We start from the raw sequence: 72,089 nt of genomic DNA on the forward strand, positions 1-72,089 counted from the left end.
TGGGTAACTCCGTGTACTTCAGCAGTTTCCTGTAACAACTGACTCTAAGGTTAGCATATCAACAAAGCGCACTAGTGCTGGGAATGATTTAGTATGGCATCTGTATGTTCATACACAATCCGAAAAGATTAGGCTACCGTGTGATTGTACGAGACCTGTACACTTCTGTGCGGCTCGAGTACAGATATAAGACCGTGATTGCGTTTTTCTTTGTGTTACCTATGCCAAATTATGTGTATCCATGCAGACCTGTGTAGGATGTGAGGTGGAATGTAATACAAACACATTCTTCGTACAGTTAGCAATCATGATTTACATGATACACACTTGCATTTACAACATTCACAGAATTTAATGCAATTTCTGCACACATCAGGGTAGCTTCAGAACATCAGAAGTAGGAGGATTTGACTTATTGATCTTGCGAGACTTTCCACCAGACATACTTCCATGCTTGTTGCGTCTGCCTCTCTCCTTGGTTGGAAATGCCTGAGTCTGGGCAGCTGGGTGGGCCATTTTTGCCATCACATCATTTATGTGTGCATGCTCTGCTGAATTGAGATTTCCCCATCACGGTGTCATAGTATCAAATATAGTCGGAGCCCAAAAGTCTTGTTTCTTATGGGAAACTTTGTTCGAAGCCTGGGCATTGTGAAAGGTGAGTGATCTCACAAAGATCGAGCAGTGATGAAGATGGGTGAGCTATGCTCATTGTACTATAATCAGCTGATTAAGATCCATTGATATAACACCCCTTGCTACAAATAAGTCCACTAGGTGATGAAGCATAGACTCGCGAGACTGGCTCGTTCGCAATTAATACAAAATGGCAACATGATTTGATGACAACGTCAAACCGCTCTTGAAAAGAAATTCACAACCTATTCGACCGAGAACTTTAAAAGTCTGAAAATATCGGTTTATTCTAAATCAGACGTCATTCTAGATTACATCGCACGATGGCGCTCGTCTTCTTCTGATAGATGGGATCTTACATCACTGAAAGAAGTGTAAGACTTTTGTATGTCAGGTGGTGTATAAGTATTACTAAATAATTCATTGAATACTGCCCCCAACACGTGTGTATATAAGTATTTGCATACGATTTGGCCGCCATGCACACTCTCTGGATCATTATGCCTCTTCAATATCACACCCACACCATACACGATCAGTAACCACTGAGAAACTTGTCACGCCACAAATTAATTTAAGTTCGACTAAGAAAAGTCTGACATTTACTCTTGTAAAACATTGGAATGAGCCCCCAAGTTCGTTAAAAACATTAACTTTACGAAATACTTTCAAAACGGCATTAAAAAAATATCTTTTAACTAATGTATAAATACTTGCATTATTGCAATATATGAATTATTGTTATTATCGTATGTTTTTGTTTTCTTCATTATTATTATTAGTGAGAGTTTGTAGTCTCTTTATTTACTTAATTATTTATTTATTTATTTTTAACTTAACAATATATTTTTTTCTGTATCACATTGTAACAGTTAAGTATGGTTTTGGGGCTAGCGACTAGATTAGTTTTGCTAGAACTACCTCCCTGGTTCCCACAAGAAAAAAATATATATTTAATATTTATTCAGATAAAGTTCCGTACAATTGTCTTTTTTCTGGTGAAATAAATCTATTCTATTCTATTCTATTCTATTCTATTCGTTTCTATTCTATTCTATTCGTTTCTATTCGTTTCTATTTGTTTCTATGTCGTGAATTATGCAAAATCTCGTTGTATAACAATGCACGGGTCTTATGCTACAATTAAATTTAATCTCCACCACAGTCCATCAACACCGATGTTGAGGTACTGTGTCTCCTGAAAGACAATGTACAGGTCTCGAACTACATTAGAACTCTCAATAATAATTTCAATCACTAGATTTCCTGCGTGTCGGTACCAGCAAATACGTTCCAACACATAAAGTTGGCACATGTTTAGTTCGATCGGGGCTGAGATAAACACAAACTGGGCACGTGCCGACTCGGAACCGACTGTTTCAGCACGTGCCAGGATTGACATTCATCTCGATCCGGATCGAGTTGGCTAGTGAAAACGAGGCTAGTGACTTCCTTTCAGGACACCTGTGTGTTAAACATAAAACACGTAATAAATTGTTTTCGGTTTTTGTAAAGAATAAAGGCCATCCTTATTATTTGCAACCAATGCAATAATGCTAACATTTTAATAGAAATGTCAACAATAATAATAATAAAGGGTATTTTGTCCGAAACGTCTGGTTATATTGACTATTACCTTGGAATACGATTACGTACTACCGTGTCTTGCTCCTTGAAACTCACATACATAAATACACATAATATCGTCGAATAGACATAAACACCATTTTAAGACCAAACAGTGGAATGGTAAGCACTACTTTGTGCACGCAAACACAATTCCTGCAACGTATCTGTTGTTCGTCCCATTACGCTGGTGTAACTTACGTAAAACAGATGTGAAAATGCTACAATGACCGAAAGGGGTTTTAAAATGACTGAGATTAAACCTTCATGTATTTAAATGGGTGTCAGCATCGGTGTAACTATTACGTAATAGTTTCGTCAGTGTAAGAAAGATGAGAACACGTTGACCGTCATAAAGGAGTCTAAGTATGTTGTAGTTCCATTGGTGGAGGCAGCACCGGCGGTCATTCACAAAGGGTGTTGCAAGTGTATTTGACGTCCTAGACTGAATGTGAGTGTCACAGTCAAAGTATTCAGGTTCATCATATTTCAAAATAGGTAGGCTGGCAAAATGTGTCAAATTTTAAGGTAGTTTAGGTTGTTATATTGGCCTGTATACCTTGTTAAACATGAAATATCTGGACGGAATATGGACGCAGAGTTAACAAAAGATTAGCCATATATACCAACAAGTTTATATTAATGCATATTATCACGAGAAATTATATGGACCAGAATTGTAAACTATTAATGGTAGATTGAAAAGTAACACAAAAGACAAAAATATATGGTCAGCCGAAACACGCATCATTCAGATGCAGTGAAGATTACAGGATTCATATCGTTTTAATTATCGGGCGCAACTTGCAACTAGTGAGAACGCCGTACTGCATTAATCGCTCATGCTAGGTGTATTAACCGTGTCGGCTACAATATGTGTTTGTGAAAGATGGGAAACTGTTTCTTGTTTAGTTATTTTCGTTGTACGGTAATTGTAATTCATGGCATTGCTGGAGAATGCTTGAATAATGAATGATTTGATGTAAAATTTAAACATCGTTGATTTCTGTAAATAAGTGATAAGCATGCAATGTAATCTGAAAGTGAAGACAATACTTGTTATATTCTGTCTTGATCTAATAAAAGTTTGATTAAAATATTAGACGGTAGTATACTTTATTTCATGTAGTCATCCGAATAAACATATAGGGTGCTCGAAACATCAGAAATGCTGTAACCTATTACAAGTTACTGATGTGCCTGTTTGAGACATAAAATAACTAATTAATAATTTAATCTTTGTTTTACTGATATTTATATTTGTAGTCTTTGCCTGTGTTAAACTATGTTGTATAGATATGTCATTTACAGTAACACTTATATATACATTCCGTAGTTGTATATCTTATTTATTTATATTGACCCTTGGCTCACATGTACCCGTACTTGTCATATTATTAATAATTAATATTCATCAATCATACATTGCAGTATTAATTTTACTATGTTTAAAAGTACGGGTCACCGAAAAGTCGTTAGTATAATTAGAACTTTGGTTCAGTTTTCCAATGTCACTTGCGATTGGTCGTCAGTTCTTGATAAGGTATCGCCTCCTGTTTTTTATTCTATTTTTCTTAATTTGTTTTACTGCAAAAAGTTGCATCTCAATTCAATATCCAGATTGCCGTGGAGTTTGATTTGTTTTACTGCAAAAAGTTGCAACTCAATTCAATATCCAGATTGCTGTGGAGTTTGATTTGTCATTTTTCATTGGTTTATACAACTGGAGGGTTAGAATTTACATGCCATTTTGGATATCAAAAATATACTTATTACTAGAAATGTAAAAAATGCCTTTACAGCTTCTACTTACCATGTCAATGACATTCCTTTGAGTACTGTATTTAGGGTTTATCATCGAGAGTAAATTATCATGGAACGAACATGTCAATAAAGGGAAAAGAATTCTTGGACTCGTGTTTCATATTACACGTGAATCCACTTCAAAAGTATTTATCTCATTGTATAACAGTTTACTTTTGTCTGTCTGGTTTCCATACCAACGGAACCAAGTAGAACGACTCGAGGCCATTTAGAAGCGTGTAACAAAATATATTTTGAAATTTGAACTGGGCAGGATGTCATAGAAGGAGTCTTGAACCATTAGGTTGGACGACACTTGAAAAAGATGAGATCAAGCATTGATTTTACTTATATGTGAATGTCTTGTCAATGTTACCATAAATGTGAAGTGATTGTTGACAATATTCATGGTAATGGCATTGCCTCATTTAATCATTTCTAAACTATGCAAATATCTGGTCACCTAATGTGTTTATATTTCTTCAACGTGTTTTGTAAATAGCGAGGAAGAGTAGACTAGCTTTCGAGTTATGGTGACTGTGGTTTCTGGCCTCCTTCTATTTTCATTTGTATTAGTGATTTGTTTTTAAGTTATGTTTTTTGTATTGTTTGACTGTTATAGAACGAATAATAAAAAGAACATTCTCCGTCCTAAATGGGAATATAGGTACTCCTTTTTCAACTGCAGTGTTGATAGACGACCACAGGATACGAACCCGTAGATGATGAGCGGCCACGCTAACAATTATGCCATATATAGTTAGTTTCTGTGTCGGTTTTTTTTTTTGAGCTAATGTGACAAGATGTGGGGTAGGCACTATATAGACACTATATTACCTATTGTGGACGTGCAACTGAAATGGGTCATGGGTCATTTTCAAGATTCTATGTACATATGAGTCTTATTTACTGTTCAAATAGGTATATAAATTCAAGGTATAAATACTAGTATCTGGCACATTGTACTAGTACCTGTTTTGAATAAATTGTTTCAATCACGCCCATCTCGTTTTTAATATAGTCCAGGCAGGTATAATCATATATCAGCCTCCTTTGATTTATTTTTACTGAAATTATTAGCGAATCGGATAAACGAAGGAAGCTTGGGGGGTAATATACACAGTAAAATATAGGACAAATAAAGGCCTTTATTTGGTATAACGATGGGTATGCATTTCTTCAATAGGTTCACACGTTTGAAGTGGCAGTGGCGGCCCTCTAGTTTTAGATCTAGTGATCCCTCTCGGAGATTGGAACATATTTCCCAGAAATTAGGTTTTAACAATTTAATAGGCTTTACCTCATGATTTACTAATAATTGCTTGTACCAATATAAGTGTACCAATAACAATAAGATGTATTATTCTATAGAATACGTTGCAAAAAATGAACATCGACAATGTACAATGAACGAATGTGCTCTGTGAATGAAACCAGCATTTCTCCATTTCTCCTTTTCTCTGACGAACGTTTCAAAGCAAATGGCTTGAGCAGTCCAATTTCCCTATATCTCAGTTTTCTGGAAAAGTGCATACATTTCTATGACATGTTAGGTAAATAATAAAAAATGCGTTAATTAAATATATGAACACTTCCACCCAAACCGCCTCCAATAATTTGACTAGAGGGCGCGATACAAATCCATTCAGAATCTAGAGAACTGTAGGTAATTTGAACACACATGTAGCTCAAATATCAGTTGCGACATTGGTTCGGTTGTTTATAATGCGCCCTCAACGACATTGCAGACATACTGCAGACTGGTACAATATTACAAATCTTATCAATTTATCTACCTTATCCACTTATCAATCTGGCGGTTGAAATAGCTCCGTTTCTTCTTAGAATCAAAAACTCACAAAATAAAATGTGGTGATTGAAATAAACCACAGTGAGGACACGCCCACTACAATGCTGCTCATATAACAATCTTTGGAGAACCATGTTTATAATCCTGGTTATTTTAAGGATTACACATGTACGTACGTATAGTAAGGATGCGATTAGATAGTCTATACATACTGTAGATTAAATCAGGCTATGTTTTATCATAAACTAAAATGTTGAGTTTGTAAGACACGCATTGAACAGTATTCGTAAACCACTAATACGAATGATTGTTATTGTACATAGCAAAATAACATGTGCACATGAGTATTGGAGTGTCATTGAACGAATGCTTAGGCCAGACTATTTTTATTCCTTGTTTCGCGAGTTTTTATAAGGCAATTTTTTTGATAGGAGGGCAAAAAAAAAATTACCTCTTTTTTTCCCCATCGCATTTGTGTGATTCTCAAAGAATTGTAAGTGAGATCATTGATCGGAGAGAAGAAATGAAATAAAATGTTATTCCATGTATAACCTTGTTTTTCATCTGCGCGAGACTTCGGTACTTTGATCATACTGCCACGAAAATGCAACTTGGATTTGTTATGCGGCGGGCTGTAAAAAAAATGAAGATAAAAATAATATTTTTTTAGCATTTTTTTGCGCTGACAAGTTGGCGGGCGCGAGAAATTACACTGAAATAAAATTATATTTTTATTTCATTCTCAGCTCCTGTTCATTCGGCGGGTTCTCGAAACAAGGGATAATAAAAGTCTGGCCTTAGATGTGTGTTACAAGAACAACTATATCAGGTCATAATAAACCATATGTACTTATCATAGTTGACTACAATCAAAACACTTTTCAGATTTCCTTGACATTTACACTCATTTTTTAGGCAGTTTTTAAAAATTCCAGATAAAGTATAGTCATATGTATTTTCATACACAAAATACAACCATTGCTTCCTCTGGTAAAATTGGTTTTCAGATACAGAGAAACATGGTTATCCTAAATTATAGAAAGATTCTGACAAATGCTATTTCTATTTCTGAAATAATGCTTTATAACACAAGTAATGTCCCAACTAGACCTAATTTAACTGTTATTAAACATATTTTCTACTAAGTAAAATGCCCCAAAGGTGGTAATTTGTCTGCATTAACAACTTTTGTAACACTTTGGATATAGAATATTTTTTCACTCTTTGTTATTTAATTATATGATCTTGATGAGGTCACATGACTTCTTCCCACAATTTATATATATATATATATAGAGAGAGAGAGAGAGAGAGAGAGTACAGATGCACATATCAATGTCTACCATGAGGGGATGGGGGGGGGGTACAATTAGGGAATTTTACATTATTATACAGCGGTGTCAAATTCTCCTCAAGTAATGAACTTTCTTACCTAAGCTCTACTGTCAATTTATTAGAAGGCACTGTCAAAATATACGAGTAATGATGTGCATTCAAAATCCCAAGTGTTGTGACAGTTTTCGGAGTCATAGTCACCTACTGATGATTAAAGCTACCATCACAAACCTGATAAATGCCAACCAAAGACACCTACATATAACATATCAAAGCATATCTAGTCATTGTAATCATAGTCATTGTAATCATAGTCATTGTAATCATAGTCATTGTAAAAGATTAGACAGGATCATATTCACCATCACCAAAAAAGTCACTTTATTTTCTCATTTATCACATAATTTTTATTTGTCTATAAGACACATACTATAATAAATAATTTTCTATTTACACTTTAAAAAAATACAAGATAATGTAATCCTCCAAACTAATCATTACTTAGAAATGGTACGGTAGATTGTTAAATAGTTCTGTATGGTGACATCATGTCAAGATCCCATTAAAGTCTCATCTTGTTGATAGCGAGGCTGGTACTAAGAACTTCTGATACGACATGTATCAATGTTCAAGGTTTGTAATAAAACAATAAAACATGTCTATTATTATTATATATTATCAAAGTGAAAAAATAAAGTTCTCATGATCCATCATATTGTGAGCAGCTGGACACTACTTTATTTTTGGTCATTTAATTAAAAATACAAACTGTATCACAGTTCAATTGTTAAACTGCACTGATTTTCACTGTATGTAGTGTCAGTCAACAATATTCATTCCCAGGGTGAACGTTGCCATGTTGCAAATGAGATGACGAGTCTATAGTGGCAGTCATTGTGCAAACAAAACATTCAATTAAATATAAATGCTGCCTTATAAAATTACAGATTCTGTCTTTTTTAGGAATACCGTAATTGCAATATAGCGAGTAAATTGCTTATTGCAACACAATAGAATAAAACAATATAGCGCCCTCATGTGGTATACATTTAAAAACTTAAAACCTTGTTTTCAGGTATTAATATTGATCATTTTAAAAATCACTAATATTTCAGACTACATTAAAAAGAAAGGCATTAGATAAGGAAAGATCCCTGGCATTGTTACATTAGGTGTGGACACAGTTTTTAATGAAAGGCTGTGGTGTACTAGCTACTATATTCGGATATAGCAAACACTGCACAAAGTTTGCAAATTAGCCGGCAATTTACACATTTTGTCCTCCCCAGAACAGTATGATCACACCAAATTTCAAAATGCGTAAATGTTGATTTTTGTTAGTGATGACTCCATACCCACAAACATATGTACCATTGACAGACATACAGATGCTGGTAACCACTGCCTGTGCCAGGGATAATAAGGCCGTTGTCTATAACCACTAAATGGTCACACACTCTAGCACTTTTTAGGAGTATTAATTGTCCAGTAAGAGGAATAATTTATTGATGCTGTTATTGCTTGCAAACAGTCTCATAAATTAATTATGCATCAGGCTAATAGTCGAGAAGTATTTACAAACTTTGTTGTACATAACATAATTACAAATTGTGACAGCCTCATTTATTATGTAAATACTAACAGTGGTCAAATGCAGGCGATTTCCAGATGTATTCAGACTACTATACAACCTACCAACTCAGGGAAAACACGCCCTCTAGTGTTGAAATAGAGGAAACCCCAACATCACTTGCCACAGCCCCATTATCATCACTCTGGAATTCACAATTATTATTTGAGATGTGAATTAGTTAAACCATGTGGATAACACTTGATACAGGTACATGTATATGCATTGTGTGCAAGTTGTTTCATTCAGGATGCTCATTCACCCAACAGAGTTAATGATATGCATGAGGCTACTGACAGTCACCTCTACTTGTTCATTCATATTCCTGTAAGTACCAAAATTATTTGTTTACTTGTGGTGAATCCTGTATCAAAGAAACTCAGTCAGTTGACTGGCCTCTAGAATGAATCAGCCACAAGATGGAACACATGTCAAATGTTTGACGATTGAGAAAATATGCTATAACCAACTTAGTTGGGATGCAGTGGGTTTGGATGACATTAGGTGATGAGGTGTGAGATGGGCCGGGCAGGCGGTTAACCTGGTTTGAGATTGAATGGAATTGAATGATGTGGGTGGTCTAATTTCTGGTGCAGTGGGTTTGAGTGGAATGGGATGAGGGGGTTTGGGGTTGGATGGCTGCAGTGGGTTTGGATAAAATGGGATAAGGGGGTTTGGGGTTGGATGGCTGCAGTGGGTTTGGATAAAATGGGATGAGGTGGTTTGGGGTAGAATGGGTGCAGTGGGATTGGATAAAATGGGATGAGGTGGTTTGGGCAGGATGGCTGCAGTGGGTTTGGATAAAATGGGATAAGGTGGTTTGGGGGTAGGATGGCTTCAGTGGGTTTGGATAAAATGGGATGAGGTGGTTTGGGGTAGAATGGGTGCAGTGGGCTTGGATAAAATGAGATGAGGTGGTTTGGGGTAGAATGGGTGCAGTGGACTTGGATAAAATGAGATGAGGTGGTTTGGGGTAGAATGGGTGCAGTGGGTTTGGATGAAATGAGATGAGGTGGTTTGGGGTAGAATGGGTGAAGTGGGTTTGGATGAAATGAGATGAGGTGGTTTGGGGTAGAATGGGTGAAGTGGGTTTGGATAAAATGAGATGAGGTGATTTGGGGTGGAATGGGTGCAGTGGGCTTGGATAAAATGAGATGAGGTGGTTTGGGGTAGAATGGGTGAAGTGGGTTTGGATGAAATGGGATGAGGTGGTTTGGTATGGATGCAGTCGGTTTGGATGAAATGAGATGAGGTGATTTGGTATGGGTAGAGTCGGTTTGGATGGGCGCATGGTTTATTGTGTAGATTAAACTTGATATGGCAATACCCATAAATAAGTGAAGAAAATAAACAAAAAAATAACCACGCTTAAAATAAGCACCAAGTTCATATTTAAAATCCATTTCTCACGTCGTGTTTGTGCAATTGAAGTCAATCTTTTTTCAAGTTGTTCTTTCTCTTCAGAAGTGAGTTGTTTTTCAGCTTGGACACCACAAAACCAAGTAAAGAAAGCAGTGACCTTTGCAGAGAATGATGTATCTAAGGAAGTATTGGCTGTGGTAGTAGTATGAGATACTTGATGTACTGCAAGAAAAGAAATGTTAATGTTTCATTAAATAACACGTCATGTTGGTTATTGACAAGCTGAAAACATCTAGCTCTGATGTTGACAAAGTTATTTTTATTACTGTAGGTTGTCAACAACTTGAAAACCACCAGTTGTATGGCTAAGGGGTTTACAACAAATGTAGGTTAGGTGGTTCTCAAATTACGTGAAGATAAGTTTATTCGCTATTTAGTGAATATTTTTGTTATTTTAGGTAAAAAGTGCTATTTTTGACTTTTTTAAGATTGCTGGGTTGATTGTCTTGATATTTTATATGTATGTGAATTTATTGGATCTCAGTCAGATTTGTTTATTTTGTGATGACAACTTTTATTCTCTAATTTTAGTGAATAATTTTGTCATAAAAAATCAATTTATTCATTTATTGTCGATAACTCCAATTTCCACATTTTAGAGAATATTCTTGTTATCTTGAAAATGGATGGCTAGACTGAATGATTTGAGACTCCATTCAGTTTGTGCATCTCAAACAGTGGAGCTATATCAGCTGCATTCTTCTAGTTTTTACATGGTTCATTATACTGAACAAGGCTACAACACATATTTGTCATTTCCTACACAAATCACACAGGCTTTTGCTGATAATCTTTACTCTGACTCATTTCAAATACTACATTTATTTTTAAATTAAATTTTTAATTATCCTAATATTTTCCACAAATTATTATATTTAGAATAATAATTTTGACACTTTTTTTAAACCAAGATTTTTGAAAAAATCCAGGACAACAAAAAGTATAGTATATATAATTTTGTTAAGCCTATGTCACCAGCCTACCATTTGAGATATGGTATAATATTCCTGCCATAGAAACCTATGGTAAAAGAATTATAATACTGAAAAATGGGCATTATCCACTAAAATATAACCATCATTTAGTCCATATTTTTATATTGTCTAGAAGTACATTTTATTGCAAAATGAATAACTTCAGATATTATCCTTTATGAGCAGGATTCTAGCTTAAAGACAACATAATATTTAAATCTGTGTTATTTCAATTTGCTACACGAAAAATAACATAAAGTTATGATCTTATACAAGTTGACAAAAAAATAATGTACATGTGGTTGTATTACCCAGCATGCACTGCTCATCAATATTAGCATAAGCATAGTGCAAAATGTTGTAGAAGAGCATTGTGGGATTAGTGAATAAAGAGACATGTATAAAACCAACTTACTTGTACTATCACCATCCATAGATGTCTCTATTGTTTCCTTATCACCATCTGTCATTGTGGGGTCTTCATTTTGTCTGTCATGCTCTCCTGTGTCACTATCCCGTTGTGCTTTGTCTTCTTTCCCCTTATCCATTTCGTATTGATGACGTTCTACAGTGTCATCAATTTCCTCATAGTTACCCTCTCTATGTCTTGTCCAGAAAGTCAGTCTCACAATCTGAAAAAATTACTGTCATTATAAACTCATAGACAATGTAAGACCATCAGCAGAAGCCCATAGTCATGATAAGGTTTTTGGCTGAAACACACAGTCATGGTAAGGCCATCAGCAGAAGCCCATAGTCATGATAAGGTTTTTGGCTGAAACACACATGCAGTCATCGTTAGATCATGTAAAAGTATCACATAGATATGACACTGATGGTTTATGGGTATTCATATGAACAACATTTTTTTGAATCAGGACTGTGATTTTGTTGAAGACCCAATTATTTCCTTTTTACATTATGTTGATAGATCCTCTAAAACCTGCCGTAAATTGTGACAACATCTAAGGACTAATGCCAGATTAAATTGACAAATAAAGTCATGACTTTGGTTTCATTAGAGACCTCTTGTCTGATTCCTGATGACTACATATAGATGATAATCACTTAATACAGATATTATTCCAATATCTTTGCATGAGCTATAAAAAAATACACAACAAACATCCACATTATACAACTCCTGAATGGTAAACACATGCAATATCTATCATAAAACAAAGAAACATAAAGCATGTAACCAGTCTGCATTAAGCATGTAACCAGTCTACACTAAGCATGTAACCAGTTTGCATAAAACACTGTATACTGCTACTGCAGGCATGTACTGACATAATAAACAGTTGCACTTAGACAAGATTTTTAATGAATTTTTGGACAAGCAATATTTCCATGTTTGACTGAATTGCCCCAGGATCCAGTCAGTCATTTCCAAACTGAATTATTGAATATCACAAAACAAGACAAGTGTTAAATTAATGAATTTTAATAATTTTTATATATGATGTATTCATATATGCATGTATATGATGGTGTAACTGAATTTCTACTGAAGTGAGGGAAGACATAATTGGAAAGGTTTAGACTTTCCTAAATTTACTACCGGTATGTAAATCTCTTCTTAGTGCAACTAAGAACATACAGTGAAAATAAAGTCTGAAAAGATTTGGAAGTACAGCATATTGTCACAGTGCAAATACCGATAGTGTCTACAAATTGAATACCAAATTGGAAGTGATCCAAAGGATGTTCCAATGACACAGAATATAGTAAAATATTAATTATTAATACATTAATTCTTTCTAATATTTTTTTTATAAGGTCCAGAAAAAAAAATTATGTGGTCAAATAATTTTTTTATTTTGAATTTGAAATTGTTATTTTTATGCACACTTTTAATTGATGAGGAAAGAAGACCAAAACAGATGCAAATTCAAGCCAAGATTCTTCCAGGGTGATATACAATTATTTGAAATTCAAAACGATTTGATTCATGAGAACCCAGAGTGAAATAATAAAACATGCAATATGTAAACACCTTAACAAACTTAAGATTGGTGAGATAACACAAAAACCAATCACAGCAACTGACTTTTCTATTAATCAATGGTGCTGCAGACTATAAACAAGGATAAAAAACAAAATGAAGATTCAAAAACCAATAAGTTAGGGAGTCCAATTACTTAATATGCAAATTGTATTTTACCACCTGTATTTTTAGATGTAATATAAGATACAATATTAATTTGAATAGAGACATTGTTGAAAAGTGATGACAAACTGTCTACTACTACTTGACTACAGATGTATAGTCCAAAATTGCGTTAAAAAAAAAAGTTTACAATTTGCATACTAATGAGAAGACACCCTAGGTAGGCAAGTTTATATACCTTAGTACCAAGCACCAAGTTCTCAGATATGGAGAAAATTTGAGACTGAATAACCTCCTCAATGAAAGATGAAAAATGAAGTATATCACAAAAAGTTTAGAATGTTGACTAGGACTGGGAACGGATTATGAAAATGCAATTGATTACATACAGAAAGCTAGAATAGAATATGCAACTATCATTGGCTTAGACATGCATACAGGGAAATTTAGATCAGATAATGTCAGAATTATGCAATTATTCACATAAAACATGTGAGAAACTCAGAAAAAAGTGAAAAGATATCAACCAAAAGACATACCCGATGTTCTGGCAATGGCTGTGTCAGTAAACTAACAGCAACCATGACAACCACACATATCCAGAACACTAACAGTGCAAAGTACATAAACTGCAATGTGACAATGGGTGGTCTGGTGTCTTCTTCACATGATCCAGGTGCCGGATACACAAGGTCCAATATAAATCGAATTGATCCAATTACAATTCCAACCATTAGACTCCAAAATGCACCCTGTAAAAATGAAATAGTTATTTGAGCACATTTGTGTACCATAATGTGTTACAACTATGTTCAAAGATGTGTTACAATTATGTTCAAAGATGTGTTACAATTATGTTTAAAGATGTGTTACAATTATATTCAAAGATGTGTTACAATTATGTTCAAAGATGTGTTACAAATGTGTTACAATTATGTTCAAAGTTGTTACAAATGTGTTACAATTATGTTCAAAAAATGTTACAAATGTAATACAATTATGTTCAAAGATGTTACAAACGTGATACAATTATGTTCAAAGATGTTACAAACGTGATACAATTATGTTCAAAGATGTTACAAACGTGATACAATTATGTTCAAAGATGTTACAAATGTGTTCACTCCATTTAATAGAAATACAAAATGTGCATTTCACTGCACATATTTCCGACAATCTCTAATCAGGTAAACAATCTTTGATCCTTATTTAAAAATAGCACTTTCTAAAAAGTGTTAATATTTTTTGAACAGAAAACTTTCTTTAACATAAATAGTTAGTTTCAGTTGTCCTAAATTTTGTTGGTTTGTTTATGACAGCTCTGTATTTTACATGCACTGCAATACTGTGTTTCCGTTATTGATTTATTTAGGATGGAACACATTAGGTGAAAATCAATAAAATCTTGAATACTTTATTTTCGCTGGAATTAATTTTCGCTGAAAAGGCTTTTTGGGTGTATGAAATTTATTTTCACTGATTTTTTATGAGTTGAATGTGAAATATAGGAAAAAAAGTATATTCACTGGATTTTATTTTCACAGAATCATCTCTTCAGCGAAAATAGCGAAAATAAATTCCAAGCGAAAATAAAGTATTCTACAGTATTCCGAGCATGTGGAATTCTTCTGTCAGTGTTTTTCGGAGTAGTAATTGATGATGAAAATCATGAAAAAGACCCAGATTTGGAACCCAGACCCAGATTCATCAAGCTGTAAATCTTCATTGATATCTGCTGCAGAATTTCTGAGAAAACTTTGAAGATGCAATTGGACATTCGAACAGACAGAACCCAAATTAGTGCTCCTCCTTTCAGGCTGCACTTGAAACAGGGAAATATCATCATGAACAAATCCGAGAGGGGTCTAACCAAGGTACATATACACCAGTATCAAAGCAATCAATCAGGCTTGTAGTTTTTAAGAAGTGAAAATGTAAAAAATTGACACGAATGACACATGGTGGAGCCGACAACACTTTGAACAGAGTGTATTTCTCAATGAGAAATGCCACTTCCTTATAAATTAAGAATTTTTGTACAGAATGAATTCTTTATTTGGAAATACCACTTCCTTATAAAGAAATAAATCTTTGAATAAAGTGTATTTCTCATCACAACATTTCCTGATAAGGTGTTGAAACTTTAGACTGCATGTATTACTTATTTGAAAATAAAACTTTCTAATAAGCTGAAAAATCTTTGTACTGCACTTATTCCATATTTGGAAATGATATAATAAGGTACAGATGATATGCAAAATGAAATATTTTAAAATATGTTAAGTGCCATAGTTACAATATACACATACTTACTCTTTGAACATCAAAGTCAATTTTTACACCATGCACAAAATAAACCCTTATATTAGTTTGATACTTGTTAACAAATTTTGATTATGTTCTCTAGCAAATAATAAATAAATTGTGTTGACATTAGTCAATAAAAAACAAGGATAAATACATAATAATGGGCAAAATGTTGCATAAAATGCTATCATAATAATTTATAGCATTTAATCACAACATTTGTTTGAAACATCACAAGGATGATGGATTTGAACAAGTTTAATAATCAATTTAGCCATACCGTAGAATACTTTATTTTCGCTTGAAATTAATTTTCGCTATTTTCGCTGAAGGAATGATTCAATGAAAATAAAATCCAGCGAACATACCTTTTTTCCTATATTTTACATTCAACTTGTCAAAAATCAGTGAAAATAAATTCCATACTAAGCAATGTCTTTTCACCGAAAATTTAATCCAGCTAAGTATTTTACAGTATTTATAAGTTAAGTTCTATTTTTAGTAATTTGTTGTAATCATTACAAATGCTATACCTGTTCATTGATTCTACTCCATAGAATTCCCCCAAGGAATACTGCTGTGATTGGAGGGGTTAGATATGCTGTAACCGTCTGTATGTAAATGAATAATAATCCACCTTGTGTTGCCTGGACAACAGGTATCCATAAAATACTGACAAGAAGCAATACAAACACCAATATTCTGAATGAATAAAAACACAAAATGGAAAGGTTAGTCAACTTCACTACTCCACATGACAACATAGCAACATGCAAATATACCAAAATGCACTACTGAGCATGTTACTGCACATTGATGCAATGCATTATGGGATATCTCTCCATTGAATAGTATCTCACTCAAAATGCACTATATTAAATGTGAAAGTTTTACCAATATTTAAATTCAAACAATAGTAATATATGACTTTTCCTTCCCATGTCACCTTGGGAATCAGTGGTAAAATATAAATTTAGAACATTTTCCAGGAAAACGACCTCAATTTTATTTTTTTATTTTTGGTATTCAAATGACTTAAACAAGCAGCCTATCGGCTGAGATAGCTCCGCTGTTAGCAATGCACATTTCAATTAAAGAACTGAAGACATCATTAGAAAATGAACAATATGTATAGTATCAAAGCAATCAGACTTACAGTTTTTAACAAGAAGTCGAAAATATTACTTTCTACCAAAAATGACAAAAATATTCACCAAAATTAGAGAATTGAAGATATCATCACGAAATGAACAAATCTGAGAAAGGTCTACATGTAGTATCTATATATGTAATATAAAAGCAATTGAACTTTTGGTTTTTAACAAGTCGAAAATATCACTTTTTACCAAAAATTACAAAAATATTCACCAAAATTAGAGAATTGAAGATATCATCACAAAATGAACAAATCTGAGAGAGGTTCACATGTAGTACCTACACATATGTAATATCAAAGCAATTGGACTTACAGTTTTTAACAAGAAGTCGAAAATATCACTTTTTACCAAAAATTACAAAAATATTCACCAAAATTAAAGAATCGAAGATATCATCAGAAAATGAACAAAACTGAGAGGTCCACATGTAGTACCTATATAAGTAATATCAAAGCAATTGGACTTGCGGTTTTTAACAAGAAGTCGAAAATATCACTTTTTACCAAAAATGACAAAAATATTCACCAAAATTAGAGAATTGAAGACATCATCACAAAATGAACAAATCTGAGAGAGGTCCACATGTAGTACCTATATATGTAATATCAAAGCAATCGGACTTGCGGTTTTTAACAAGAAGTCGAAAATATCACTTTTTACCAAAAATTACAAAAATATTCACCAAAATTAGAGAATTGAAGATATCATCACGAAATGAACAAATCTGAGAGAGGTCCACATGTAGTACATATATATGTAGTATCAAAGCAATTGGATTTGCGGTTTTTAACAAGAAGTCGAAAATATCACTTTTTACCAAAAATTACAAAAATATTCACCAAAATTAGAGAATTGAAGATATCATCACGAAATGAACAAATCTGAGAGAGGTCGACATGTAGTACCTATATATGTAGTATCAAAGCAATTGGACTTGCGGTTTTTAACACGAAGTCGAAAATATCACTTTTTACCAAAAATGACAAAAATATATCAAAGCATTCAGGCTTGTAGTTTTCAAGAAGAAGTCGAAAAAGTAAAACATTGACACGGACGACGATGGACAATCACTCATATGATAAGCTCCGCTCGACAAAGTCGACAGCGAAGCTAAATATGAAAGCATGAAGAAAATGACATAATTTTCATTTCACCCAAACATCTAAACTTTAAATATGCATTACATCTTAGTTCACTAAGACAGACAAGACAAGTTTGTATTGATATGTAAAGAGAAATATCACCCCACTTATATTTGGTGAATCCTCACTTCAAATAAGACATGAATAAAAGTATGAATAGAAATAGTGATGTTTCAATTAGACTAGTGTGTGTAGTTTTCAATATACAGTTAACAGCTTTAATTTTACGAGTGATTCAGTAAAATTCAAAACAAGGTCCAATAGAACAGTTACTTTCATGGAAATTTGTTCTCATTAAATTGCAAAAACTCACAGAAGCAAAAATTGGACGGCTTAGCACATAACAGATGAGACACAGCTGCAACAACCAACTGTTTATTTAATGCAAACAATGACCATATAAGGTAAAAGACTTACCTGCCAACTATCATCTTTTCTTTTTCTGAAGGAGAGTTTCTGAACGTGCTCCAGATATCAAGAGTAAACAACGTACTAGCACTATTACATATAGATGACAGAGAACTCATGAGAGCTGCTAACATCACAGCCAACATCAGACCACGAAAACCTGAAAAATACATGTATACAGAGAAAATCACAACACTAAGGCTTAAAGGGGAACCGCTCAATCCCAGGGATTGCACCAAAGAATCATGGAATACTATTGTTTATGTTGTTTACAATGTTAATCTATCTTTTGGTATCTATTGTTATTTTAATCCAGAAAGTAAATTTGTTGCGGGATTAAGCTTAACTGGAAGTGCCCCTTTAAGTTATGAATATATCCCGTGGCAATATTCAAGCAAAACATCACATGATAGAAAGGTTAATAATGTGAATCAACCTCATATTAAAGGGTGGTAGTCGTCGCGCCATGCATGCGCAAGATATGGATCTCATATAACAAAAGATGGTGACTTTGACTGTTGCGCAGATCAACGAGTACAAGCTGAAAAAGTTTTAATTAGGTATTTTATTAGGTGTTTTTAAGGTATCGAAGGAGTCACAATCGGTAATTAGTGCTCGTTCTAATTTCCATTAGAAGAGCGCATTGGATTGTGGGAAAATCATGCGCAGCGCGATGAGTACTGCCCTTTAAACTAATGATTTATAACATCAGAATAATCCTCAAGTTCCTAAAATCCTCTCTAAAATTCCAAAACACCCCTCTGATTATACCAATCCTAGAATGGTATATTTTAAGTGATGATACCACCCACAGAATGAGCCATGAATTGAATCTTTCACCTGGTGTGCATAGGCATAATGATTGACTTCTAAGATGACTAGCATAAACAACTTACCAATGGGTAATATATTAACAACTAACAGTGGATAGGCTATATTAGAACAGCTGATAGAGTTACCACATATAGCCTCACAAGACTCTGGTAAAACACAGGCAACAGCATCTGAAACAATCAATGTGGTGTTTGCATAAAATTATGTAACAATCCCTTATCAGATAAGGAAATAAATATCACATCTGACTTGCTGTATATAGTATACCGGGGGTATGTTTATTTCATCAGAAAAAAATGAAAATACAAGTAGTTAAATAGATAAAAATTAAAATTAAAAAAATCTGATGAGGACTGTGAAAATAGTTCTACTGAACTTAAAGAGGAGCTGATATTATAAATAGGGGCAAGATGGCCACCGCAATTAGTATGCTAATTCGAACCAAGCCGCTCACATCGTGGCGGGAGCTCTGGGAAATGTGCCATTTACGATGTTTGGAGATCAAGCTGTGATTTCAAATACATTTCTACGGGGGCATGAATATGTACGCTAGCGATTACACTCATCTGATTGGGCTTTTAATATATAAATGTTGTTGTTTTCGGTCGAAGCGTGCCGTGACAAGTAAAAATCATGAGTTTAATATGGCGGCTAATGTATGCAAAATGCCTGTCAATCACAGTTTTCCAAGTGTTACCTTTTTGGCAGATGAGTGAAATACAGAGAAAATAAAATATGTCTAATAAATTTCAAATGGTTTGAGAGTTTCTAGGTTTTTTATGTAACATGCAGATAATCAGAATTTTTATTATTCGGTGACGGCCATCTTTGTTACTTACTGGTGTAGAGAACTCTACTGATCATTCCAGGAATAACAAATAAAAATGTTGGTAATATTTTCAAATATCCAGCCATCAATGTACCACCTTTAGCATGTGACATATTCTTAGCTGCCAATGTACGTTGTACTATAACCTAAAAAAAAAATATTTATTAAATCAGTACAGTAGAATCTCCAAAGAAAACTTTGAAATTTGATGATTTAACATTTTGTCAATTAATTTAATGTGTTTTGGCATTAAAATTTAAACCCTACACTTGATGCCAAGACCTTTTCTTTAAATTAAATTTATTATTAATTGAATAATCAGCCAAATCTTACATCATAAATCTCAATTCTTTGCTTTAACCATAGACCCTCTTTTAGAGGGTCTTTGCTTTAACCTTTTAACCACCACTTTTTTCTGTATTCCTCTAAATATTTCTAGAAGTGAACCCTAATTTTGGAGCCAATAGACAAAATTTGAGTCAATTTTCAGTTTTTACTCAAAAAATTTGGCTATTTTTGTTCCAATCTTCTGAAGGATAGTGCAGACTATAAACAGAACTATTTTGTGAATTTGTGATTAAAAGAGAGAACTGGTGGTGAAAAGGTTAAAAAATATCACATCAAAAATGTCATTGTATTTGTACAACATACCTGATCAGCACACCAGTACCATATTGATGCTGTAGTCTGTCCTAGAAAAAAGCCAACCCATGGCATGAGGTCATCATCAGCAGAATGCAACATCTGAAATGAATCGTTTCTAGGGTAACCACAATCTGGAGTGAGTCCTGATAATGTGGTGTTTGGCACAGCCGCCATATAGCCATGGTACAAACCTTCCAAACCACCAACTTCAACTAAACCTGCAAAAATGCAATTATTTTTAAATGTAAAAACAATTATTGTTAATATATTGGTTAATTTGATTTTGAAGTTGAATTTCCAAATTTACAATTCAATATCAAAAGTAGAGGGGATTATGGAAATATCTTTACCGGTACTTAATTAAAATTGGGCAACATCAAATGCGTATAGCACATTTATCTATTGATGGCTGTTGTTTAACTAAATTAACCATAGACTACCACAATACTCTTATAAGGATAATGTGAATGTAACATAGTTTTTCATGTTTGTTCTTCTTGTTTTATATAATAGGCAGAATGGTGTGCATATATTTAAAGCCTGATACAGGTGCATTTTTGACTTGGAAAAGTAGACGAGTAACTGCCATTATTTCTAGCTTGAAAGTCACAAAGTGAAAAGTATGTATTTCCCGTTTTATCAATGTCGATAAGTTGACACAAGAACTTGAACAGACCATTATTATGTAATCTTATATGAAGTACCGGTAGATCATTTGATGCTACAGTATTAAGATCACAGTTTGTAATCACACAATACCGTAAAATACTTTATTTTAGCTGGAATTAATTTTCGCTGAAAAAACTTTTTGGGTGTTTTGTATGGAATTTATTTTCACTGATTTATGACGAGTTGATTTATTCATCTGAATCAAACTGAATTCAATTTAGCCAATTTCAGTTAAAACAAAAAAATTATATCTCGGTGAATAAATATGCATTCACAGTAGTTTGTAACATTTTTGCAATAATTCATAAAGATGAATATTTATTAATATGAATATAGATTTCATAATTTACTCACTAAATATCATGAGTGTTATTGCTCCTATTAATATGAGAACTGTCTGTACTGTATCGGTGTAAATAACAGCAGCTAGACCACCAGTGACCACATAGATGGATGTCAGCCCTAATATCAGTAATACTGAGGCATAGAGATTCCATCCAATGGTTACCTCAATAAATAAAGAAGCTGAATAGATATCCACCTAGAAATAAATGATAGATATACTTCATATCTGGCAGGAAAAACAATGGAACGACATTTTGTACGATTGTGTTACAAGTGTTACTGATATATTCAAATTTTACATCTTCCATATTTGGAAAATGTGCAAAATATTTACATTTGAATACTTTAGTTTGTTTACATTGAATGCAGGCACAATGTATTACAAGATGAAAATTGAATTACTGTAAAATACTTTATTTTAGCTGAAAAGAATTTTTGGGTGTTTTGTATGAAATTTATATCACTGATTTTTGATGAGTTGAATGTAAAATATAGGAAAAAAGGTATATTCGCTGGATTTATTTTCACTGAATCATTCCTTCAGCGAAAATAGCAAAAATTAATTTCAAGCGAAAATAAAGTATTCTACAGTACAGCACTGGAGGAAACAATTTCATAGTCACAAAGATTTTTACATTACAATAGCTATCTCTCTTTCAATCATGTCGAAATAACAGAGGACTTTATAGAATGAGGAATTATGTATAACAAGTCATTGTCAATGACACGTCCCCGTTCCGTTCATATTTGAGTGACATATACATTCAAAGCAGATCATGACCGAAATGCACCTGCATATGTACAACACATTGTGCTAAATCTGAACAAAATCCATCCATGCATGACTGAGATCCGGTTCTGGAATTGTGAAAATACGTGATTTTGATGCATTTTCGGCCTTAAAATGGCCATCATTCCGCTATTGTTAAGCAGATCATGAAACAAATGCACATATCTATTTGTGACATGATGTACCATGTGTGTGTGAAGTTTGAACTTGATCAATCCAGACATGTCTTGGATACGAATCCAGAACTGAATTCTTTAACAAAATGGCCGCCAGTCGGCCATTTCGAACTTGATCCGAAAAAAAAAAAGACGTGCATCAAGGTCCTATTATGTTTAATGTATGTACCAAATTTGAACAAAATCCATCGATGCATAACTGAGATACGGGTCCGGAATGGTGAAAATGTGCGATTTCAATGCATTTTCGGCCTTAAAGCGGCCCCCATTTGGCTATCGTTAATGAGATCATGAAACAAATGCACATACATATTTGTGACATGATGTACCTTGTGTGTGTGAAGTTTGAACTTGATCAATCCAGACATGTCTCGGATACGGATCCAGAACTGAATTCTTTGAAACAAAATGGCCGCCAGTCGGCTATTTCGAACTTGATCCGAAAAAAAAAATGACGTGCATCAAGGTCCTATTATGTTTAATGTATGTACCAAATTTGAATGAAATCCGTCCATGCATAACTGAGATCCGGGTCCGGAATGGTGAAAATGTGCGATTTCAATGCATTTTCGGCCTTAAAGCGGCCGCCATTTGGCTATCGTTAATGAGATCATGAAACAAATGCACATACATATTTGTGACATGATGTACCTTGTGTGTGTGAAGTTTGAACTCGATCAATCCAAGCATGTCTCAGATACGGATCCAGAACTGAATTCTTTAAAACAAAATGGCCGCCAGTCGGCCATTTCGAACCCGATCCAAAAAAAAAAATGACGTGCATCAAGGTCCTATTATGTTTAATGTATGTACCAAATTTGAACAAAATCCGTCCATGCATAACTGAGATCCGGGTCCGGAATGGTGAAAATGTGCGATTTTGATGCATTTTCGGCCTTAAAATGGCCGCTATTCGGCTATCGTTAATGAGATCATGAAACAAATGCACATACATATTTGTGACATGATGTACCTTGTGTGTGTGAAGTTTGAACTCGATCAATCCAAGCATGTCTCAGATACGGATCCAGAACTGAATTCTTTAAAACAAAATGGCCGCCAGTCGGCTATTTCGAACTTGATCCGAAAAAAAAAATGACGTGCATCAAGGTCCTATTATGTTTAATGTATGTACCAAATTTGAATGAAATCCGTCCATGCATAACTGAGATCCGGGTCCGGAATGGTGAAAATGTGCGATTTCAATGCATTTTCGGCCTTAAAGCGGCCGCCATTTGGCTATCGTTAATGAGATCATGAAACAAATGCACATACATATTTGTGACATGATGTACCTTGTGTGTGTGAAGTTTGAACTCGATCAATCCAAGCATGTCTCAGATACGGATCCAGAACTGAATTCTTTAAAACAAAATGGCCGCCAGTCGGCCATTTCGAACCCGATCCCAAAAAAAAAATGACGTGCATCAAGGTCCTATTATGTTTAATGTATGTACCAAATTTGAACAAAATCCGTCCATGCATAACTGAGATCCGGGTCCGGAATGGTGAAAATGTGCGATTTTGATGCATTTTCGGCCTTAAAATGGCCGCTATTCGGCTATCGTTAATCGGATCATGAAAGAAATGCATGTGCATATGTCCCATATAATGTGTGATGTATGAGTGAAGTTTGAACTTAATCGGTCCATGCATGTTCGAGATACAGGTGATCACGGACGCACGGACGCACGGACGCACACAGGGCAAAACATAAGTCCCCGTTTTCGGACTGCGTCCGAACGGGGACTAATAAAAAGGTTATCACAAGAATACTGCAAAGTATGCATAAAGGCAGTACAGGATCATATTTTAATACAATTCCCATACTGCCTTTGTGCAAGTTTTGCAGTATTCTCATTATAATCTTATGGGTTACATTAGATTAAGTAGGGTGAGATATCAAGTTGCATGTGTCACATGATTATTTTTTACTATTTGTCAGTCTATTTTCACCTATTCTGAATTAGTAGACAAATTGAAAGATGTTATATAATGAATATGTATTCCCCCAGGAATCATGAATAATTATTGTACCATTTCAAAATGCAAACAATATTTTACAAACAGAACACTTACCGATATTTTAACCAGTATATATAAAGCCAATGAGAGGCAGGCATAGTAGACTCGTATCCGTCTTCCACCAAATCGTTTACTTAGATATTCTGGCATAGTATAACACTGAGAATAAGGTACCAGGGTACATGTGAATTAATATCATAATTATATTCATGTTCGGTTTCACTGCAACATAAACTCCTTTGATTACTGGTTAGTGTCTGTATACTAATACATGTACATTGCAAGGGATCACACTTTAAGATCGTAGATACATGTACAAAACATATTCTACTGTAAAACCATTTATTTTTACTTGTATTTAATTTCACTATTTTGATGTTTTGATTAATTCTACTTTGTTTTAAGTTCATAAGCTTGACAGAAAAGCAATTATTTCTATTGTTATCTCACATGTTTACATGAATTTAATGCATTTTACTTATCAGTGAAAATTGAAAATTAAAAATTAAAACAGTGAATAATTGTTGTATTTACAAATACACATATGTACATATACATTTAGACAACACCCTTTTTATAACTAGCTACAAAGTGATTCTGCTGTGTAAACATTTTATAGATACTTTTCTGTTTCTAATATGTGGTCTGAAAAAACTTGAATAATAACAAAGCTTCTTGAAAACCATACTACTACTTACCAGTCCAGCTATGTACACAGGCAAGAAAACCCATCCTAGTAACTGCAGTAGATACATCGCCTAGAATGATTGAAGCACATGATAATAATGAATGCATTGTGTAAAGCTTTGTATTCACTTCTGGATGGGACTTAGTATAAATTCTACTCACATTGAGTTCATATGCTCCAACTGATATACCAGTAGCAGCTCCAGATCCTGCCAATCCAACAAAATGTTCACTGCCAATATTACTAGAAAATAAAGACCCTCCTACCTACAAAAAATATAAAATAACTTCAAAAAACACCAACAAATTTTGTATTTTGTAGTGTAGTGTAGTGTAGTGTAGTGTAGTGTAGTGTAGTGTAGTGTAGCGTAGTGTAGTGTAGTGTAGCGTAGCGTAGCGTAGCGTAGCGTAGCGTAGTGTAGTGTAGTGTGCAGTGCAGCATAGCGTAGCGTAGCGTAGCTGAGAGTGTAAGATAAAGTTGAGTGGGTTGATAATGATCATTACTACTCACCATAAACCAAATCATGTTTTTACCAGCTAAGAAATATCCAGCAACATTTGACCTATCACGACCTTTCATAGACTGTGAAATAAAACAAATTAAGGTAATTATTTCACTATCGAAAAGATGGTTGCAAAAATGACCAGAAAATCTTGAAATCTAGCTGTTATCTCATTGAATTGACATAAATCTTAATAAATAATTATATTTGCCTCAAATTAAAGTACAGGTACATATGTATTCATTCTGATACACATTGAAGTGAAGCTCATATCAATTTTTTATGAACAGTGTGAACAGCAACAGTTATGTTTTTTTCTTGAAGTGAATTATAAGTCCTGGTTTGGCTGAGCCCGAAACAATGAAGCATTATATATTTTTTATATTATACAATTCAAGATTGGGACAATCTAGAAAGTTTAGAGACTTTTGAATTCTGATATAGTTTTTTTGTAAATTAAACTACTGTAAAATACATTATTTTAGCTGGAATTAATTTTCGCTGAATAAACTTTTTGGGTGTTTTGTATGGAATTTATTTTCACTGATTTCTAATGAGTTGAATGTAAAGTATAGGAAAAAGATATTTTCGCTGGATTTTATTTTCAATGAATCATTTCTTCAGCAAAAATAACGAAAATTAATTCCAAGCAAAAATAAAGTATTCCACAGTACACCCAGCTGAGAGACATGTAATAAAAGTATTACATCCCAAATATAAGCTTTTGTGACTACCGTATAGCTTACACACCAAGAACATTTCGTTTCTTTACATTCTGAAAACATACTCCTTGACTCAGCAGCTAATGTACATATTCAGGTCAGAATGTCAACTGTTGTCAAATAATTATAGATACGCGACAAAGATGGCCGTCATTACCAATAATATATATTAATGATCAGATTATAATTACTAAATTTACAAAATGTTAACATTGCAGACATACTGGCAGCGACAGACTTTTATCCCTGATCATCATAATGGTTTTATTCATTTATTATGAATACACACTGTATTGAACTGCACCATCTGGTGGTGTCTATGGAGACTATTTTTAATAACACAAGTGACAATAATCTGTTTATTTAACATTCCTTGTTGTTAGTAATCCCAGTGAAGACAGTGAAGTAAAATAGCATACATAAAATATTCTGTATATTAAGTATTCAGACAATAATTGTCAGCCATTTTACAGTTTCTAGCATATTAATTATCAATTATATACCAGTAGATTTTGAGTAAAATTGTAGTAAATAGAAAGATAAAATACAAAAAAATATAATATATACATTTTTAGTTAGCATGCTAGACTACCCTTTATTTTCACCAATTTATGATAATTTTAAAAGCAAACAACAGTTTTTATGAAGCAATTAATGGCATTTTATTCAAGATTATATGGTTCTGATACATTCAATAAAATTCAAATTGCATGAACCATTTTTTCTCAATTAGTAGCAATTCAGTAGGTAGCTATAGCTATGCTCTCACTCAAAGAAATTAGAAGGTGTTACACTGGCATTTGTGAGAAAACAAAGTTGAAAAACATGTTTGAACATGAAAAGGGACACCAGTGTTTGTAACACTATCATTTAATTTCAAGGTTGAGGACTTGATATGAAATTTAAAATGATGCTGGATGAATTTTATTAAATTATTAAACACTGGCATATTTGGAGGAAATGACAGAATATTTCTTACATGTGAACAGGAGGGTATTTTGGCTGGTGTACTACATGTAGTTTGGTGTACAGCTGTGAAAGTCATACAATAACAAACAAACAAACAAACAAAAATAAATAAATAAATAAATAAATAATAGTTTGTGTTACAGATACATTTTCCTGTGATTTAGATAGATTGTATATACAGTACAAAGCTGTTGTTTGTCACATCAAACAGTTTTTTTTTATAAATAGTAAATTCTTCTTGGATGTTAATTTTAAAACAGCCTGAATAATACAACCTATTCATGTTTGTTTTTGAGGAAATAAAAACATTTTGATGTTGGTTACAAGAATTGACACTTGACAGTGAATATAGATACACACTGACGATTGCTACCATCTGTTTTTATTGCAAAATAACTTATTAGTTTGACCATATTTGTCATATAATGTCGAAAAATTATTTTCATACCAGCAAAAATAACTAAAATAGTACATAGTTGATAAATTGGTCATGGTAATTTGCAAACAAAAACAGAGGAAGGAAGTTAATTTAATTTCATTGAAACTAAAATCAATTAACACGCAAACCACTATATATTGCTTTTTCAACCAATTTGTCAACAAGTTGATTATTCTATAATACAAATAATATTTTACGCAAGAGCAAAACCACATTTTTGTTTTTAATAAATAATTATTCAGTCTGAACTCAATCTGATTAAAATAAGATCCCAATTTTTAATCCATTTTATTTGATTTTGATCTATTATTTATTTGTTGATTGCAATTATTAAAAAAAACAAAACAAAAGAGAACATAATCAAATACATAAAAAGTAAAAAATAATGAAATATGAAAAAAATAGCAAAAATGAAATGAAATAAAATGAAATAAAATAAAATAAAATAAAATAAACACCATACAATATTGAGTACATAAAATCAGGTTGGTCTGAATCATTCAATGTAACAAAAATACTGAAAAAAAAAAAGATGTGTGCAATGTCTGTGATACATTACTGCACATAGACCAGAAATGCACCACTGTACAATATATCAACAACAAAATCACTTACCCAAAGGCCAACGCCAATGATCAACACAAAGTACAGGATGAGTGCAAAGTAGTCCCAGAATACAAACATACTATTGGAGTTGAGATGGTAATTCTGAAAAAAAAATATGAAACGATGAAATATTGACACGGGAAATCAAAAAAAACTCTTTGTTTACAAACAGCTTTTATCCATTCAGATCAAGCACGTTGTAATAAATATTTTTAGTGTTTTATGCAATGAGGTTTTACTTGTAAATGCAGTGGTTAAGAACTAGAATATCTTGTCGGCATGGTGGACAAGACTAGTGTTCTAAATTTTGTGTACCAGTAAATAAAAACAGTGACTCGCATTATCTGCATGTATTACAGAAAGTATATTACATACAGTTGATTGTAACAACCACCTCCTTGGGTGACCCAATGATATACTGCTTTATTACTTTCTACTTAAATTCAAATATGCCTATGCTTCATCAAATGGGACAATTCCATAGAAATACCTCTGTGTTATCTTCAATGTATTGCCCACTATCGTTCAAGTAACAAATTTTGTTGTTGTTTGTTTTTTTATTTTGTTTTATAAATTTTATTGGCTTTACAGCCCAGATTGAAATGGAACATTTTTAATCACACATTATTCTATCTATTCTGTAACAGGTAATTCTAGGTAGAACAAGAAGTAGCAGCTGACACCAAATCTTTTTTCAACTACAAATGTTTGATCCTATTTATACAAACATATTCCATTTCAGATTACAGTACAAGCACCCATATATGTTCATTCTTTATTTAAACCATGGAATATTGAACCAAATTGACATGGTGGTAGTAAATGTACACATACATGTATCGGTATATGTGAAATAAAATATTGGGATCTATGCACATGCATACAGGGTTGACAATGACAAATAGGTATTCAAATACTGTAAAATACTTTATTTTAGCTGGAATAAATTTTCGCTGAAAAGACCTTTCAGGTGTTTTGTGTGGAATTTATGTTTAATGTAAAATATAGGAAAAAAATGTATATTCGCTGGATTTTATTTTCACTGAATCATTCCTTAAGCAAAAATAGCAAAAATAAATTCCAAGTGAAAATAAAGTATTCTACAGTATATAAAACACTGATTATGTTAACCAGGGTGAGACTATAAGGGAAGTCTCATAGCCAGGACATGTAAAATTGACATTCAGACAACTGAATAGTAACTAACTTGCCTTAATAGACTATAGTAAATATACAATAGGCAAAATATATTTCAGACAAGGGAGTTTAAAAGTTAACATCAAGCCATGTTAACTACATTAACTTGTTTTTAATTACAGCAACGTATACGTAACTGAACCATAATAAAAGTCACATGCAAAAGAATTTTATTTTCGTTGCAAATTTTACTCTGCACTGCAGTAAAGAAAGTAATTCACACATTCATATGAAACAAGGAAGGGCATAGGCTGACAAGTTAGCGTAGGTGGCGCCTTGGACTGCTGCAAACCCCACCCATGCCTGACATTCGCAGCAGTCCAGGGCGCCACCTACGCCAACTTGTCAAGCTTGGTAGGGCATAGATGATGAAACTTGTATGAACTTGGGAGCTAACACACTCTCTCAAGCTCAAGTGTTTCTGATGTATGTTGCACCTCGGCCAATTTGAAATGAAGGTGGACTACAAAAAGGCGCTAAAGTAAACTAAATTCAGCATGTATGCTAATATTTATAAACTCACACAGGAGTTACACATTCTATGAACTTGTGCAGTGATGTGGTCTGTTGTAATAAATTTATATCTGAATAATGCATGAGTACTGTAAAATTGGAAGCCGCGGTTTCTATTAAAATGGTACAATGCAACAGAGGGGATGCGGTTTCTATTAGAACATCTACATAAATGACGAATTGTGATTTTTTCGTTCTCAATTATTCAAATAGAATACTGTAAATTACTTTATTTTAGCTGGAATTAATTTTCGCTGAAAAGGCTTTTGGGTTTTTTTTGTATGGAATTTGTTTTCACTGATTTTTGATGAGTTGAATTTGAAATATAGGAAAAAAAGTATATTCGCTGGATTTTATTTTCACTTAAGCATTCCTTCAGTGAAAAATAAATTCCAAGCGAAAATAAAGTATTCTACATTTGGTGCGACTACTACCAGTATAAGGAATGTGGCTTCTAATACAGTTTTTACGGTACTTCACGATATGAGCAGCGACATCTGCTCAGCCAATCCAGTCATCTCATTTAGATTTGAATGAGTCTGATTTCAAATGAAAATTGTTATTATGAAATTGTATATTTATAATAATAAACATGCCTTTGCTGACTTCAGAGTAACAGATGGTCTTACAGCAATGAACAGCATAAAGTCCATTTTTCGTAGTAAAAATGAATAGAATGAAAAAATAATATCACCTCAATGTAATCAGCATTATCATCTCTAAGAGTGGTCAAAGAAGCTGTTGTTGCCATGATAATGGAATGATAATAGATAAATCTTATGATAATGAATGAAATAACCAATGATGGCAATGATATGAATTCCAAGATCTGTAAATGTGAAAAAGATGAAAACAATGATACCTATGATTCATGCAGTCAGAACTAACCGTCAGATGAAATATATATCTCAATCCAGATATATGTATTTCCTAATTGAGATATACTGTAAAACATGTTTAAATAGCTATACTCCATTTTACCAAATTTGACTCCATGCATGAATTATTGAATCTTCATTTAGCTAAAGTGCCAATAATCTCACTGTGAAAATATACTTTATTTTAAATTAGTGACATCTTGAATTAGCGAAATTACAGATTAGCTAAATTAGCTGAAATAATAGGTTAGCTAAAAATACATGTTTTACAGAATATCCAATCAAGATATTGTTTTATATCCAGATCAGAATATTTTACTTAGATCGTATTGGTGTATTTTATTACAGTGTAACTCATACTAAAACAGATATGTATACTTTCTTTTTCTAAATGCCAAAAAAGCTGCAAGTCAAACATAGACTGTCAGGGCATTTTTCAAGTCTCACATGAGACGGAGTCAAATTATATATTCACAGGGCTTGAACTGAGAATTGAATTGAAAAAATACCTATTTATAATACTCACAAAATTTGAGCCCTTGAATATATTCACATGAAAAATTCCCGATATATCTGCGGTTGTCTATTGGTGTTACATTCAGGTAAAACTGAAATTCATTCTCAAGATTTTTAACTGACCCATTAAAAATCATCACTTTGCTCTTTTTAAAATCAACTTTTAGTTGTAACTTTTGACGATAATTATCAAGAAGTATTTTAAAATGTAAGGTAAACACAGACTGGTATGGTAAAGATGTAGCAAGCAACTTAATACAAAGTTGTCTCTAAATAGCCTTTGTTTGAACTTGACAAAATAACCCACGCTGAGCGCTCACTGGTCAAATGTTTAGTATTTTACATTGTACCAAGAGGGATGTGTCTTCTCTCAGGTTAGTATATGAAGACAGAGATATCTTCAATGATTACAACTCTGTCTGTTTGCCATTGAAATACATGCAAATGTATAGTGTCTTACAACAAGGTACTGTAAAATACTTTATTTTCGTTTGGATTTAATTTTCCCTATTTTCGTTGAAGAAAAGATTCAGTGAAAATAATTACCAGCGAATATATCTTTTTCTGTATATTGTACATTCAACTAGTCAAAAATCAGTGAAAATAAATTCCAGACAGCAAATATTAATTCCAGCTAAAATAAAGTATTTTACAGTACTATTTGATGTTTTCAAGTATTAAAAAATTGACAAAATTTTTAGTGTTTTTTTTAGGAGGAAATAAGTTTTCATCGTGTGAAAACCAAAATTCACACACTGTTAACTACTGTGATACTAGAATGATTAATTGTAGACAGATGTTGTAATGAAATATTGTCTCTACTATGTGTGCTAAAATATGCACACATGTGAAAAGTAGCAATCTATCTAAACTACAAATTACATTAATTAATTTTAGTGTTTTAGTTTGCCTTATTTTATTTGCCTTTGTTATCATTTTCACCTTACTAAATCTACCGATGGTTAAGTTGCGTAATAAATTTATTATTATTATTATTATTATTATTATTATTATTATTATAGTGCAATGTGATTAAAATATGATGAACCCTTACCGGGTTATATGTAGTTTTTTTAATTTCCATATTTGTTAATATTATTTTAGTTTATTCATGGCTCTATGGCTTGAGGAGGGGGGGGGGGTACTTGCTGTTATTAAGTTGTTTTTTTTGTTGTATATTGTACCTCGGTCTCCTAAAAAAAACATAACGGTAAGTAAAACCAAAAATAGAGAAAAATACAGAATGGATATTTTGACCATAAGACTAACCTTTTTCATTTACATGTAAGTACCGATACATACCAGCCTGGATACATATTACCTGTATGAGGTTTGTCTTAGGTGGATTACACGTTACATCTACAAGATTACGTCCACAGTCACCTGGCTGTGTAACCCAGTGTGTAGAATGAAGGGACCTGGAGTGTAGATCTCTGTCTTTTTACGTACGCCAAGGTTACACACGCCAACTGACTGTAATGTTAACCGACTGTGTATGTCAATATTATGAACATCAGACGGGTGAAACAATACCGGAAGTACCTACCTGTGTTAAAAACTGTTGCACGCCGAAATTAATTCTTTACATTTTGCATTTAAAGGTGTTCATAATATCATATCATCATTTCACGAATTTTCTGAAGACATCATAAACGGAATCTGACAAATACAGTGCGCGTCCAGCTGTGGGCCTTGCTGCCAAACATGGCGTTGGGCGAAACCAATGTGTAGGAGGTTTCCGCTTTGCCAAGGTTGTACTCGAACTTTCGAAAGCGCCACCAAGCTGGGTTTAGATACACTAAGGGCGATAGGCAAAAGTGTTGGTTCCGTAAATAATGATACATTTTGTTTTGAAAAATGTGTGGAATAATGTAAATGTAATGTAAGTGTACTAGTTACATGCCCTTGGTCCCACGGGTAACTAGCTATTAGTAAAATAATAATGAATAATAATATACGTAATAAATATACACACAAACTGAATATTGTGCTTTTATATCTGTATTTAATTTCTTCGCCGATTTGACACGTGTGGGATAAATAGAGAAAACCGTAAGTTAGAAATATTTAACAGCGCCGCCACCGACGAAAAACTTTTGTGCGTCTGTGTTCCGCTGTAAAAGAGAAATTCCGCTAAACACAGGGTAAAGGACTATAAAATAGACGAGGTATGACACAACGCATTCAATTTTCGGACACATCGCGTACCAAACTGGTATTCGTAGAGGACGGTCTGATGCTAAATAACCAAATCCACATTTTAGTGGAAAATGGTACGTGACCTTTATCCTGGTTTTGAAAATATTGTTATGAAATACAGTAATATACCAAATTGTTCAAATACATACTGAAAATTTTACTTCATCGAGTCTATTTTTCAAGTTTAATATCACACGTTGGGGTACAAATATTGTTCAAAATCAGAGTCAGTCGGGGAGTTGCTTGGTTGTTAGCAATCATTGGCTGTGGTACTGCATCTAACTACTAACTTGAAGTTTAAATATGTACAGAACGGCGGCTATGCATCTAGTGACAGCGAGTAACCGCACAGCAACGATTATTAGAGTTTTTGGATTTGACAGCAAACACTCGATATTGAGACAGATAGTAAATTATGATGTCCGCCCGAGAACATGAGTGAAGACAATGCCGATCACTGTTAGGTTGTTTTGTCATTCGTCATCTACATTGACGAATACCGTTTGAAACGACATCGACGTTTTAAACTGTCTTCGTGCACCCATTGAAGTCATAGAGCTTCGTCGCCAGAGGGCGCGATTTATAGTAAAGGGTTTTGATCAGCGGCAGACAGTCAACAAAATAATACCGGTAGTATCGTTTTTTGGGTAGCCTGACATGTAGGCGCGAGTAGGAGTAGGCCCTCGCCGGTATCTGACCTCGGAGCAAAGTTGAGGGCGCAACTCACGCGACCTCGTCAGGCACTTTTTTGGGGAGATTTACAACATTGTTTGACGTCACACATGCGACGCTAGAGGGCGTCAATTACAGGTACACAATGTATGTATATTGAGTCTTATTTTGAGGGATTTATCCAGGAAAAAAAAACAAGGGCGAACAAACCAGTTCCAATCATCTAACGACCTTGAGACGTGCATAACAAAGCAGTCAGCAACTCAGCTGGTAATGCTGCTGTTTTGGTGTTGGGAACACTATGGCGGTGACAGTAATGTCTAGTTGTATTCCAAGGACATGCAGACAAAGAAATAAAAACATTACATAATAATTTTTTTCAAAAATATGTTTATTATTATTCTGTGGGCACTAAACTATTTTAATAAAAACACGTTTAGGTACACTAAAATTTAAGACAATCCCCACTGATAATAGTTACTTCACAATGTAAACCGCTTCACTGACATTGCAAATATATGCACACCCCCCCCCCCCGAGACCCACCCCCATGAAATATATAAAGAAATACATGCCTGTGTTACATAGTTCATGATTTTTGTAATGATATTTTAAGCCAAACATTTTGTCTGCAGAATTTGAGCATGTAATAAATGTATTTCAAGTTATGATAAAGCAACCATTGATTGATTTTTTTTCCCCTTCACACGTTTTAAATTTATGTAATAATAACAATCAAATTATCCATCACAGCTGGAAAACAATGGGGTATTGTTAAAACCCTGTCCTTTAGAGTTCAAATAAAGAAATGAAGTTCAAAAAGGGCCGAATTGAAAGAAAAAAAAGTTCTACGTATAAAAACATCATTTAAAGACAGCATGAGGGTGCTGTTTGAAACGTTTATAAAGTCTTTAAAAATTCCTCCTTTTGTAATTTCAAAGCAGGAAACTTTTCAGCTTTTTGTGCGCATCATCAATCTAAGAATCTAACATGCAAAAAAACATCTAATATGCAAAACACTTCAGACATCGGCTAGTCTGAAACAATTGACATTAGTTACAATGAACGTAATGCTGCGTGAAATATAAATAATTGTAAATGAAGGCAAAAGTAGTTATTTCACAGCATGTGAGCAGTGTTATTCACGTTTGGCAGAGACCTACACGTTATCATTGATTTGTCTTGTTCACATTAAAAGACATCGGATTCTGCTATTTTAGCAACATCTGCAGTAACTGCTGTCAGTGATGATATGCAGGTAAGGCTTAAAAGAAAAACACTTGAAAAGAATCTGATCATACAACACCAATAAAGCTAACAAGTACTGCTGAATGTTCTACTTAATGTCTAAGCTCTATTTATGAAAGGAGAAATGAGATGTGCCTTGTACATTTGCTGTCAGTAGTGCATTTTTCTTCTATTTATATGGCATTTTTATTATTGCTACAAGATATAGTGGCGTGGGTGAATCCACGCTTCAACTGCTCGTAGAAGACAAACATACAGATGTTCCAGGAGCCAAGTCGCATGAATGAAGGCATAAATCTGTAAATATAAACAAGAAAAAAATCAATTACAATTTATTCATAATTTGAATATTATCAATCAACTCTTATTTGTTTATCAAACACTGTTTTTGTAAGGAGAATATGCAATAAATCTTACTGTAGAATGACTAATTTTCACTGGGTTTAAATTTTGCTGATTTACCATTTCAGGCATATTCAGCGAGTGTTAAATTCACAGTTTTAGCATTTAGATAATGTGTTCTATGCTAAATTTTACATATTAACTGGGTTTTAATTTAGCGCATTTTCCAGTCAGCGGAATGAGCAAAATTAAAACCCAGTAAATAATTAATCCTTTCACAGTTTTCAAAAAATTGATTGCTGTTATCTTTATGAGAAGGAGCCCCCTTGTGTTGCATTCTCTGTCGCCATCATGACCTCTGCTCAAAATACCATGTTATTTAAGTCAGTGGATTTGATGATAAAAACTCATGCCTTCAGGAAATGCAAAGTTTCACATGGATTGACAAATGTAGACAAAAATTTAATTTACAATATTATTTGTAATGTTTCTTACCCTTTGAAAAAAGCTTTTGTTCCCCCTTCTTTGAACATGCGTACAGCACAGTCCATAGCGCTTTTGTACTGTCCTTCGCTAGAATTCATGAAGCGAGTTTTTACAACATCTACAGGTGAGGCCACACAGGTAGTGACAAAGCCAGTGCAGAATGCAGAAACAAAATGGCAGGGAAGATTGTCGGACATCAGCCTCATGGAAATTATCTTTTCTTTGAATGAATCATAACATACAAGCTCTGTAGCATTGACGACAGCAGTGCGGGTAACATTTGGAGCAGTGCCTGTGAATACAAGACAAAGGGGATCAAGTTTAGTATCATTTAATAGATGCAAACACAATTTTTTTTTTTTTTTAAATGTTTGTGCTAGGCGACAGTTCCGGCCACCATTGAATGTCACCATTGCCCTTTCTGACTCTTTTTATTATATGTGCAAATTGCAAGTGCTAGTGCTGATACATACTGGTAGTGCATTTTTGCCACAGAAGTCATGTTTGGGACTACATGACAGGGCTGTATAGCCATCTCTCTATCAAATTTAATGCGCTACCCTGCAGTCAACCTGGCTCGGTCGAACACAAGCATCTGCAGACTTTAACCAAGGTTTCTTCAAAGCTGCATTTGTTAGTGAATGAATTTAATTTTGTGTAGATTTTGTATGTAAAGTTATAAACCTGGAATGATTGAAGTATGGTAGCAATTCAAATGACAACAGTTAATAGTTCTAGCATGGTCCTAACAAACAGTGTTTTGCTTGTTTTTATAATGAGTAAAATAAATATAATACCAGTACATGTAGTTGCAAGATTAAATATGTAAAAATAAAAATATGCTAACTACATACTGTATTTGCTCTATTAGTAGCACAAACACATACATAAATTAGGTGTATTTATAACAAAAATAAGTCATATTTTAATGATTAATGTATACAATTTATTTGGTCTATCTGGACTTCTGATATAAATATTGTATGTTAATTTTTTCTGAATAGTAAAAAGCTAAAGCTAAAAATTAAAATTATTTTACATACCTTTCCATAAACCTTTTATTCCTTCTTCACGTGCAATTTTTCTATATGCAAGCATGGCTCCTTGGTAACGTTTCTCTGTTCCAGTTTGTGCTTGGAGACGTACTTTGACAACATCTGTAGGCTGTGCAATAGTGACTGCTATTCCTCCAGTAGTGATACCAGCCAAGATTCTAGGTACAATGGAACCACCAGGTAGAACTGAGAAAACAAAATAATAACGTATGATTTGTGAAATGATAAACACTGCTGTGGTAGCTATCTCCGTTCAACATTGACGTATACATATCGGTGTTATTGCAAGACATTAAATAAAACTCTCCTAATTAAACAGATTTAGTATACTTGTACATTCGGCTACAAGTTTTATTCAAAGCTTTGGAATACACATGGTCGGGGGGATATGCTAGGATATTTTGTGATAGGTAACAAGAGTTGATTTATTACTCAAAGGTTTATCAATAAAGGCAGCAGTTTTCGCACGAGAACACATTGTACATGTACATATAATCTTTACAAACGCTGGTAGGTTTTTCAAAAATGAAGAGTACCAGCTTTTTTTTTAAATAAATAAAATCCAATGTATTAATTAAATGTAAGTGGAATACTAGTATTCTGTAAAAATACAGACAATTTGATTAGTGGTTGGAGCACAGTACCTGTTGAATTGTGAATTACATGTGTATTTGTTACGACTTATGAACAGCGCCCCCTACAGGTAGAATTACTCACCTTGAGATGAGGCATTTTGATAGAAGTGCTTGACAGAATCGTATAAACCAATACGCACTGACGCGAAACCCATCTGCCGATGCAGACCAGCCACCAGACCATTGTATAATGCCCGTGCCCCTTCTTGACGCGAAATAGTCATAATTGTGCCATACATGCCCCGATATAAAGGTTTGACATTGGCATTTTTACCCACTGCAATTTTGCTTTTATTACTGCCGCTAGTTTCACCCTGGATCTGGAAAGTCAAGCAAATAGCATTGTGGGTAAGATGAGTGGCCAAGAAGGCCTTTAGGGGCTTAAGGACCCCCTAACTTAGTGTATATCCAGAACCCATGATGCTCAGGTCTGCTTCTGTTCATTTCACTTTTAGTAATAATAAAAGTGAAAATTAACTGTCATTTTATTTTTTTCCTACAGAAACAAGGAAAAGAAAGGAAAGTGCATATTAGTTTATGCTCATTTAAAACAAAACTGTGGAAAAATACTTACTCATGTATATTAGTTTTGACCTTAAATCACACCAGGGGAAAACTAAAAACTAAATTTACCATTTCACTACCATTGTCAACTTTAAAAATAGCTCAATTCAACTTATCTATCTGTATGATTGGATCCATTATACAAATGAACCCAAAATTTCAAATTAATTAAATGTCTTATTGGTAAAACAATATGGAATTTATTTTTCATGATTTTTTTTTAAATGTAGAAGGGTTAGGAATATTTATAAATATATTTTTCAAATTGCTGGTAAAAGGAGAAAATGTTTTTTTTTTTTTTTTTTTCAATTTATTCAATTCAAGATACTGATGTTGTCTTTGGTAAATAAAATTATGATTGAAATACACAATGAATGTTTGTAAAAGCCATGTCAGTGTTTGATGGTTTTTGTTCTGTATCTAATCCCTCTCAGTTAACTCACTTTTGGGTACACATTGATGTTTTTATGTTTTGAGTACTCTAATAGAAACTTTTATCTCAGTCAAGGTTGCAATTCAGACACTGATGTTAAATGATGTAAATATTTCTTTTCATGAAAACTCAAACTTAACATGTACAGATACTGAATAAATTCAAATATTATAAAATATTTAGTTCCCGACTCTAATCAAAGTAATCAAAGCCATGAAAAGACACAACATATGATTAATACTGTAGAATACTTTATTTTCGCTTGGAATTAATTTTTACTATTTTCGCTGAAGGAATGATTCAGTGAAAATAAAATCCAGCGAATATATCTTTTTCCCTATATTTCACATTCAAGTTGTCAAAAATCAGTGAAAATAAATTTCATACAAAATACCCAAAAAGTATTTTTAGCAAAAATTAATTCCAGCGAAAATAAAGTTTTTTACAGTATCAATTTGCAAATGAGATTCCTTCCTAACAAGCCATTTATGTTGTCTTACCTGTAATCTGACTTTTGCAGTGTCCAATGGGAAGGTGACCATGTCAGCCATACATGCTGCAGTACCAGCAGCCACAAATTTCACACCAACAGTGGGTGGTACATTGGTAGGCTTGAATCCAACCATGGTGTACTTGATTTAATTATAGTATGCTACAAAAATATATTCACTGATTTCTGCAAATTCAACAGATATTTTCTGTAAAGATAAAACAATAAACATCAGGTGCTGGATGGATCATCAATATTTTACCAAAATCAACTCAAATAACGTTTTTATAAATAGAAAATTATGTTCATTTGGTTTAAAAAAAAAATTCTTTAAAAGATTTAATGAGCTTGAACACATTAAGTTATGGAATGACAAACACAAACTGGTAACTATTCAACTGACTGAATTATGTAACAGAGTGTTATTTAAATTTCAGACTTTATCAGTATTTACTCTCGTGTCATCTGGCCACAGGAGGACTGTTTATAAAATACTGGGGCCTTCTCAACAGCCCTTGCTATAAGATGTCACAACTGAAATGAATTGAGTAGCAATTGTTACAGTGACTCAGTTGTTACAAAATGAAAAACAGGCATACATTCACATGCAGATATCTGTTTGTCCGTCTTTCAGACGTCACACACACACAGAGACATACATTCACAAACAGACAGACAGATGCACAAACAGACAGACACATGCAAAGACAAACATAGACATTCACACACACAGGGTAAACTGAATAACTTCCATTGTGTGTTGCACAGGGGAAATCTAAAGCATATCCACTGTTTAAATCACAAATAAAACCGATGACCTATATAAATTGCTGAGTCTGCAATTTTGCAAGCAGGCAATATAATGATTGACTTCTGTGATCAAATATATAACTAGCATGCAAACATGTTGTTGACATATTGACAATGCTCTTTGATAGCCCCAAGTTTTGATAGCAGCAATCATTGAAAAGAATGCCAGTGATTTTTTAATCAGCCGATAAGATAAGACAAACATTTACAGCCCTATTTTTTTTTGGGGGGGGGGGGTATGGTACACAAATAGTTTTTTTGACACATTTTTTTTTTTAATCTAAAACTGATGATAAATTTCAAAATTAAGAATTTTTTTTTTTTGAAATATTGGTGATTATGTGTACTAGAGTTTATTTTTAATAGAACATTAGAAAATTAATGGTTACACTAGTGACCTTATATGATAATATAGTAATCTTAATATGGTAACATCATATCATATGGTAATATGAATCACCTTATATGGTAATATAGTAATCTTAATATGGTAACATATATGGTAATATGGATCACCTTATATGGTAATATAGTAATCTTAATATGGTAACATATCATATGGTAATATGGATCACCTTATATGGTAATATAGTAATCTTAATATGGTAACATATCATATGGTAATATGGATCACCTTATATGGTAATATAGTAATCTTAATATGGTAACATATCATATGGTAATATGGATCACCTTATATGGTAGAATAAATGAACACACAAATATTAATACACGATGATATATAAATTAACTCACCTTTTAAATGATTTCCTATATACTAGGAGATATATATATATATATATATTTATTATAGACACTATTTACAAGTATTTTCTTTCCCTAAAATCGTCTTCACAATAATAATTACTGTGATTCGTTAATGTCATTATCTGCTGACATATACAGCGTAACATTAAGAATGTTGAGCAAGTATTTTGTTGTCGACGAATAGCCATCAATTCCTTATGTTTTCTGAAATAAAGACAAAAACTGTTCAGGATACACATACAATTACATTTGTAAATCAGATATAAACTGAAAATAATATTAAAATGTTATTGATTACTCGCATTTTTGTTTTGTTTTTTTTGGAACAGATCAGATGCAGCTGTGCACTGGCAACTGTCACGAAGGAACATAAATATGATCTGGGTCACATGATAATTATTAGCCAATCACGTTACTGTTTATGGCACACCTTCTGAGCAGCCACTGATAGATAAACAACCCGGATTATAATGGCCAAGGAATGAACTGGAACATTACAACTCGTATATCAAGTCGGTCAGGACACGTGATATGATTACTGACAGCCAAAGAGTAAAAAACATGTTTACGGGTCGATCGATTAAACATGTGACCAACTAAACCAATCACTTTTCAAGGACGAGACGAGCCTCCGACTGGCCTCCGAAAGGTCACATATATTATGATAATCATCGGCAAAGATTTATGTCGCCGTTTTCCATATCACCGTAGCTCTAGGCTACAGTTTGAAATACCAGTGGGTAGAAGGCACTACATTTGCGAAAACTGACTTTAAAAAATGACCCCTATATAGCGGCACATAAGTATACTGTTTTTCAATGAAGTAACTTCCGTCTTACAGCGACAGATTTTACAACTGGGAAATATGGCGTATGTTTAACAATATTATGAAAACTAACATTCATACAGATGCCCTCACATACAACGCCCTCACATACAAACATCGACTTTGACATTGTGTAACCATAAATTCTAAGCTAATATAAATCGCAAAATGACGTATATTATTATAAAGGTTAGAAACACAATACGTTTTTGTCTATGACCATTTTGTTAAAGAATATGCGCCTTTACAAAAGATGGTTTGTTATATAGTAGTATCTATTGGACTTGATATTTCGTCTATTTTGGCCACATCCTCATTCAATGGTAATTACTACGGCGATAGACTAGTGGCCTGCTCTATGGATTGCCAGCGAATGTGATCTGTTAGTTTGACGGAAAAAATGTTGAAAAAATGCATAATAAAAATGTACAAAATGTTGTACTAAAATTATGATCAACAGGTAAAAAATAAATTTATTACGAGCTCACATGACCGCTATAATAATATTATCAGGATTACGGCCAATTTAATGCCAGTGATTTTTAAACTGGGACAAAAATAACTACGAATATTCTACAAAAGTAAGCTACAATGAAATCACAATTTTAATTAATCTCCCACAGCTGCCACTTGTAAAATGCTGTGTCAGCGATTTTTAAAAAATTGCTGAGTATTTACAGGGTTTAGGCTTATTATAATTACATCGAAAACGCAGATGTTGTTGTTTCCGGTGACGGTAGTTACTCACTCACAGTACCCCGAAATATATCGCTACCATGTGATTGGTTATTATAAATCTCGTGACAAACGGAGTAGGTCACATGATTGCCACATGTTTATGTTTACGGTATTTTGTTTTCGCTCTAACCTTGAACGTCTCACGTGGGAACATCTACCCTCTAACTAAAATCGGGTTGATACGTAAATAAATATACCGCCTGGCTACTTAGCAAACATTAATTAATACAAAAATGTGCTGTGTTTGAATATTCAAAGCTACAGACGCGCACTGCGTCAATATAACCACACCCCCAGCTGCGCCCATTGTATGCAGATTTCATGTTAATGTTGAAAACGTCAAAGCAGTGAAATTTTTTATTTCACGGGGAAACGCGGTCATTGCGAAACACTAGTATCTTATACCAAGCTCGTTGCGAAATATAATTGAACAATAACAGCTTTGAGATTTACAAAAAGAGTGGGAATTAATCCAGTCAAGGCCGTGATGAAGAATGCCGAACAGAATAAATCAGAAAACAATGAAAGGAAATGAAATTGGAATTAACGACGGGAAATTAATGCATGATGCTAAATGGGGTGATGTTGACATGGCCAATAAATACACTGAACTCGGTGAATGGAAAGAAGCAAGTCACCGCCCATTGTAAAACACTATGTGAGTCACCGCCCGAGATGATGCAATGCCTCGGTTAAAATCTGCCTTTGTACACATTGGCTGTATTTTATATTGAAACTCAATCGGTGATTTATTGGACTTATTTTTTTCGGGTAGCACCATGTGAATTATTTCATAAGTTTGACACGTAAATACATTTGAACCCCCCTCCCTTTCAGCATATCATAGTGGATTATCAACGTATCTACATTTACGAGACTACACTGAACAATGTCATTCGCGAAGTGTAAATGGAAGGTCGTCGTTATTTGTCCTAGTGCTGTTGTTTGGGCGTAAATCCCGTGTTCACACCTTATGTCACCAACCCAGTAAAGTACACTGTTTTTACGTTGCCATATCAATAAATCGTATTACTAGTATGCAGATATGCGACACACCTGGCAAATCGTCAACTATTAATCAAATCTGTTCTTATTAAAAAAATAATATAGATTTTCCAATTTGAGAAATCGGCCGAGAAATCCATCACTCTTTTACTGTGTGTTCGTGGGGATGATGCAATAGCACAACGCGAGAGTGATCTATCTGATATTATTTGGGATATTTACCACCACATTATTTACACATTATAGACACCGCGCGATTTCGGAAAATTCAATATCATCTGATCGACTCTGTGGGTTTTTTTTTCTGTTGTGTAATAGTGACTAGAGTGGGTTTCAACACATACAATAAAACAGGGAAGTGCGAGCATCAAATTATTGAATGTCTCGGTGGAAAACGCCAGTTTTAAACAGTAATGAAAATATAAATATGCCGGCATATAACAAATACACATAATATAAAATAATAAGTTATGAAAAATAAAATGCAAATGACGACTGAAAGCTTGCTACAGTACAAGAATCTCAATGTCAACTGTTTTGGTCGGCCGTGAGAGAGAATGGAACAAAGCATTTTGCATCGAACGGTCTTTACCGCTTGCCGTTAACGATAGCCCGATTTCGTCATGCAGTTTGGAAGAGGTCTGAACAAGAAAATGGCAGCACTGATGACACGACAGCGTCGAAGACACACTATCATGAACAAAAGTGCTAGTGAGGATACAAAAAAGTCACTGAAAAAAACGAGAAAAAAAATGGCACTAACCTTTCGGTTCAGAGGCATCCAGATTAGTAATCAGCTGTGCGGCCTGTGCGTTCCATTACGAACACACCCACAGTCATGTGGTACAAAAGAACAAATCATTGTGCGTCACTAGAAGGCGCTGTCCGCTGTAGCCAATCAGATACGGCAATCAGGCGACGAGCCTCCAATTGTTCAGATGACGTCAGTAGTTTTCATGGTTAATTATTTACCGAATACTGCGCCGAAGACAGAGATCTCTCTAGAACCTCTGACTAGTAATTACTAGTCTGAGCTAGAACTGACGCCGTGGGTGGACCCTGGACGTACTTGACACAACTTCAAGGTCGACGTTTTTTTTTTTCGAAAATAAAACAAAATATAGCAAAAATGCGAAATAGTGAAACAATCGCTCATCGTTTCGCGTTTACGCCAGTTTGCGTTAAATTTATTACTTCATAAAAAAACTAAGCGACCTGTTAGAAAGTGGAAGTGACCCAGGCCCCAGGAGAACGATGTCACGGTGTAATACGTATCAGGCTCAATCCATGAGTTTCCATTCAGGTAGCTCTGCGCCGTGAATAGGTAAATGCTATCACTTTTGCTGAGCATTGTCACGTGACAAAAAATTATCAATCTGATATCATACTTCAATTTTTGCCTTTTTAAGGAAACTGTTTTTGGTAAATAATTGGAAAAAGCTCATCAAAATTACGAACCTGAACCACAGAAAGTCCCAGGATGTGAGATATAATAGAGTTGGACTACTAATGCTATCACAGTTCAACCCCATCAACACGCATCGGTGCACCTCATCTCAAAATAACGACAATCTACTAGTAATAATATTTATACCGCGGGGTCTATGCGATCACTGATCGTTATTAGACGCCACCAACGGTGACCAAAGGGGCAATGGCCTAAATACTAGTATTTGTACTGCTTGCCGTTCATCGGCCTTTTTGTCACAGCGTCTAGCAATGGGGTCGCATACGCCATGATATTATGAGGTTATTACGAGAATACCTAAAAGTATGCACGAAGACAGTACAGCTGGAGTATCAACCGACGCGCAGCGGAGGTCGATGCGCGGCGTACTGTCTGAGTGCATACTTTGAGGTATTTTCGTAATAACCTTGTTATTATACATCTTTACAAACCCTGGTCTAACACATCGTCCGAATCGCACGGTTTGTTATTGCCGACTTATAGGGATCAACCGTGACCCGAAACAAACGTTCCTTGGAAGCAAGATGAATCTAACACCGCTTTGATTATAACGGGACGTCTTTATTTGTTCATTATTTGTCACTGCACACACTGGCGAGCTTGACCTTAGAAAACAGATCTGTGCTTGAACACAAGAAAGGAAATTTGTACATGGTATCGTATACGTTGAGAAATGGCAACGTCATATGACAATGCGAAAATACGAGGTGTGAATATTTTTGCGAGTTTCAGTTTCAGTTTTGTATACGTGTTTCCAGGGGCCGGTATATGGTCTCAAGCCATACAAAACTCCCGACACGCATTTGTAATTTTCGTAAAAAATACTAGTACAATGTACTAGTACCAGATAAATGAATTCACGTGTAACAAACTTGGTCGTGTGATCAAGGATTGTTCTAGTCTGATCAAGTGCCGGGTCTCATTTCCGTCCCAGCAGTAACGTTTTGTGAGCACGATTGTCTTCGTTGAACTCGCTAGGTGGCACCACAGTCCCTCAACAATATTAACCTTGAGGTTGTTGAGGGACTGTGTATGTGGTAAGCGACGCATTAGGAAATGTGAAGATTAGTGCGTCCACGTCGCGTGACATTGATCCGAGCTTAGCAGCGCGTCGGTTTTACACTCCTTGTTTTTTTTACCTTTATTCGACAAAACTTTTACAATATTTATTATCATAAATCCAATATTGAATTACTGCTGTGATATATAGTCATATACATCTACTTTAGTACTATATACTAGTAATCAATCTATAAGTTGAAGAAATCTTACCGGGGCTTGGCTGGAGCACAGTCCATCAGGCAGCGCAACTTGCAAAGATTAATTCCTTTATTTAGTTTAGAAGCCTATATATATATACTCTACTTGTATTCTATGGAATTGTTCTAAAAGTAACTTTAACACACGAAAGAATGCTATTCCATGGTGTCATTGGACTGTAGTAGCGTTCACGCACAGCTTCTTAGCACGGGCCACCTTCCAGTTGAGGGACGGTGCACGGGCTAAGAGGTCAAATTCCTTAGTCCGTTCTAACACAGTCACTCTACTAGTAGAGGGACTGTGGTTCTAAAGAAAACGTTCGTGAACGCTTAGCACTGGCGGATTAAATCTGGCCCGTTTTAAAGACCCGCTTCAGTTCCTTAGCACGGACTAACGAACTGTGTGCGTGAACGCTTAGCTCGGGCTAAGCGCCCATAACGCCATTGTATTTAATGTTCATTTTGAACATTTACTCTTGTCCTCAATGTTCTAGGAGGTGTTGCTGAAATATTGGCCTAGAGGAATTGACGGGGGTATATTGCTCAAACTCGGATAACTCGACATTAATTATTCACGGGATTTTAATTGAATCTACATAAATATGTAAATAACAATAACATAACTCATTTTTCCCATAGCAAATGCTTGACATTGAAAGTCGGCGAATATGTGCAAAGCATTAATATAGTGAAATAAAATGCCACTGAAAATAAAAATGGTTTTACAATATACAATGGAGTTTGCTATCACAAAAAAACACGTCTTCCCGAATGGTACTAATGCTATTCCCATGCTAGCCAGCTTTTCAAAAAAATTCAAGAGGATTATATTTAAAGCGCGGTACTAGTAGTCGTCGCGTTGCGCATGTGCGACATTTGTGTTGATAAATATTGATTTTCCCACAATCTAATGCGCTCTTCAAATGGAAATCACAAGTATGAGGTTTGACCTTGGCGCGACTTGCACTTATTGCCGCCGGTGACTCCTTCGATACCTTCCAATAAGAGATATTGAAATAATTCTACGTCTCTCACATACAATTAAAAACAAAAATGCTAATGCAGTACAATTTACATTGCTGACAGTCTCATTATGATCGGAGTTTCTATCGTGTTTGGGGAACACAGCATTACTAAACTACCGGTACCTTCCTTCACAGGTTGGTGGGCTACGGTACGGAAATCTTTACGAGGTGGCGAGGGTGTACACAACTTGAAGAGATCAAGTATTCCTGGAAAACACGTTACTTTTATTTCTAATGCACAGAACGGTCAATCCTCCACTGATCTAATCACTCCAGGATGATGGCATGACTAAACTGTTTGCTGGCAGTTGTCATCAATTTTAGCTATCAATTCACCTTGTCGTGGATCGGTCAGAGTTCAAAGCTGTTTCGATTGAACAAACAATAACAACTCACAAGGTAATAGCAAAATACTATTAACAATGATGGCGAAATACGACAATGGTGTTCTAAGTGGGAAAAGTACGCGCTTGACGTAGTATCAAAATGATGTCATGTCACGTACTTTTTTGGGTTCACGCTACTTTGTAGTTTTTGAAGCAGAACGAAACTAATAAGTTTCTGTCATGTGCGCGCATAGACGATTTTTATCACTGCCAACTTGTTTTTGTGTTTTTAGTGTTTTCCAGACAACAATGATCTCGCATTGTTTTTCAAAAATACCTGGAGGTAAAAACACTCTTTTACCTCCATGGTATTACCTTTATACATAAACAAGTGTGTGCAATGACAAAAACTCGGCCCCGCCTCTGTTTATTTTCTTCCGGGTTTCCGTGCTATTTACTATAGAGCTAACTGACAAACAAACAACATTTATGTATCACGATTCAGACATTTTAATGAAATTATGCAGTAAAACTGGATTTACCGCAAAGCCAGAATGAAAATGAAACACGTAAAACAGAAATAGATACATAAATGAAAATATAAAAAAACTTCGCTAATAGTAATGAATAGAAATAACAAAAATTAAAAAGTCAGTTTAAACTTCACAAAATATGAATGATAATGAAACATTAAAAACAGAAAATAAACTTCACGTAACAAATTGCTAAACGCGCTGTAACTTATATGGCTTGAATCCCCCACCCCTACGTACGAACCTTTGTTGACCATTAACAATTAAGGTCAATGAAACACCCGTATGAGAACAATTAGTGAAAAGGCCATTTTCGTAATTTTGTCACTGAGCAAAATCATGAGATATTGAGATATAGAAAACAATGAGAATGTTATTCATCTACTGATGGTGATGCAATTCAAGTTCAACGAAGCGCAACTCACGCGACATTGTCAGGCTACTAGGTGAGTTGCGCCCTCTGCGGTGCTCCAAACTCAACACAGGCCGGCGCCACTCACATACATGTATGTCAGGCTACTCAAGTCCATACATTATACACAAAACGCATCCATAAAATACGGATGATTTTATGCAGTATGGGGGTGACTCTAGATTTGTCCCGAAATCAGATGACTTGGCTAGTACACCCTCGTTTCAGGATGTCGACACACGCACTAGTTACGGAATGGGGACATTTTCATCATTGGACAAAACGTTTATGGCATAACATAACATTTTCGTCAACACACCAGGCCTGGTTGGCATTTCAAACAAAATACCACTTTGTGAGAATAAATGTACATTTTTAATCACTTTTTTGCCTAAAGATTCAAAAGATTTTTTTATTGCTCATAATTTTATGTTCTCTGCGTCTGCATCGAAAAAAAAAACGAATAAAAAACATTAATTTGCATAGTTAGTAATTAATAAACGCACATAGAACATTTAGTTCATGCCTTGTTTTAATGTAATGAAGCAGGATTTCTAATTCTATATCAGCTCATCAGAAATAGAAGTTAAATTTGTGAGAAATTCAATCTGATTAAAATAAGATCCTAGTTTATTTGTTTTTTCTTTGTTAAAATATATCATTCATATCTTTTTCATATATTCTATTATTTTTTTTTATTTATTTGCTGGTATTTTTATGTTTTAGTAATTTCGCGATTACCAAAACTTAAAAAAAATACCAGCAAATAAATTAAAAAAAAAATAATAGAATATATGAAAAAGATATGAATGATATTATTTTAACCACAGTCCCTCCACAACGGACTGTGTTTTACCAAATCTTATTTTCACCAGATTGTGAGAAATTAGGCTTCAGTCTGAGAGAAATTTCAGAGGCAAATGCCTCAACGTTACTATGGGGGGGGGGGCATTGTTTCAGCTTATAAAACTAGCAACTAAATATACATGAACATATTTTTTTTTTTTTGGTTTAACTATCTTTTATTCCATACAATAGAAATTCTTTATAGCACAATGTCAACATACAACAAATGTCACAGCTAGTATAACCCATACAAAATAGACACTGAATACCCATTAACAATTGAAGTCTCCCCACTTGTACAGGAAAATGGACATTGTATGTCTTCTATTTGAAATTTCTAACTCTATCTTCTGCGTGTAACGTATATCAGATTTTATGAGATTAAAGCATGGTAGTTTCTTTTTTAATTTACACATTACTATGGGGTGGGGCATTGTTTCAGCTTATAAAACTAGCAACTAAATATACATGACCATATGCACCACAAGTGTGTAGTGACGTGTTATCTCCACTTTGTGCGTTCTTACCTACCGACAAGCGCCATCAACACTTTTAAACAACTTTTTTTTATGGAGGGAGATGTCCTGTTCAGTGAAAACCGTGCACGGCACTATAAACTATCAAGAACTATCTATGATATGTTTTATTGGACATTGATTCTGCTTGTTATTAACAAATTAAACATTTTATTTCGGATCTTAATAAATTTCGAGTCCATGATATTTGTTTTTTCAAAAGTACGTTTTGCATTATATGATCAGAATGTCCGATTTAGTTCAAAGTCTCCTGAAAGTCAATAAAGGTGTTACTAATGCTATGATTATGGGAGGGAATGTTAGTGTCTAAGTATAGCATAAAAGCCGGCTACTAGAATTCTTCTGAAATAGAAAGACCACAGGCCGAGATAATTTAACACGAAAGGACTGTATATTCAAGAGCCCGGGTAGGAGGGCGTCATCCGACTTAAAATCCACCGCCCAAACTATCTATCGATATATATTTTTCGGACATTTTCGTACAATTGAAGACATTCAGTGAGTGATGTCAAATTCGGAATTGAAGAAAGGATTTCCAAGCAGAATATGCTATAAAAAATCTAAAGCACATTTTTTGAGAACAAGGGCGTATCGGAAATGTTCTTGGACATTTATGGTATAAAACTAAAATATTTGACTCGAAAAACTCACTGTAAAACAGGTCATTTAGTGTAGTTAAAGTCCGGCAATTGAGCATTGTGATTGGTCGAGAAACCCACTTGCAATTATTCATGTACTACGCTTAAAAAAAGACAAATTTAGCTATTTATAACCAACAACTTCAGCAACGACCAGTCAATCGGAGAAGGGTTATGCGCACGCCACATTGGGTCGTATCTGGGAGCTCTCAAATAGGACCTCACGAATACGACCTACTTTACATATTACCCATATTGCATTATACAAAATGGCTGGTAGGTTAGTTGTTAGTTTTTTTCGGTTTCTTCGCAGTGTGTACTTGATGTTTTGCGTTTACCAGTAATCGTACGTTTTCCTGACGCAGTATTTGAACCAATATCGCCTCGCGAGATAGCGATTCAGTTTGCATGTTTATTCATGTTTATGAACGTAGGATTTATTGACATTTATTGGAATATTTATTGGCATCGGACTCGTTGCGTTGACCCGAATCTTCGACAGCTTGTTAAACGGAAGAATAACAAATAGATTTCCATACTCTTCAGGAGTAAAACAGAGCTGTAACTTAAGCCCAACATTATTTAATCGTTTTTATTTTATAAATGCTCTCCAGACATTTTTGCTATGAACACTTGTGACCCTCCAACCAGTCGGAGCCCAGGAACTTTGATCAACTGTACGCAATCCCTATGAGGGGGGGGGGGGGGTGTTATCGGCTGGTATCTAGTTTAAGAAATAAGGGATGAAGGCTCCAGCCAGCTCATATTTTTTAAACTCGAAAAAACAGTCAAACGGAATGAAAAAATAAAATCTAAAAAAAAAATACCAGCTTGAAGAATATTGGTTGCTGTTTAAAATTTCAAATTTGATCATAGTTCCTGTGCTCCAACACGGGGGGGGGGGGGGCTCCTTTTACCAAAACCACCACCCCATACCACTCCTAGCCCAATTTAATTGCGTATGTCCCTTCTAAGGACGCCTATAGTTATCTAGAGGGGGTATAGGGAAGAAGGCTTATTACTGAAACAAACGTACACTAGTACAAGTTCGTACTAAAACAAACACTCAATTCTGTCTCAAACCTCAAAATAAGCATAGCTCTAAACCTATTTGATAAATTGATAGCACCCATCATTAGCTATGGGTGTGAAGTATGGGGAGAGGAAGTCACTAAAAATAGCGATATTATTGAAACTGTTAACTATTCTTTCTTCTGATTACTTCTGAGGGTTAAAAAGAATGTTACTAAGCTTGCAATCTTAGGGGAATTGGGAAGATACCCTCTTGCCATAAAAATTATCACACAAATAATTAAATTCTGGCTCAGATCAAAACTTCCATAGACGCCCAAGTTAATAAAAAGCACCTTTGATGAGGTCAATACAGTAAAAACTAGGTGGACAAGAAATGTCGACAAAATAATCAGTGACAACAATCTTGATAAGGCAATAAAACAACAAATAAAAAAAAAGAAACCACACCAAACCAAGACTATCTCTGCTTTACTGAAAGAAAATTATAAAATAAAATGGAAAGAAGCTCTATTTGATGACAACAGAGCAAATGGTGGAACAAACAAATTGGAAAATTATAGAACATTCAAAACACAGTTTAAAATGGAAAAATGTTTAATAACAATGAGTAATATTTAACTGAGACACTCCCTATGCCAGTTCAGAATCTCTGATCACAAACTTCATATTGAAACTGGCAGGCATTGCAGAACTCCAAGGAATGAAAGGGTCTGTAAACACTGCTAAAAAGCAGATTGAAGATGAGATACATTTCCTTATGGACTGCAGTCTGTACAATACACACAGAATTGAATTATTCAAGTACTGTAAGGAAATTATACAAAATTTTAGGAAGTTAAATGAACTAGAAAAGTTCAATGCAATCATGAAATATTGTTCAGGAATAAGAACTGCACAATACATACAAAAATGTATGCAAATGAGATGTGAGCAGCTCCACCAAAATTAAAAATATTCTTTCCACCATAATTATGACTCTAATGTGATTTTAATGTGGTTTTGTTACCTCTTAATAATATTAGCTAGTGTATTGTATTGTACCGTATAAGTTTATTTTGATCTTTTGCGTGTTTGTAATATTATTTAGCTTTATTTAGCATTCTGTGTAGTTGATTAACATTACTGTATCTTAGTGTAGTTTATTTTATTTTATCTTATCTATTTTTATTGTTATATGACCATAGAACAACTCACTGTAGTTCGTTTTAGTGTTGAATAAATAAATTATTTGACAAATTAATTTATTTTTTAATTCAGCTAATCCTTGTTTGAGGTAGTGATGTCTGGGGGCATTGAAGCATGTACTGTTCCAATGTACTATTTAACATCTAGTATGTTAGCTTGTAGCATTTAACTGGTACAATTGTATAAAACCAGTTTAATTCCTCTCCAGGAATTTGACATGTTTCAATAAATGTAAGGTTATCCTGATATTACTTGTTCTAGACCTGAGTGTTTTTGGGTAAATTTTTTTTCTAAGATTGGGGAACACAGCATTAAAGAACTGGGTAATATTCTTTCCACATTAGACGTAAACAAATTTCACTGGCTAACTCAGGTGACTGTGTATTATTGTTGTCGTTAAAACAATACTTCATACCTTTGTAATTTTTAAACATTATTATCTTGGTATAGTAGTGGTTTATACCCCGGTATAAGGAGCAGTATAAATTTGATATCTTAGAACATAACATGTTTCTGTTTTAGCATGTTTGGTCTTATATTGCTTCAGTGATCAAAACATTCAATCCCATTCCTATACACAAGACAGAACCTATATTTCAAAACTGTGATTGGAATAAACATCTTTCATGATGTTGAATAGTTCCTTAAAATAAAAGGAAGACAGTGATTGGTGTGCTTACTACAGGCTAATTACTGCAATGTATTTTACAACAACTTTCTTTTGGTAACCATCAGGTGCTACAATTTTTTTCTCAATAATGATCAATGTATGTTTCTAATTTGTGTTTATTGAAAATCAAATTATTTTACTAATAGATGTCATCTCTATTACTTATAATAAATAAAATGTGGCTAATGATTTTTATCAAATTTACCGCTGCATGTACATAAATCAGATTAAATTATTACCAGTAGCTGATTTGGATGGCTGATAGACAGTATGAACCTAATAAAATGGTCCATGATTTAACAGTAGAATGTATAGTTACCTTTCTCAAACAAGTGAATTTTTAATCTAATGAATATTTCTATTTAGTATCCACTGGAATTCAAACCAGTGAATGTTTTTTAAATACACAGTGCCCTCTATGGGTTGCTTGGAGAAAGATACAAAATAATGTGAACTACCCCCGGTAATTGAAATTGAAGATTGCATAGCAATTGTTAGTTTTATAGAAGTTCAAGAAAGATTAATGTCTGATAATTGTAAATGTAGTTCCACCTTGTTCAAATTCTACCATTTAAAATCATGAAGTGAAGAATATCATTTTTCAGGCATGCCTTAATATATTGTGTTCACCATAGTTTTGGAATCAGCTGTCCTGAAAATTCATTCATTTAATATTTTAATCATTCATATTGTGAAAGGTGCAGCATTTGAATATTGCATAATATTGCATATATAAATACAATACTGTATCTTATTGTTCACATTTGTCCAGCCATCCCTTTGTGCTAGGCAGCATTATTCAATTTTTGAGACTAATTGAATCCCACATCCCAAATGCCTGGGTTGAGATTTCTCATGGAAGGAATATTGTTTTGAAATAGAAAAGTGATTGTGTTTACAAATCATTAACATACCATTGTAGCTATATAAGGGGATTATTAGGTTTGGGCCAATTGATATTTAAGGTAGAGATGCAGTTTACCAGACAGGTATTTTAATTAGTTAATTAGGCAACCAAGATGACCTCCCTTGTCCACATAACTATATATTTTTAGAAAGCTTATTGTATGAATTTTAAAATTTTGTAAGTATTTTTTTTATGGACATTGTAGTTTGAAATATGCACAAAAATGTTTTTTTTTTGGTCAAAAGTGATTTAAAACAAATTCGCTTCTAAACCATGTCTCTGTTTCCTGTCAAAATTGGTTTACGGGTACATTCGTTTACTATGAAGAAAGTTTCGTCTTGAAAACTGTCTACCTGGGCAGCAGCTCAAATTTCACTAATTCAAGTTTATGCATAAATTAACACCCAGGCTAGTTGTCTGTACGATTGTTGTAACACTGTTCAACCAAAAACAATGCCCCTACGGCGTTTTGAAGATAAACACATTGTCAATCATTTGTGAAAATTTCAAAACAAAAGGTCAAAGCGTAAAGTTTATAAGAGACAATTGCTAATTTGTATATTTTATAGTTAAGTAAAAATATATGCTGATTTACATTGCTATTGGATTTAACAGAGTTCCACTATAAAATGCTCGGCACCATCTAAAAAAAAATTGTTATATATATATATCTGTCAGATTTGTTAAATTCGTGTAAAAATATGGAAATTTAGATTTTAAGTGAATATTTTTGTCATTTTTGGTAAAAAATGTTATTTTCGACAACTAGTTCGAAACCATAAGTCCAAATGCTTTCATATTTCCAGCAATGATACGTTGGATGGTCAGATTTGTTAAACTGGTGTCAAAATAAGCAAATTTGGATTTTTAGTGAACATTTTTCTCATTTTTGGTAAAAAATGTTATTTTTGACAACTGGTTCAAAACCGTAAGCCCTATTTACAGAGAGCTTTCAACTAAATATAAAACATAATACAGCTTTAAAGTATACTTTGAATATGTAATAGCACAAGTGAGTTAAGTAACTGGTATTTTTGATGAAAAATGCGATGATTATTCTGCTTATATCAGGTCCCTTAAATTGCACACATAATAATTTGGACGGTCATTATAAATAGAACATTGATGCAGTCATTAGAAACAACTTTTAGATCTTCTCAGCTTATTTCAGAAGCCACCACATATATGGCACAACAATTGATCTTGCATTCAGCAATGTCTTATGTAAAACTGGAGTACATTTGTAATTGACTCTTTTATACCTGATCATAAGATTATTACTGCACAGATTTATTGAACATTTGTTCTTGGGTGTAACAAAACAATTACATATATGTACAACGTATCAGGAAAGATAACATTTCAAAAACATGACCACAATTTTCAAACAAAAACATATTTTTTTTTCTCGACCATTTCTCAGGTTTTTGCACATCCATGATTTCTTAAGTTTAGCCTCAATGATGTTTGTCCAATGAAATGCACTATCCTTATGAACACTATAAAAGTTCATAATTGCAACTGCAAGAAACTGCAACTGCAATGTTTTCTAAATGACTGACTATGAATATTACAACCACAATGCCACGTCACTGATTCTTGTTCCATGATAATGAAAACAGCGGACCTATTTCGACCGTCAGGTCGCTTGGTTTTCAGTAGATTAATGATTTATTTCACAGCACAAATCATCACTGTGTACATGGTATGCTATCAAATCACATATGCAATCTATAAACGACAACCATTACAAGTTCTGAATATTAGGGTAACATCCATGTGAAATATAGGAATCTGAGTCTTTGATTTGCACAGAAGATCTGAAGTTTGTGGACTCCTAGTGATACGTCACTCAAAATAGGGAATACTATATAATAGCTTGTGTTGCATGCTCGTTGAATTATGTTGTTTTATTATTTTACCTTTTGATCTTAAAAATTATATTATGTTGTTCCTGATAATAAAATCAACGAAGATCCCATAAATTTGCATGCACGAAGTTTCTTAAAAGTGGGAATAAATATAACCACAGTTTGGCAGTGCCATATTTACAATTAAATAATTGTATTTAATGTATTCATGGTCATTAAAGCGTTGCTGCGCATTCCCTGTAAACAAATGTGTATTTTACACGTATTGTGTATGTCATGAGTTCCATATTGATTAGGACAAGTAGTAGTTTGACCAATCATTTTCATAAACAGATTAAACAGCAAATACAGTGTTTATGTTAGCAACATATTTCTTAAGAACATTTCCCATCATTTCCAATGCTACTACCAGTACTGCAGAATTTACAGTTGATGGAAAATGTTACTGATATTAAAATATACAATCAATACAGTTTTTCTCTATTGGTGCATTAAAATTCTCTATTTCTTTTCTCTAATTTTTTTGGAGTATAAAGAAAACTGGTATTTTTTTTTTACAAAATTGACCATCACATTAAATGTTTGCAGTTTTCCCCATAAACCACCATGTAAACTGAATAAGGGTGTATAGTAATGAAACATTTTATTTAGCCATTTCTGAATACAGTCTTGAAAATGTATTGGTCACCCTTAATTTCTGTGCAAATGAATTTATTCACTGATTTCACCTCAAATTTGGTTGTTTTCCAGACTTTTACAAAATTGTTATATAGGCTTGTACATATGACTTACATATGAACATCCATTTGTGATACAGACTTATTTAACATGGACAAACAGTGGCAATTTTAGTGCTAAAAATACATCAAAATTCCCTGTTTTGGCCATTTCAGAAACAGATCTTGGTAATGCATAGACTGATTACATTCAAACTTGGTACAATGAAAACGAATGGGACCTTGATGCACGAGACATGCAGATATAATTAAAAATGGCTTACTGGTGGCCATTTTGTTTTACCAAATACAGTTCCAGGTCTCTATATTGGAAACACTGGAATGGTCAAGTTCAAACTTTATACAAACACCATACAACATGTGCTACTACTTGATTCAAGATTTAGTACTAAAAATGCATTAAACTTATTTAAATTGGCCTTTCTGAACTAATATTGAACCTTGATGCGCGTCCTTTCCTTTTGATTTAACAAATATAATTCTGGTTCCATATCTTGAAAGTACTTGGATAGTTAACCTGAAACTTTAAACATGCACACAACTCGGGATGCATATTTTTTATTCATATTTGTTTTTTATTTGTTTTTTTTTATTTTTAGAATAGTTAGTTTTCTTTTTTGTTTTTTTTAAATTATAGTTTTTAAATTTCTTTTTGTAAGACCCTTTTTATTCTTCCCTGAGGATTTTATGCATCTAATAAATATTATTAAGATGACTGCAGAAGGCCCCATCTTGGATGGATTTTGTTTTTTATGCAATGACTTAAACTTCATAACCAATGAGGACTGTATAACTTGTTAATAGTATTTTTGGGCAGGCAATACAGTAAAACTTGGGTTTTATCTATTTATAGCAGTTTAATGTACCACAATAAGTCAAAGGTGACATTGTACACTCTTTGCCCAAAAACAATGTTTCTGGTCAAATTATTTTTTCAAAATTGATGCATTTCTTTACTACCATGGCCAACTACAAAAAAAAACATTTGACATGTAATCTTTGACTGATGTGCATGGTGATCTGAAACATTATTTTGTTTTGTTGAGCTTAAACTATATATAAATCTTAAAAAACATGGCTGAGAAAACAGAAATTCTGTGGAACCACAGATAAATCATCCTTGTATATATCATGTGTGTTTGACATTCTGAGTGCATGCTTTTCTAGTTTGTATGTTACATTAGTATAGGAAAATGCAGAAAGTATTTGGTGTCCCTTGATGCCCTATTTTCACAGGTTCGTACAGAGTCCTGTCAGGAGCACTAGTGCATATAGAGATAGTCACACAGTGTTATAATGAAGACATTGTACACTAGACCTGATTAACCTATTTAACAAGTTTATAATTCCATAGTTTGTAATAAAATGTTGAGATGACGATGAAATAAGTATCCACCACATTCCAGTATATTACTTACATGCACTGTAGGCAACTTTAATACAATTATGAGGGTATTAGTGACAACTGATTTTCATTGATGTCAGTTCAAATTTAAATAGCTAATTATTGCTACTGCAGAACTGACACTTGCCATATTAGTCATCTAGAAGGCAGCACATTTACAGTTTTCAATTTTTTTGGAAAATTATCTTTACCTACTTAAGATACTTGATGAAATTTGTGGTGCAAATTTTCACTGGCCCTTTAAATTAGTTGCTCATAATTGTGGATGTACAGTTATTTATATTTTGTGGACACAAATCTCAATTGTCAGTTTTGCGCCTAAAATGTCACACAAATCATATGGACATTCAGAACCAAGTTTATTTAGTATGGAATAACACTGCAACCATTTACAATTATTATAAAACAAATTGTGTTTTATTAGAGAACCTATATAATATAACTGAGGATGCTGATAAAGAATGCCATATTTTTTCCTTTATATTCTTTAGAACAAGCTGTATGGAAACCAACATTACTGCACTGTATACTGGATATAATATAAATTAATGCTGGCTAACCTGGAATTATCAACATTGTATAGATGTGGGTGCAATGTCAGGACAGACATTTTGCCAGATTATTTCAGTTTATAATGAAAATATTTTTTTTGATAATCATCTTATAAGCTATTTTCATTTGTTAACTTGAGTCTCGAGTCCAGGAAATAATTCCCTTTCCTCGATGGGTTAAATAAAGTGACACTGAAACATTACAATGAAAAGAAATTGTTTCAGATGATATTTAAATGTTTTTCATATTAAAAGTGCTGATAATACCATGAACTAACAAACATTCATTGTCAGCTGGCTACACATGAAGCTCCATGCAATACATAACCCCCAAAATAGCTTACTGCGGAAGCACCCAACACTGTTCTGTACACTGTTCTAATACATTTGGAGTTATTGCTATATACCGGTACTGATAGAAAATTGCGTATTTCTAAAGATGCAATACAGTACAATTTATTAACTCATAACAACCTACTGAAGGAGGTTAAAGGTTACAACAACAACAAAAATTACAGAAAAAAAATTAATCAAATTACAATGGCTAATAGTTTAAAGACAACCAAAAACAGACTAAATCGAAGTTAGTAACGGAAATATATAATAAAGTAAAATGAAACACCAAAAAAAAACTATAAACTGAATATAAAAACAAAAACCCAATGAATAGGTGTAAAAAAAAAATAAAATAAAAAGTCAATGACTAAGTACCAGGGGTAGGTGCTGCTGTCTAATAGCAAAGCTGTATTTCAGATATTGTGCCAGAGGAATTGCTAAGTTATTATTTGACATTATTTTTATGAATTTATTTTCAGGTGTGAGATTAGTAAAGTCAGGAATAATCTTTTCAGCTTCATTGTATAAAACGACCCTCTCTTTACTATATACTGGGCATATTATGAGGAAGTGATGTTCATCTTCAATATCATTTTTATTACACAATTTGCAGATTCTGTCGCTACTTTTGATTCTGTTTTGTCTTTCTTTTTCAATTTCTAAACTGTGATTGCTCAGTCTGAATTTAGTTAGGGTACTTTTCAGTTCTTTATTTTTTAGCTTAATTAAGTAGTTTTCCAAAATGAAGTTTGTTTTAAATTTTTTGTAAGTCCTCAGTTTGTTTTTTGTATTAGTGTTTTGTCTGTTATCATCATTAATTGAGTTAATCCAATGCTTTATAAATACATTTTTTATTTTATCGTATATCCGTGACATTTGTGACGATTTTAGCTCATTATTGTCAATATCTGATAGTGTTGTATTTGTAGATTTAAATACAGTTATTATTATTATGCGTCTTATATCTACTTCAAACAAAAGTAGCCGCTATTCATGATGAGAACTGGAAAACCAACTGTAACTTGGGTAGCTGGTAAACTGACCTAGCTGATGACAAACCACTATCAAAAAAACTTTCGACCCCCATGTAGCCACGTACGGCCGTCAGCTATATGAACTGTACTCCGTCTACAAATGTTCATCTGCCGACACGTTATTGGACTTTCCCACCCACGATGACAACCAATAAATCATGTTTGTGACGTCTGGTCTGATTACACCCAGCAGCACAAGCTCTAAATCAGGGTCATATATTGCAGATTTGTATTTGAACAAATAATCGTGCATGGGCATCCTGTCTTCTAAGCTTTGTGAAAGCATAAGGTTTTGAAAGCATTGTGCATATTTACAACTTTCTAGCATTTCATACGTAATGCGCCATATACTGTAAAAGGATCAATTGTTCACCGGGTTTTAATTTGGCTTATTTCGCTGAATGAAAAATGCGCTAAATTAAAACCCAGTGAATATGTAAAATTTAGCATAGAATACATTATCTAAATGACAAAACCGTGAATTTAAAACCCACTTAATATACCTGAAATGGTAAATCAGCGAAATTTAAACCAAGTGAAAATTAGTCATTTTACAGTATGTGTATCGATGTCGCCATGCCAACGTTTCGTTTCGTCCTAGTTGTGATATTTATCTGTAAATGTCAGACCATTGGTCTGAGGTTCATCGCAGACTCTATTTGAAAGGCTGCGGTTGAGGTTTCATGTTGATCCGTCGAAAATGGCAGTTACTTATCACACAACAAAAACTTATTAGTTACGACAATATTTTCTTAACATTTTATGGAAACAATTCGTAGTGTGCATAAACCTTAAAGAAACATAATAGACAAAACAGTAAATTTTAATATTACTTGTTCGTGCTGTTTTGCAGCACTGCGAAGGAAAATGAAAGATTACAACAATTAGCACATATGGCTGGAAGTTACATTTGCTCCGTTGTGTAGACAGGTTTCAACATTTCATCAGATAATACAATTTATATCCAATCATCTAGAACAAACTTTTCTAGAGAACACACGCGCACAAAGATTTTGTGGTCTCGGATTGGGGGGGGGGGGTGTCACAGTAATATAAACAAGGATACATTTTGCCGAGATATTCAAATCAGTCGCTATTATGACTTACAGAGGCGGCGGAACGAAATATCCCATGGAGGGGCGAGATTTGCTCATCACCCCTCGCTTACTAGGAGGACCCAGGGGCATACTCTTCCTTGAATTTTGAAATCTAGACCCTCTACAACCTAAGCTATTTCCTTCATTTTGAGGGGCAAATTGTGCTGACACAAAAGGTTTCAGCTTGATTTTCGATTGGCGGCATATTTTACGTGCCCCTGAAGTGGTTCTCGTTTTTAGAATATTAGAAATAAGTATCGGTCTTATTTCTGATCAAGATAGGTATGAATATCGGTAGTATTTTCCCAATTTGGTGTATTTATGGTTCCGTATATGAGCGAATATCTCCACCTCAGATTCCGGCCTCATATCCCTAGGTAACTGTTTTATTCGAAATAAACAGTGAGGACAGAAATGGTACTTTGGTATAAACATGGGTATAGATTTTGCCACTATCCAGTTATAAAATTGGCCACACTTTTGAGCACTCAGGGGCACTTCCCTACCCAGCTATGTATCAACTGCCCCCCCCCCTCCCGCGTGCATGCCCGTGAATGTGGTTATGCAATAGAAAGTAATGTCTACACGTAGGTAGGGTTATTAAAATCGAGAAAACAAAATACGGGTATACTTTTTCCGACATATAAGATAAACGGAAAAGAGGTTACTAATCGATCTTCAAGTTTTACATTTTTGTAATTTCTTCTGTGAATCTCTCCGGCGAACCTACCAGCGAATCTCCGGTAAGGTATACTTAGTAGTTCGTGACGTTCAGAATTCCCCCGCCCCTGAATAATCGCGAAGAACAGACTGGCGTGTTAACTGCATAAATATGTATAATTTCCTTCCTGAATGCAGAACTTAGTTGATCTAATCGTTAATGCGTATGATACATTTTGATGTGAGTTAATTTGTAATGAATAGTTCAGCCAAACACTGAATTATATCATGATGGTGGTATGATGAATTATATTTTTTTTCAAAATGATATTTCTGGATTTCATAGAAGTATATTTTCATTTTTTGGCCGGCTAATGTTGGATGTGCAAACCTCATTCGGGAACATGTATATTCGGTGTTTAGAATAAAGATGGGCAAAATGCTAACAGGGCAATCGTTTTTATTGATGTGTTGAAATTACGCCAATAGGGTATGCTTTTGATGTTTTTGTTAATTGAATGTTTTTGTTGTTGTTGTTGTTGTTGTTGTTTTTAAAAAAATGTGTACGTATTTGAAATTTATTTAAAAAGCTGAAGAACCCTTGTATCATCAGAGGGACTGTGCATCATCATAAGAATAGCGGATTTTGCAAGGAATAATGTTTACTTGCTCTCTTGACTGAACACTTAAAACCCAGAGTAAAGAATAAACTTTATAAAATAGTCGGATGGTTGAGATCATATACTAGTATCACATGTATATGTGTAGTTGTAGTCGGATGGTTGAGGTGATCTACTAGTATCACATGGATATGTGTAGTTGTAGTCGGATGGTTGAGGTGATCTACTAGTATCACATGGATATGTGTAGTTGTAGTCGGATGGTTGAGGTGATCTACTAGTATCACATGGATATGTGTAGTTGTAGTCGGATGGTTGAGGTGATCTACTAGTATCACATGGATATGTGTAGTTGTAGTCGGATGGTTGAGGTGATCTACTAGTATCACATGTATATGTGTAGTTGTAGTCGGATGGTTGAGGTGATCTACTAGTATCACATGGATATGTGTAGTTGTAGTCGGATGGTTGAGGTGATCTACTAGTATCACATGTATATGTGTAGTTGTAGTCGGATGGTTGAGGTGATCTACTAGTATCACATGGATATGTGTAGTTGTAGTTGAATGGTTGAGGTGATATACTAGTATCACATGGATGTATGTAGTTGTAGTCGGATGGTTGAGGTGATCTACTAGTATCACATGGATATGTGTAGTTGTAGTTGGATGGTTGGGTCATATACTAGTATCACATGGATATGTGTAGTTGTAGTCAGATGGTTGGGTGATCTACTAGTATCACATGTATATGTGTAGTTGTAGTTGGATGGTTGAGGTGATATACTAGTATCACATGGATGTATGTAGTTGTAGTCAGATGGTTGAGGTTATATATTAGTATCACATGGATATGTGTAGTTGTAGTCGGATGGTTGAGGTGATATACTAGTATCACATGGATATGTGTAGTGTAGTCAGATGGTTGGGTGATATACTAGTATCACATGGATATGTGTAGTTGTAGTTGGATGGTTGAGGTGATATACTAGTATCACATGGATGTATGTAGTTGTAGTCGGATGGTTGAGGTGATCTACTAGTATCACATGGATATGTGTAGTTGTAGTCAGATGGTTGAGGTTATATATTAGTATCACATGGATGTATGTAGTTGTAGTCAGATGGTTGAGGTCATATACTAGTATCACATGGATATGTGTAGTTGTAGTCAGATGGTTGAGGTCATATACTAGTATCACATGGATATGTGTAGTTGTAGTTGGATGGTTGAGGTCATATACTAGTATCACATGGATATGTGTAGTTGTAGTCAGATGGTTGAGGTCATATACTAGTATCACATTGATATGTGTAGTGTAGTCAGATGGTTGGGTGATATACTAGTATCACATGAATATGTGTAGTTGTAGTCAGATGGTTGAGGTCATATACTAGTATCACATTGATATGTGTAGTGTAGTCAGATGGTTGAGGTCATATACTAGTATCACATGGATATGTGTAGTTGTAGTCAGATGGTTGAGGTCATATACTAGTATCACATGGATATGTGTAGTTGTAGTTGGATGGTTGAGGTCATATACTAGTATCACATGGATATGTGTAGTTGTAGTCAGATGGTTGAGGTCATATACTAGTATCACATTGATATGTGTAGTGTAGTCAGATGGTTGGGTGATATACTAGTATCACATGGATATGTGTAGTTGTAGTCAGATGGTTGAGGTCATATACTAGTATCACATTGATATGTGTAGTGTAGTCAGATGGTTGGGTGATATACTAGTATCACATGGATATGTGTAGTTGTAGTTGGATGGTTGGGTGATATACTAGTATCACATGGATATGTGTAGTTGTAGTTGGATGGTTGGGTCATATACTAGTATCACATGGATATGTGTAGTTGTAGTCGAATGGTTGAGATGATATACTGGTATCACATGGATATGTGTAGTTGTAGTTGGATGGTTGAGGTGATATACTAGTATCACATGGATATGTGTAGTTGTAGTTGGATGGTTGAGGTCATATACTAGTATCGCATGTATATGTGTAGTTGTAGTCGGATGGTTGAGGTGATATACTGGTATCACATTGATATGTGTAGTTGTAGTCAGATGGTTGAGGTCATATACTAGTATCACATGGATATGTGTAGTTGTAGTTGGATGGTTGAGGTCATATACTAGTATCACATTGATATGTGTAGTGTAGTCAGATGGTTGGGTGATATACTAGTATCACATGGATATGTGTAGTTGTAGTCAGATGGTTGAGGTCATATACTAGTATCACATGGATATGTGTAGTTGTAGTCGGATGGTTGAGATCATATACTAGTATCACATGGATATGTGTAGTTGTAGTCGGATGGTTGAGGTCATATACTAGTATCACATTGATATGTGTAGTGTAGTCAGATGGTTGGGTGATATACTAGTATCACATGGATATGTGTAGTTGTAGTCAGATGGTTGAGGTCATATACTAGTATCACATTGATATGTGTAGTGTAGTCAGATGGTTGGGTGATATACTAGTATCACATGGATATGTGTAGTTGTAGTTGGATGGTTGGGTGATATACTAGTATCACATGGATATGTGTAGTTGTAGTTGGATGGTTGGGTCATATACTAGTATCACATGGATATGTGTAGTTGTAGTCGAATGGTTGAGATGATATACTGGTATCACATGGATATGTGTAGTTGTAGTCGGATGGTTGAGGTGATCTACTAGTATCACATGGATATGTGTAGTTGTAGTCGGATGGTTGAGGTGATCTACTAGTATCACATGTATATGTGTAGTTGTAGTCGGATGGTTGAGGTGATCTACTAGTATCACATGGATATGTGTAGTTGTAGTCAGATGGTTGAGGTTATATATTAGTATCACATGGATATGTGTAGTTGTAGTCGGATGGTTGAGGTCATATACTAGTATCACATGGATATGTGTAGTTGTAGTCAGATGGTTGAGGTCATATACTAGTATCACATGGATATGTGTAGTTGTAGTTGGATGGTTGAGGTCATATACTAGTATCACATGGATATGTGTAGTTGTAGTCAGATGGTTGAGGTCATATACTAGTATCACATTGATATGTGTAGTGTAGTCAGATGGTTGGGTGATATACTAGTATCACATGGATATGTGTAGTTGTAGTCAGATGGTTGAGGTCATATACTAGTATCACATTGATATGTGTAGTGTAGTCAGATGGTTGGGTGATATACTAGTATCACATGGATATGTGTAGTTGTAGTTGGATGGTTGGGTGATATACTAGTATCACATGGATATGTGTAGTTGTAGTTGGATGGTTGGGTCATATACTAGTATCACATGGATATGTGTAGTTGTAGTCGAATGGTTGAGATGATATACTGGTATCACATGGATATGTGTAGTTGTAGTTGGATGGTTGAGGTGATATACTAGTATCACATGGATATGTGTAGTTGTAGTTGGATGGTTGAGGTCATATACTAGTATCGCATGTATATGTGTAGTTGTAGTCGGATGGTTGAGGTGATATACTGGTATCACATTGATATGTGTAGTTGTAGTCAGATGGTTGAGGTCATATACTAGTATCACATGGATATGTGTAGTTGTAGTTGGATGGTTGAGGTCATATACTAGTATCACATTGATATGTGTAGTGTAGTCAGATGGTTGGGTGATATACTAGTATCACATGGATATGTGTAGTTGTAGTCAGATGGTTGAGGTCATATACTAGTATCACATGGATATGTGTAGTTGTAGTCGGATGGTTGAGATCATATACTAGTATCACATGGATATGTGTAGTTGTAGTCGGATGGTTGAGGTCATATACTAGTATCACATTGATATGTGTAGTGTAGTCAGATGGTTGGGTGATATACTAGTATCACATGGATATGTGTAGTTGTAGTCAGATGGTTGAGGTCATATACTAGTATCACATTGATATGTGTAGTGTAGTCAGATGGTTGGGTGATATACTAGTATCACATGGATATGTGTAGTTGTAGTTGGATGGTTGGGTGATATACTAGTATCACATGGATATGTGTAGTTGTAGTTGGATGGTTGGGTCATATACTAGTATCACATGGATATGTGTTGTTGTAGTCGAATGGTTGAGATGATATACTGGTATCACATGGATATGTGTAGTTGTAGTCGGATGGTTGAGGTGATCTACTAGTATCACATGGATATGTGTAGTTGTAGTCGGATGGTTGAGGTGATCTACTAGTATCACATGTATATGTGTAGTTGTAGTCGGATGGTTGAGGTGATCTACTAGTATCACATGGATATGTGTAGTTGTAGTCGGATGGTTGAGGTGATCTACTAGTATCACATGTATATGTGTAGTTGTAGTCGGATGGTTGAGGTGATCTACTAGTATCACATGGATATGTGTAGTTGTAGTTGGATGGTTGAGGTGATATACTAGTATCACATGGATGTATGTAGTTGTAGTCGGATGGTTGAGGTGATCTACTAGTATCACATGGATATGTGTAGTGTAGTCAGATGGTTGGGTGATATACTAGTATCACATGGATATGTGTAGTTGTAGTTGGATGGTTGGGTGATATACTAGTATCACATGGATATGTGTAGTTGTAGTTGGATGGTTGGGTCATATACTAGTATCACATGGATATGTGTAGTTGTAGTCGAATGGTTGAGATTATATACTGGTATCACATGGATATGTGTAGTTGTAGTCGGATGGTTGGGTGATATACTAGTATCACATGGATATGTGTAGTTGTAGTTGGATGGTTGGGTGATATACTAGTATCACATGGATATGTGTAGTTGTAGTCGGATGGTTGAGGTGATATACTGGTATCAGATTGATATGTGTAGTTGTAGTCAGATGGTTGAGGTCATATACTAGTATCACATGGATATGTGTAGTTGTAGTTGGATGGTTGAGGTCATATACTAGTATCACATTGATATGTGTAGTGTAGTCAGATGGTTGGGTGATATACTAGTATCACATGGATATGTGTAGTTGTAGTCAGATGGTTGAGGTCATATACTAGTATCACATGGATATGTGTAGTTGTAGTCGGATGGTTGAGATCATATACTAGTATCACATGGATATGTAGTCGGATAGTTGGGTGATAGTTGTAGTCGGATGGTTGAGATGATATACTGGTATCACATTGATATGTGTAGTTGTAGTCAGATGGTTGAGGTCATATACTAGTATCACATGGATATGTGTAGTTGTAGTTGGATGGTTGAGGTCATATACTAGTATCACATTGATATGTGTAGTGTAGTCAGATGGTTGGGTGATATACTAGTATCACATGGATATGTGTAGTTGTAGTCAGATGGTTGAGGTCATATACTAGTATCACATGGATATGTGTAGTTGTAGTCGGATGGTTGAGATCATATACTAGTATCACATGGATATGTGTAGTTGTAGTCGGATGGTTGAGGTCATATACTAGTATCACATTGATATGTGTAGTGTAGTCAGATGGTTGGGTGATATACTAGTATCACATGGATATGTGTAGTTGTAGTCAGATGGTTGAGGTCATATACTAGTATCACATTGATATGTGTAGTGTAGTCAGATGGTTGGGTGATATACTAGTATCACATGGATATGTGTAGTTGTAGTTGGATGGTTGGGTGATATACTAGTATCACATGGATATGTGTAGTTGTAGTTGGATGGTTGGGTCATATACTAGTATCACATGGATATGTGTAGTTGTAGTCGAATGGTTGAGATGATATACTGGTATCACATGGATATGTGTAGTTGTAGTCGGATGGTTGGGTGATATACTAGTATCACATGGATATGTGTAGTTGTAGTTGGATGGTTGGGTGATATACTAGTATCACATGGATATGTGTAGTTGTAGTCGGATAGTTGGGTGATATACTAGTATCACATGGATATGTGTAGTTGTAGTCGGATGTTTGAGATGATATACTAGTATCACATGGATGTATGTAGTTGTAGTCGGATGGTTGGTGATATACTATACTAGTATCACATGGATATGTGTAGTTGTAGTCGGATGGTTGAGATCATATACTAGTATCACATGGATATATGTAGTTGTAGTCGGAAGGTTGAGACGATATACTAGTATCACATGGATATGTGTAGTCGTAGTCGGATGGTTGAGGTGATATACTAGTATCACATGGATATGTGTAGTTGTAGTCGGATGGTTGGGTGAAATACTAGTATCACATGGATATGTGTAGTTGTAGTCGGATAGTTGGGTGATATACTAGTATCACATGGATATGTGTAGTTGTAGTCGGATGTTTGAGATGATATACTAGTATCACATGGATGTATGTAGTTGTAGTCGGATGGTTGGTGATATACTATACTAGTATCACATGGATATGTGTAGTTGTAGTCGGATGGTTGAGATCATATACTAGTATCACATGGATATGTGTAGTTGTAGTCGGATGGTTGAGGTCATATACTAGTATCACATTGATATGTGTAGTGTAGTCAGATGGTTGGGTGATATACTAGTATCACATGGATATGTGTAGTTGTAGTCAGATGGTTGAGGTCATATACTAGTATCACATTGATATGTGTAGTGTAGTCAGATGGTTGGGTGATATACTAGTATCACATGGATATGTGTAGTTGTAGTTGGATGGTTGGGTGATATACTAGTATCACATGGATATGTGTAGTTGTAGTTGGATGGTTGGGTCATATACTAGTATCACATGGATATGTGTAGTTGTAGTCGAATGGTTGAGATGATATACTGGTATCACATGGATATGTGTAGTTGTAGTCGGATGGTTGAGGTGATCTACTAGTATCACATGGATATGTGTAGTTGTAGTCGGATGGTTGAGGTGATCTACTAGTATCACATGTATATGTGTAGTTGTAGTCGGATGGTTGAGGTGATCTACTAGTATCACATGGATATGTGTAGTTGTAGTCAGATGGTTGAGGTTATATATTAGTATCACATGGATATGTGTAGTTGTAGTCGGATGGTTGAGGTCATATACTAGTATCACATGGATATGTGTAGTTGTAGTCAGATGGTTGAGGTCATATACTAGTATCACATGGATATGTGTAGTTGTAGTTGGATGGTTGAGGTCATATACTAGTATCACATGGATATGTGTAGTTGTAGTCAGATGGTTGAGGTCATATACTAGTATCACATTGATATGTGTAGTGTAGTCAGATGGTTGGGTGATATACTAGTATCACATGGATATGTGTAGTTGTAGTCAGATGGTTGAGGTCATATACTAGTATCACATTGATATGTGTAGTGTAGTCAGATGGTTGGGTGATATACTAGTATCACATGGATATGTGTAGTTGTAGTTGGATGGTTGGGTGATATACTAGTATCACATGGATATGTGTAGTTGTAGTTGGATGGTTGGGTCATATACTAGTATCACATGGATATGTGTAGTTGTAGTCGAATGGTTGAGATGATATACTGGTATCACATGGATATGTGTAGTTGTAGTTGGATGGTTGAGGTGATATACTAGTATCACATGGATATGTGTAGTTGTAGTTGGATGGTTGAGGTCATATACTAGTATCGCATGTATATGTGTAGTTGTAGTCGGATGGTTGAGGTGATATACTGGTATCACATTGATATGTGTAGTTGTAGTCAGATGGTTGAGGTCATATACTAGTATCACATGGATATGTGTAGTTGTAGTTGGATGGTTGAGGTCATATACTAGTATCACATTGATATGTGTAGTGTAGTCAGATGGTTGGGTGATATACTAGTATCACATGGATATGTGTAGTTGTAGTCAGATGGTTGAGGTCATATACTAGTATCACATGGATATGTGTAGTTGTAGTCGGATGGTTGAGATCATATACTAGTATCACATGGATATGTGTAGTTGTAGTCGGATGGTTGAGGTCATATACTAGTATCACATTGATATGTGTAGTGTAGTCAGATGGTTGGGTGATATACTAGTATCACATGGATATGTGTAGTTGTAGTCAGATGGTTGAGGTCATATACTAGTATCACATTGATATGTGTAGTGTAGTCAGATGGTTGGGTGATATACTAGTATCACATGGATATGTGTAGTTGTAGTTGGATGGTTGGGTGATATACTAGTATCACATGGATATGTGTAGTTGTAGTTGGATGGTTGGGTCATATACTAGTATCACATGGATATGTGTAGTTGTAGTCGAATGGTTGAGATGATATACTGGTATCACATGGATATGTGTAGTTGTAGTCGGATGGTTGAGGTGATCTACTAGTATCACATGGATATGTGTAGTTGTAGTCGGATGGTTGAGGTGATCTACTAGTATCACATGTATATGTGTAGTTGTAGTCGGATGGTTGAGGTGATCTACTAGTATCACATGGATATGTGTAGTTGTAGTCGGATGGTTGAGGTGATCTACTAGTATCACATGTATATGTGTAGTTGTAGTCGGATGGTTGAGGTGATCTACTAGTATCACATGGATATGTGTAGTTGTAGTTGGATGGTTGAGGTGATATACTAGTATCACATGGATGTATGTAGTTGTAGTCGGATGGTTGAGGTGATCTACTAGTATCACATGGATATGTGTAGTGTAGTCAGATGGTTGGGTGATATACTAGTATCACATGGATATGTGTAGTTGTAGTTGGATGGTTGGGTGATATACTAGTATCACATGGATATGTGTAGTTGTAGTTGGATGGTTGGGTCATATACTAGTATCACATGGATATGTGTAGTTGTAGTCGAATGGTTGAGATTATATACTGGTATCACATGGATATGTGTAGTTGTAGTCGGATGGTTGGGTGATATACTAGTATCACATGGATATGTGTAGTTGTAGTTGGATGGTTGGGTGATATACTAGTATCACATGGATATGTGTAGTTGTAGTCGGATGGTTGAGGTGATATACTGGTATCAGATTGATATGTGT

General features: G+C 34.4%; 2 protein-coding genes across 4 annotated transcripts; both read right to left on the reverse strand.

Annotated features, from left to right (window-relative positions):
- Nucleotides 1-7,567: 7,567 nt before the first annotated feature.
- Nucleotides 7,568-33,421, reverse strand: LOC100366791 (sodium/glucose cotransporter 4-like). Of its 2 annotated transcripts, XM_006811659.3 has the most exons (16): nucleotides 33,253-33,421; nucleotides 31,007-31,141; nucleotides 28,612-28,704; nucleotides 25,875-25,946; nucleotides 25,526-25,630; nucleotides 25,375-25,434; nucleotides 24,731-24,835; nucleotides 21,695-21,881; nucleotides 20,678-20,889; nucleotides 20,037-20,172; nucleotides 19,260-19,367; nucleotides 18,373-18,523; nucleotides 16,190-16,358; nucleotides 13,889-14,101; nucleotides 11,652-11,868; nucleotides 7,568-10,424 (listed from the first exon to the last, which is right to left on the reverse strand). In XM_006811659.3, the coding sequence occupies exons 2-16, from the start codon at nucleotides 31,061-31,063 to the stop codon at nucleotides 10,147-10,149; spliced, it is 2,163 nt and encodes a 720-aa protein (XP_006811722.2). In that variant the 5' UTR covers nucleotides 31,064-31,141; nucleotides 33,253-33,421; the 3' UTR covers nucleotides 7,568-10,146. The 2 variants fall into 2 exon arrangements, with proteins under 2 accessions (XP_006811722.2, XP_085362726.1); XM_085506600.1 differs by lacking the exon at nucleotides 31,007-31,141.
- Nucleotides 33,422-35,986: 2,565 nt separating this feature from the next.
- On the reverse strand, nucleotides 35,987-44,837 carry LOC100378701 (dicarboxylate carrier UCP2-like). 2 transcript variants are annotated; one of them, XM_002730850.4, is made up of 7 exons: nucleotides 44,741-44,837; nucleotides 41,397-41,612; nucleotides 39,841-40,038; nucleotides 38,426-38,663; nucleotides 37,697-37,894; nucleotides 36,663-36,945; nucleotides 35,987-36,122 (listed from the first exon to the last, which is right to left on the reverse strand). In XM_002730850.4, exons 3-7 carry the CDS (start codon nucleotides 39,964-39,966, stop codon nucleotides 35,999-36,001), a joined length of 969 nt encoding a protein of 322 aa, XP_002730896.2. In that variant the 5' UTR covers nucleotides 39,967-40,038; nucleotides 41,397-41,612; nucleotides 44,741-44,837; the 3' UTR covers nucleotides 35,987-35,998. The 2 variants fall into 2 exon arrangements, with proteins under 2 accessions (XP_002730896.2, XP_085362727.1); XM_085506601.1 differs by lacking the exon at nucleotides 35,987-36,122 and having other exon boundaries at nucleotides 36,659-36,945.
- Nucleotides 44,838-72,089: the final 27,252 nt, after the last annotated feature.

Source organism: Saccoglossus kowalevskii, chromosome 12, assembly GCF_978046115.1.
Source record: "Saccoglossus kowalevskii chromosome 12, keSacKowa6.1, whole genome shotgun sequence".
Taxonomy (NCBI): Eukaryota; Metazoa; Hemichordata; class Enteropneusta; family Harrimaniidae; genus Saccoglossus; species Saccoglossus kowalevskii.

Coding starts and splice junctions, on each gene's coding strand:
- LOC100378701 (XM_002730850.4), bottom strand. CDS start 39,966: ATGGTTGGATTCAAGCCTACCAATGTACCACCCACTGTTGGTGTGAAA. Junction 38,664..39,840: donor CTGCAAAAGTCAGATTACAG/GTAAGACAACAT, acceptor TTGACTTTCCAG/ATCCAGGGTGAAACTAGCGG. Junction 36,123..36,662: donor ACAAAAGCTTTTTTCAAAGG/GTAAGAAACATT, acceptor TTATATTTACAG/ATTTATGCCTTCATTCATGC.
- LOC100366791 (XM_006811659.3), bottom strand. CDS start 31,063: ATGGCAACAACAGCTTCTTTGACCACTCTTAGAGATGATAATGCTGAT. Junction 24,836..25,374: donor CTGTGTACATAGCTGGACTG/GTAAGTAGTAGT, acceptor CCTTATTCTCAG/TGTTATACTATGCCAGAATA. Junction 16,359..18,372: donor GAAAAGATGATAGTTGGCAG/GTAAGTCTTTTA, acceptor TTATTCATTCAG/AATATTGGTGTTTGTATTGC.